The sequence below is a fragment of the Punica granatum genome, chromosome 4, assembly GCF_007655135.1.
Source record: "Punica granatum isolate Tunisia-2019 chromosome 4, ASM765513v2, whole genome shotgun sequence".
Lineage (NCBI taxonomy): Eukaryota > Viridiplantae > Streptophyta > Magnoliopsida > Myrtales > Lythraceae > Punica > Punica granatum.
In genome coordinates, this window is record NC_045130.1 from 8,222,777 (window position 1) to 8,293,843 (window position 71,067).

A 71,067-nucleotide genomic window follows, 5' to 3' on the forward strand; every position below is an offset into this window, starting at 1 on the left:
CACTGGGGCAACATGCACCCTTCCCTAAACTCTCTTTTACATTTATGTGCATTCCTAAACAAGCTCCCGACATGAACGAGCCCTTCACGGGCGCACTAGGATAGCCCTGAAGATGCCCTGTTGGTTCTGTCGGAATTGTTCGATTCGTCTGTCCTCATGGGATCCAGCTTCTCGAGCCTTCCCTAGGACGGCTGCGCATGCCAACCAGCAATTGGGGAAATTACACCTATGTGGCCCCTAGCAACGGTCTGCCCACTCTGGGGTGGCGATGACTAGATCTCGAAATTGAGTGTCCCCCACGCGGCACCCCATGGGTCGCGCGCTGGATGAGGGAACTTTCCATGGGTCCACCTTACATTTCTTACCACATACTTCACCGTATAATCACCTAATACATCATCTTCTTCGTCATACTTCACAGGGGCACGCCGGCTACAGGCGAAGAGCGATACACGGGTTCGCACTTCCACGAGAACTCTTATCAGGTCTCTCTCCCTATACTTTGACAGGAAAGAGGCTTGATGTGGAAGTACCCCCTTTTAACGAAGCCCAAGACAAAAACGACTAAGTGAGTCACATGCTGTCAACCCAACCATCTCAGTCGATAGCAAGCATGGCCCCGAAGCAAAGCACGTACGCCGACTTCAAGAGCACCTATCCTCCTAGGGGCATCCTCCACGGTCAGGAACGGCATCCGCGTTCAACACCCATGCCGGGGCAACCTCGGTCACCTGCATCCCTGGGAAAATCTTATTCTTCTTCTTAGACGATAGGGGAAATCATTTGTAAAGTTTGCAAGGACGAGCAACGCGAAGTTCGGCTTCCGAATATCCTGAAGCCAAATCTCCATGAAAGGCCGACCTTCACAAAATGGGGCAAGGCACACTAAAGCAACCACGCAATGCAAAGTCGAGGAGTTTTCAAGAAATACACGGGGCACAAAATAAACCCAGCTGCAAGGAAAAAAGACACAGAGCGAAAAGAAGCGGGAAAAACCCGCCAATGAAGAGAGAGAGAAAAGACGCGGGAAAAACCCGTCAATGAATAAAACAAGGTACTGTCGAGATATAAAACTCCGGCACCGCCAATTCAAAGAAGAATCAACAAACCCCGACAAAAAGGGAAGCAGCAAACGCAAACTCCTCGACGGAGACAGAACACAACGCACTCGGAGGTCGAATTATTCGAACCCTTCGCCCTTGTAAACTCGAGAGAAAAAAGAATCGAGCCTGCTAGGTCGAAAACCCCTCGGGGCGATCTAGGCAAAAGTTAGGGCAAAAGAGAGGCACGACTGAAAATCCCGAGGCGGGCAGTCTTGGCAAAAGGAGAGTTCATCCCCTTTAGGTTGAGAGGTACGGCCCCGAGGTGGGTGACCGTAGCAAAAGGAGAGTAAAACGAGAGATAAACAAAATAGTCACCTTGGGCCTTCGCACACTGCGCGGACCAGGGCTCCCCAAGGGAAATGGCCAGGTTATCTACTCCAACACGATCCCCGATCGGCTATCCTACCGAACTCAACCATCCAAGGCGGATTCTTCTTCAAGCAAAGCGGGCGACCAAGCACGCAATCCAAACAGTTCAAGACAGCCAACACTAACCGAAGGACGGAAGAGAAGGGGGTACATCTCACGGCAAGCGTGAACTCGTGTATCCTTTTAGCCTGGGGCAACGCGTCCCCCCAAGCTTTCTCTTTTCTGTTTGTCTTTGCTTTACTCCAGAATGGGTCATAGCCACTCTTTAACAGGCTACCACAAAGCCGAAATCTCATACATTCCTTTCTGAGGTCTAGTCATAGTATTCTGGAAATGGTCAGACCGAGCTTGATCAAATCTAGGCAAAAAAATCCCCACGCGGGTCACAAGCGCAGCCGCCCTTCGAGATCTTGACGAGAAGGATCCTAAGTTCACAGGTGCGTCGAACAACCGATAGAGCCGCTTGGGCACCTTTGAGAACGTCTCGATATGCCCATGTAAGGCCAACAGGAGCCCCGGAGGCCTCGCATCGGGGCCTCAGAAAGCTGGACCCCCATTTGCATCCCCAAAACAAAAACTCTTCACGAGTCGCCCAGGCGACCCGAAACCGAAGAGCATGCGTCGCGAACACATCCTTTTACCTGTGCTTACAAATCGCTAGTAATCTCATGACTTACTAATGATGTCAAGATCACAGGTACAACAAACGCGGGAACTACGGCAGACTCTGATTCCCGACTCCACGGGATACGTAGGCACTCTACCCTAGAGTTTGAGTCCCTCATCGCACGACCAGGGCATCTCCAGCGAACTACAATCGCCACTGCGACAGAGCTGACATCCGGTAGAGTAACGAGTCATCGCCCTAGCGGCAAAGCCGGCTTCCGACAGATCAAACACACCACCACCCCAGGGGCAGAGCACCGACGAAGCAACTTCATTGTGGCAGATACGCATGGAACCCCAAGGGGCATCTCCTCCTTGACGGACATGCGATTGACTCATGCAACAGATCGCAACCTCGAGCCGAGTGGAGGGCCCTATGGGGGGGCCACTTGACTACGGCTCAAAGATGCAACAAGTGGCATCCTACGTCGCCCGACCAAGCTCGACTTGGAATGGGACAATCTGCCTCTGCCGACGTCCCCGACATACCGCCTAGCATCCATCCCCGCCCTTACCTTCCCTTATACTCCGCGCACTTTACTGCTTTCCGGACTCCGCGTCCAGGACTCCGTGTCCATCTTTACTGCTTTAGGGACTCCGCGTCCCCGGACTCCGTGTCCGCATTTACTGCTTTAGGGACTCCGCGTCCCCGGACTCCGTGTCCGCATTTACTGCTTTCCGGACTCCGCGTCCAGGACTCCGCGTCCATCTTTACTGCTTTAGGGACTCCGCGTCCCCGGACTCCGTGTCCGCATTTACTGCTTTCCGGACTCCGCGTCCAGGACTCCGTGTCCATCTTTACTGCTTTAGGGACTCCGCGTCCCCGGACTCCGTGTCCGCATTTACTGCTTTAGGGACTCCGCGTCCCCGGACTCCGTGTCCGCATTTACTGCTTTCCGGACTCCGCGTCCAGGACTCCGTGTCCATCTTTACTGCTTTAGGGACTCCGCGTCCCCGGACTCCGTGTCCGCATTTACTGCTTTAGGGACTCCGCGTCCCCGGACTCCGTGTCCGCATTTACTGCTTTAGGGACTCCGCGTCCCCGGACTCCGTGTCCGCATTTACTGCTTTCCGGACTCCGCGTCCAGGACTCCGTGTCCATCTTTACTGCTTTAGGGACTCCGCGTCCCCGGACTCCGTGTCCGCATTTACTGCTTTAGGGACTCCGCGTCCCCGGACTCCGTGTCCGCATTTACTGCTTTAGGGACTCCGCGTCCCCGGATTCCGTGTCCGCATTTACCTCTTTCCGGACTCCGTGTCCATCTTTACTGCTTTAGGGACTTCGCGTTCCCGGACTCCGTGTCCGCATTTACTGCTTTAGGGACTCCGCGTCCCCGGACTCCGTGTCCGCATTTACTGCTTTAGGGACTCCGTGTCCGCATTTACAGCTTTAGGGACTCCGCGTCCCCGGACTCCGTGTTCGCATTTACTGCTTTAGGGACTCCGCGTCCCCGGACTCCGTGTCCGCATTTACTGCTTTCCGGACTCCGCGTCCAGGACTCCGTGTCCATCTTTACTGCTTTAGGGACTCCGCGTCCTCGGACTCCGTGTCCGCATTTACTGCTTTAGGGACTCCGTGTCCGCATTTACTGCTTTAGGGACTCTGCATCCCCGGATTTCGTGTCCGCATTTATTGCTTTTCGAACTTTAGCCCTGCATTTGCTTTTTCAAGTTACAAATTCACACCGTATCATTTCCTTGCCATGAATCCTTTGTCTTTTTCCTCCCACAAACAGGTCCGTCGCATCTGGGAGAATGGCCAGGTGGTCGTCAAGACCGAACGGGTGCTTCTCATAATCTTTGGCTGCACCCTCTATCCGAGCACGCAACCAAAGAGGGGCAAGCTGTCAGCACCCAATTTTGGTCCACCGGCTCCAGAGGGGCAAAATCGCCGTTTTTACCACTCGTGAGGGAAATATTTCCGATTAATTACTCGAGTATTCACGACTTTTTAGGACTTTTTGGAAATAGCAATTTGCCTAATTTAACACTAATTTTATTTGGGACATTTTCGAATTTCGCGTACATCGACGTCAATTTTCAAAATTCGGGACAAAATTCGAGATTGAAAATAAATTCATCGCACAATATCGATCAGCGAATTTTTCTGAACACGATGGCAATCTCGAATTATTTTTTCGACGTCCGATCAAGAAGATGGAATTTTCAATTTATACGCGCGTCAAAAAAAAAAAAAAAGAGGGGTCAAACGGTCAAAGTCTGACAAGTTTGACCGTTGACCAGGCCCCCCTCCCCCCATTTTCCTGTTCTTCTTCTTCATCGTTTCTTCTTCTTCCTGTCTTCTGCTTCTTTTCTTTTTCTTTTCTTTTCTTCTTCTTCTTCCTCCTGGCAGGGACGGACCGGTCTCGGGACCTCTGCTGCCGCTGCGCCCGAGCCTGCCTGCCGCACGCCAACCCCTATGCGCACGCGACTCCTCGAACACGCAAACGCACTCTCTCTCTCTCTCTCTCTCTCTCTCTCTCGGTTTTTCTTTTCGGACAAAAACCCGCAGCTCGTCCGGGGGAATGGGGGGGGGGGAGCTGACAGACAAAAAAGATCCCGGAGCTCACAGACAAACAAGACCCGGAAACCTCCAGCTCGCCTACGACCGAGAAATCCACAGCTCGACGATTTTTCGAAAAATCTCTCAGCCCCTCAGCCCAGAAACCAGGCCAAACAAGGCCAAACTAATCCCGTTTTCCGGCGACCGCCACCCAACCTTAAGCAAACTTCACCAAACTTCATATTCTACATGTTTTCGACCCCCTCTATCCATTTCTGAGCTTAGATTTTAAGTCTGAAGCCTCTAAGCCATAGAACCAGCCTTGAACAAATCTGGACAGATTTGGTCCTTCCCGGGTCAAAACTTCCAGCCCTGTTTTCTCACCTTTTCGAGTCGGTCTGAACTTTCAAAACCCATCAAACACCTCCGGGGGTTCGTTAGGAGTCGGGAGCCACCGATCTTGCTCAAAAATTCCATCGGAATCCGCCGTTATGAATTCCGACCCGGAAACTGCTCAGTTGGGCCGGCGTTTCTGACTGTCTGTTCGGTTTTCTTGCAGATCGGGTCGATCCGTGACCCTTTTCGACGAACGACCACTTCGACCACCTCCAGGGGTCAGTTAGGAGTCGGGAGCCACCGACCTCGCTCAAATATTCCATCGGAATCCACCGTTATGAATTCCGACCCGAAAACTGCCCAGTCGGGCTAGTTTCCAGACGTGCTCTGTTTTCGGTGATTTTTGCAGGACTGTACGGGTCGACCCGACAACTCTGGGAACAAACGACCACCACCGTCACCTAGAGGAGTCCCTTGGCTATCCAATGCCGCCGACCTTGCCTCAAAATTCCATCGGGAGCCTCCGTGGCAACGTTCGACCCGACTTGTGCCAGTCGGGCCTGTTCCTCTGGTCGTCTTCTCTGATCCGAACTTTGAAGGGACGTACAGGTCAGCTCGAGTTGAATCTCGCTACGAGCCACCTATCACCGTACTCCTCAGTCAGTTAGGATTCCAATGCCGCCGACCTTGCCTCAAAATTCCATCGGGAGCCTCCGTGGCGACGTCCGACCCGACTTGTGCCAGTCGGGCCTGTTCCTCTGGTCGTCTTCTCTGATCCGAACTTTGAAGGGACGCACAGGTCAGCTCGGGTTGAATCTCGGTACGAGCCACCTATCACTGTGCTCCTCAGTCAGTTAGGAGTCCAATGCCGCCGACTTTGTCTCAAAATTCCATCGGGAGCCTCCGTGGCGACGTCCGACCCGACTTGTGCCAGTCGGGCCTGTCCACCCTTCCAGTCGGGTCTGTTGCTACCATTCGGGTCTGTGCAAGCCAAAACAGCCCAAACCCGACTCGGCAACGGTCCAGCCCGACTCTTGAAGGCCCTATCCCGCATCTCGGGACTAGCCCATTATTTCTCTGTTGCAGGTCCGGCCCAGTCCGCCAACTTCGGCCCATCCATCCTTCCGAAGCCCAATCTTCCATTCGGCCCAGTCCATTCCATCGGAGTTCGGCCCAATCCAGCTCAGACCGGCCCGATACTGTTCAGACCGGCCCGGTCAAACTCGCCCAGCATATCTTTGACGTTTTTTTATTTACAGAATCACCCCTCAACTTTTCCGAACTAGGTAAATTCTCAACTTAGTGGCATGCTTAGGGCTCATTCCCTGAATATTATTGCTTTCTTGATGGATATAATGTGCAGTGTATGTTCTTGAGTCGCGTGGGTGATCGTTTTGTCTCCGAACTCGATTTTACAAACTTTCTGTTTTGTCACATTTCAGTCCAGAAGAAGTATTTTTATTTTCTTAAGATTTGCCCCGAATTTCAAAATCATTTTCAATCAAGCCCCGGTCACTTTATCATTTTTCAATCAGTCCTTGAATTTTCCAGAATTGTTCTAGCATTCCAAGAAACTTTCCGAGTTGTTTCAGTTTAGTCCTCGGGCCTCTTTTTTTATCTTTCAGATCAGTCCTGATTTTCAATTTCATTTCAAATAAGTCCTAGGACATTTTCAGTAAATTTTTACACAGTCCCAATTTTTAGAATTTTCAAATCAGTCCTCATCTTTTAGAATTTTCAGATCAGTCCCTGAACCTTTCTGAATTGGCAAATCAGTCCCTAAACTCTTCTGAATTTATAAATCAGTCCCTGTACTTTTCTGAATCTTCAAACCAATCCCTGAACTTTTCGAATTTTCAAATCCGTCCCTGTTCTTTAAAATTATCCAAATCCGTCTGCGAACATTTTTCCAAAGATATCCAATCGCTTTTCCTACTTGGATTCCCCACCGATAACGCATACGCCTCATTTAAATAATTTTGTTTATATAATTATATGTATGCAACATGATAATACGTGCTCTTTGCAACATGTACTTTTCTGTTATTTGCTGTATTCATCGCGGTTCAAGCCTGAACTCATAGGAAACGATATCACGGGGTCCAACGCCCATGCACATTGAGAGCGCGCAACCCGAGTGCGGCATCGGGTCTTGCCTCGACTCAACGTCCCAATCTTAGTGATGTCTAAATGGAAAGACAACTCGGATAGGATGAATGAGTCGTGGTCAGGACATGACCCGGGAGCTCGACCTGTCCCACGGCTGTCTCAAGAGTCAAACGATTCTTCAGTTATCCGTCGGTCCGGTCGGACCCGACCACCGGCTCCATGAGCCCGCGTTGCATTATTTTTTATTTCGGTCCTTCAAGACTCACGGCATGCACGAGAGGAATATTTGGCTTGATGCAAATCAACCGGGTCCAAAACACAGTACAAGCGTCTGTATCTTCATTTATGCAAGCATACCTGTATTTTCATTCGGTCAATGTAAGGATCCCGGTTGATAAGCAGAAAAGGCCTGAGAGTGCTTACGAATTTACGGTGTCAAAACGGGCGAGTCAAGTGCAACCTTAAATCACACGGTAAATAAACAAAACGGCAAGCCTAGCAAGCTAGAGTACCGAAAGGGCGTGCGGGATGTAGGCCCGCACGTAATAGAACCCCCGAATTCGGAATTTTCGGTTCCGCATGATCATTGCCTTAGCATTTAGGTGTACCCCGTACCCCTAGACCCGGGCGACTCAACGGCCCTCGACCTACGGGTCGTAAACAGTAAGTGGCGACTCCTTCTCACGTGCGTTCGTCGCGCGTCCCCGGGAAGGTGGACACTCCCAAGCCGCGTTGCAATGAGGCTTCGCGCATTGCGTGCCCCGACGAGACGAAATTCGGGTGCGCACAGGACTCTCTTATTAAAATAAAAAAAAAATTGAGAATTCCATTAGAAATTTATAAATTTCAATATAGTTAACGTCAGTCAATCTGTTCCATTAAAATGTGTCCTATTTATTTTATCAGTTGGAGTCAGGTTTTCAGAATCGCGATTCTACCTAGAATCGATCGAGGGTCGTAGAATCGTGAATCGCGATTCGAATCGTGAATCGTAAGATTCTACCTGTAATTAAAAAAATAGCATATATATATATATATATGTAACATACTTTCATGAGCAAAAAAAATCAATCCTTGTTCATTCAAATAAAGACTCAAAATCAACAAATCAACAAAAAGTCATAAAATGATAAAAACACAAAATATCGTTACAAATTATCGAAATTTAAGGTCCAAAATTTCAAATCATAACTCAAACTCCCGAAATAAAAAGTTAACAATATAAGTCTTAACTCATAACATAAAATGAACAAATAAATCAAATCTCATCCAAATCTTCATCATCACCAACATCATCATCATACAAAATATCAAACTCATCTTCTTCGGGATTACTAGCCGATGCACTCCCAGATCCACTTGCAGAAGCCATCTCTGTTCAATCCAAAGACTCCAAACTCAATAATCACTCACTCAACGAATCTAACTCAATAGAAAATTATAGCACAATGCGGCAAAAAAATTAGCACAATTTCAGTACAATAACATCAGCAATTCCATCAGGCATCAGCATTTTACATAGGGCAAATGGGCACTTTCATTTCATCAGCACAATTTCTTCAGCAATCAGCACAATTAGCACAAATTCATCAGCACAAGATTCAATTGAAATCACCAAAATTCAGAAACAGAAATCACAATTTCATCTGGAAGATTGGAACCATGAAGACAACCAGATTACCCATAAATATAAATGATAAATCGCATGTTATCATCTTATTCATCTCTGGAACCATGAAGATTCTGAGTTCGATTTAGAAATCAATTAGAAGCAAGAAATTCAGAAATCAATTAGAATCAAGAAATTCACACACCGTGGAGATTCTGGAGAATCTCATTGCTGTGACTCACACCGCGTGAGGAGGCCGTAGACTGTCGGGGGGGTCGAGCCGTCGACGAAGGTGATGTCGCTGGGCGGTGAGTCAGTGACAGCGGTCGAACCGTCGAAGCTAGTCGACGCAGAGTCGGTCACTGTGCAGACTCGGTAGAGGCAGAGCAGAGTCCGTCACTGGGCAGAGGCAGAGCAGAGTCGGTCATTGTGGAAGCGGAATTCGGACTCGGAACCACGGACCCATGGTCACGGAGCTTCAAGCTCGTCGGAACAAGAAGAAAATAAGAAGAAATTGAAGCAGAAATGTCGAAGATGGGGAGACTAGGGCACAGAACAGAGGAGAAAGCGAACGCTGGAGAAGAAAGGGAAAACGAAGGGGAAGGGGAAAAAAAAAAGGCCTATCGGGCTCAGGCCTGGACTTCACGTGAATATGGGCTAAATTCGGAATCGCAGATATGCCCGATTCCGCGATTCCGCGATCCAACACCCGATTCACATGCGATTGTACATTTTCCGACTCAACACCCTGACTCGGAATCGCATGGCCCTCTTTGAATCGTAAAATCGTATGATTTTACGATTCGAATCATGATTCTGAAAACCATGAGTTGGACAGTAGGAATCAGATGAAAAAAAGAAATCCACTGGTAATGAATGGGACGGGAGATCATTAAAAATTGAAAGAAGTAAGTCAAATTAACTGAGCATTTTGGAAACAGAGACGAACATGTTAGAATCGATATTCCATTTAGAAATGCATTATAGTGTCCAACAAACATAAGTAATATCGTAAATCTCAATGAAGTGATAAGTTACATTAATCTTCGGCAATGGACTTCAATAGTATTTATTTGGGCCGCATTTCATAATATGTCAAAACATTTTTGCTTTATTTTTATGGAAAAGCAGGTTCGAATTCTCTCATTCTCATGAAGGGCGACATGTTTGCAAGTGAACATCGGCAATCTATTAGAAATTGAAATTATCACTTGGCTCGTGTATTCATTTATAGGACTGTCGGTGTGAAACGATGATTATAAGTATTTTTCAGTAGAACATGACTTTGGGCAAAAGAGTAGCTATAAATAAACACTCACATGCAAACATGGTTTTATACAATTTACGAACCCCATGTTATTTTTGGACAATCAGACCCTTTAATTAACGGGTTATATTCAAAGGGCCCGTGAATTAATCGGCCCATGCTTGCTAGATGTAAGCCCAAAGTCCTTGAATTTCTTGTCATGATAATTGGTGGAGTGTATATATGAAGCTGCAAATTCGAATTCATAATAATTAGCTCCTCGCAATGTAATTTCTCTAGTTAATATTACTTTTCTATTCCGTACGTTGCAAGGATTTATTTTCATATATTCCTATATCATTTTTTATTGTAATTATTTACATTTGAAAACATAAATTTTCTGATTAAAAATAATAAAAATGATCAATTATCAATTATAATTTTAAATATTTATCATAATATTTTTTGTTAAAAGTAAGTTAATTATTTTTTTGCCACATAGTAAGTTACTTGTTACAATAATATTTTGAAACTATTTATTTCAATTGATTTGCATCATCATATTTTTATTAATTATCAGTAGAGATTCACATATATTAAGTCTAATAATTTGAATAAAATTTCATTTCGCTCATTATTTTAAATAATATTTATGAGATTCTTATTTTTTTATTTATTATGATTTTAATCTCATGGCGCCATATCATAATATTTTACATTTATAAGGCTATATTTTTAAAAATTTTATTTTTATTTATGAGCTTAAAACATTTATATATCATTTTTATAACAATTATTCTGAAATTTGAGAAATATATTAGCTTCTTAACACAGTAAAATATTTTTAATATTTAATTTCAAATTCTAAACGATAATTAAATCATAAAATTAGACTAATTTTGCATGGTTCAATATATATTTTGCAACAAACAATCCTAATCAGTGACATTTTATTATATATTTATTTAATAATAAGTATATTAGGGAGATTTCTTATAAATAACATTCTTATGATAAGTTCATATATATTTACTTCATTATCCATTTTTTAAATATGCAAATTTTGGGACATCCTTGTTTAATTTCGTATATTATCACAAGTCAATAAATAATAATAAAATTTTTAATCTTATAATAGAAATTATGTTAATATCTAATTAAATAAATGACATTCACATGATTAAATCAACTTTATTATTTTTTTAAAAAAATTATTAATGAGAGATCATTTATTAATATAGGAGTCAATTTTAGTTATATGACCATAAGTTCGTAGAATTAGTGACTTGTTATTATCTTTTGGATATTTTTATAAGAAAAACAAATTTTTTTTAGTATTCTATCTCTCTATTATACGTGGATCCATATTTTCATACATTTATTTCATTTATATAAGAAATATATATGTTTTTTAAAAATTATTTGCATCTTAAAGATAATAAAAGTACCCAAAAAAAGTTAAAAATTTTAATATAGGTGTCAATTTTAGTTTTATGATCATAGGTTTGTAGAATTAGTGATTTGTTATATTTTTGGGAAATTTTTGTATGAAAAACTGATTTTTTTTAGTGTTCTATATTTGTATTATATGTGGATTCATATTTTCGTATATTTATTTCATTTATATAATTATATGTACATATATATTAAAAATAATTCGCTTCTTAAGAATCATAGCCAGTCAATAAATAGTTTAAAATTTCACCCAATAATTTTTTAATAATAACCTTTGATGAAGTTAGACAAATTAACTTATTCAATATTTTTTTGAAAGTTCTCTTACAAATTTGATTTATATATTTTTATACTCAAATTTCATATATTTTCATTTCTTTCACATGCTGATAGTTTATGGTTTAGTCATATATATTATCAATTAATTGTTTTTCGATAGAAGTTATATATAAATATCCAATTAAATATTCGATTGTTATATAATTATAAATTGATTCTTTTAACCCTACTAATTATGACTCTATTTAATACAAAGTGGAGTCAATTTTACTATATATATGGATGGATGGAGTACGTCCCATATCTGTGTTATCGTTTAATGTAATGCCATTGATTTTTTTAAGAAAAAAAATAACATTTCATGTCTATTACATTTTTGGCTACGTATAATTTATATATTTCTTTTTTTTGGGGCAATAATCCCTTTAAGTTTATCGTCCAGATTTTCTAATACAACGAGTTGATCGTACTAGCTTTGAAAGATGCCGGCAAAAAAATTTCTGAGAAAACAAAATAAAATTAATACGTTGGTGATACTTTTATATGGCCAAATCAAATCAATTTTAATATATCAAAGCCCAAACACACGGCATGAATGTACTATCTAAGCTCAGTTAGCAACCGCTTAATTAGCTCCATATTTCTTGCAATTTCACTGAATGAATTTTGTCATATTTTTAGTTGAATCAAGCTCAATGCATCATTTTCTGAAGAAATTGAAATGACTTAATAATTGTAATTGGCATTCCTAATTAGCTATAAGATGGCATCAAAAGCTTTTTTGAGAAAACAAATCCGTATAGATATACCAAGCAATAGATATGCATATACTCATTTTTTTCTTCAATTTGCACCACCCGATATTCGTAAAACCTATTGACTCAGACTAATTCAGTTCCAAACATGATAAGTCCATCAAAAGGAAAAACTCTCCTAGTCGTGTGTTTTTTCCATTTATAAAACTCAAACCCGAGATATTATCAAATGAAACATATATCAAAACACCTATATTAAGGTGGTGTTTGATAAATTAAGTGTTTAAAAATTAAGTACTTAATTAGTTAAGGAAAGAAATACATAGGAAGAAGAAAGAATGAACAAAGATGAGAAAAATTTCGCGAGAGATAAAAAACACCAGTAAGTGTAGAATGACTTATTTTATTAAGTCAAAATTTTCTATTAAGTGATTTTTTTACTTAATGATTAAGTAGTTAGATCCTTATCTCTTATTTCCTCTTTTTTACATTTATTTTTTCTTATTATTAACTTATAACTAACACATCCTGAGTCACCCTAAGTCACATTGGTTACTACGGGCGAAGAAAAGAAGTCACATTGGTCACTACGGGCGTAGAAAACGGGAAGGCATCTGGAACTCATTGAGGAAGTTTCCTTCGCTTGACTATAAAGATCCGGCCCGTCCCCAAGTTCCGTTACAAAACGTCACGGGAACTGAATATTTATTAATTTTTTCTTTTCAATTAGATGAAAAAGGGATTAAAGACTCGCTGTAATTTCGTCATAATTAGTAGCAAGTGTTATCTCAACTATTACCGATTGAAATTTATTGTTTTGGGGTTGCGTGTGTGTGTGTTTTTTTTAATGAGAATACCAATATCATCGACCTATTGATTGAGATCACGAAGTGTTACCATCCAAGCGTCAATTTAGAACATGTTTTTAAACAAGACGAACTATTTAGATCGATGATGGACAATCCTTTCCCAGATTATGATACATACATTTCAAAAAATCAAGATAATTATTCTACTCAACGCCGAACAAACTTTACCAAATACGAACTAATTAAAATGAATAAATAGTAATAAGATAGATAGCGGCCGCTATTATTTTATTTTATGAGAAAATTTTTGATCCAAAAACTTATTAGGAAGTGAAATCATGTATTTTTTTTTGGGACACGAGGTCATCATATTCATTGTCAACTAGAGAAAACCATATGTTTGTCGATTGCATGTTGAGTTTTTCCTTCTTCTTCTTCTTCTTCTTCTTCTTCTTCTTCTTCTTCTTTTTCTGTCGTCAGTTCGATCGCGTGACTGGCGGTTTTGACTTTGAACTAAAACCACACGTAAGACAGAGAAGAAAAGGACGGGAACGGGAGCGGGAACGGCAACGGCAACTGCAACGGCCCGTTCAGTTCAGTTTTTGTTACCAAAGGCCAAAATTATATTGCATCCTTCCACATGGGACCCACGAACGTCTATCATCTTGCATTTGCTCCAAAGAGGAAGTTCTTTCGTAGCTCAGTCTGTACTCGCCCACACTCATATAGAAAATTTATATATGTATCTGCACACATAGAGATATGTATCAAACCATCTTACTCTCTCAAACCATTCTTACATATCAAACTAGCTAGTGCACAACCTTCTTGATAAGGAGGAGAAGGATATGGCCGACGAGAGCTGGAGCAGCGCTGAAATGTGAGTTCTTTTTCCGTTGAGATACGTTATTCCACGTGAAAAAATTGAAAAAAAACTATAAGCTTATATGAGATTTGGGTTCAATAACATATTAGTTTAAGATTTTGGGTTGTAAATGGACTCAAATCTGTGTAAGCCCAGTGCACCTCATGTTAGTTGGGCCCAAGAGTGGCCTGATCCAATTCTGAGGTAGCTTAAAGTGCACCTCTAGTTAAACCCGAGTATGGAGCTCAAGACTAGTTTAATATTTGTCCCCCCTTGCACGAACACGGAAGAGGATATCCAGCTCGTAGTTAGTTGTTAAGGGCGGGTGTTTAAGGGCACGTGGCACGTGTTGGACCACATGTTGTCGCGTGAGAACGAGTGTTGAGATACGTTATCCCACATGAAAAAATTGAGAAAGAAACCACAAGCTTATATGAAATTTGGGTTCAACAACCTATTAGCTTAAGTTTTTGGGTTGTAGATGGACTCAAGTCTGTGTAAATCCAGTGAGTATTTTACACTCTCGACTTTCCTTCTCATGATCCTGTTCTATCCATTGCATTATGTCCGTCTCCCCGGCTTTACATTTGAAGCTCACATTCCACTCTTTATTAGACATATGCAAATTTGCATTCTAGCCTAGCTACTTTCAATCACCATTCCGTTTGTTTTGCGCTTCTTTCTCTTTTGGTTTTAGGTATGAAACATGGAAAAACCAACTTGTTAAATTTCTTCACCTAGCCTTTCTATAGTACACTTGCTCTCTCCGGCGCCCGGCACTCTCTAAAGGGATAGACCCGGGATTTATTTTAGTAGCTGTGGTAATTGGGGGAATAAACAAAAAGTCATATTTTTTGAGTTAGAAGGTGGGAATATCAATTGTTTCATAAAAAAGGGAACAATAACGACCGAGCATACTTAAGATACTTCATTTTTCACGTACTTCGACTCTCAGTAGTGATCTATAGGCAGTGGAAATTGTATGAACATAATTCTGCGAAGGCAAATGAATTACTAGCTCGCTTGGACTGAATCGTGGAGTCCTTCACTTTCCCGCCACTGTGATGCGATACAAAAATGAGAAGAAGAGCATTAATCTGGCACTTGCCACCAGTGATTTTATCATTATTGATCTCCAAACTTTTGTGCTTTTGTAATTTCACTCCTCTTAGTTTTGAATAAACACTATACCTTTTATGGGATGGGCCGATGGGGTGGGGGTGGAAGCATGTTTCGGGTCGTTACCCGTCACAGCTGAGAATTTTTATTCCAAGTTCCAACAACGATGTCCCTTGGGCCGAGTCAGCCCGGGCCTATGCGTTGCCTTCGGCGCTTTGATAGAAGCCCTCGACCTCTTTACTGGGGAGTATAGGTACTACTTCGACCTTTCAAGGTGGGGGTGTTCATGGAGCAGGTTGCTTCGATTTTAAAAAACCCAAACCATCCTGAACCACGGGGTTTTTCCTTTTGAAATTTAAAGAAAACCACGTCACGTGAATGTAAAATTAAATATATTTATTTGAATATAAAAACTATTTTATATTTTTTTAATAAAAATCAGTTTGTTTCATGGTTTTAAGTTTTAAAACTGAACCGGGAATCAGGAAATTTTAACCTGAAAATTGAATTCCGATTAGGAAATCCGAAAATTCTAGTTCAGGCTCTTGGTTCAGTTCGTGGTCCCCTAGGGCACGGTTTTCCTAACCATCCCAAGTTCAAGAAATACAGTAAATATCTAGCTGTGATCGAGTTATCAACACTAACTTCGTTTTCTTGATTGTTTAATAACAGTTGCATTAACATACCAAGCCCAAGCCAGCAATCACCTCTTGGGCAGAAGCTGCGCCTGCATCTCAACAAAAAGATCCGGAGAATTCTCATTTCCGCCAACATATTATTGCTGGTAGCGACGCATTTTTGGCAGTCGTTTGACAGTGATGCCAATTTATTTGAAGGCCATGGCACAATCAAGTGGATTTACTATGGGTGCGAAATCTTATGCGCCCTTGCGTACCTGTTCATTGGTATGGAGTTGAGCTCTAGCCAATTCTTTTGGCATGTGAAAATCATATTCGGGTCTCTTGGCTTCGAGTTCATGCTGTGGATGACCGTCTGTCATGACATGTGGATTCTGATCAACGTTTGCATACTTGTTCTTGCTATGGTAAGTGCTGCAGGCTCGGAATTGTTGGATGTCTTGAGGGAGATTATTCAGCCGCTCGATGATGATCCGTTTTCAGAAGTCCACTTTGATACAAGGGGAAATATCCCGACTAAAACTATTCAAACTGGGATGACGCGTACCTGAAAACCAGGCTTAAATGGGTTTATTAATTAGCACAGCCAATTTGATTTTACGGATGTGAGGATCCTTTGGTTGCCATTGATCCGTATTTTCAAAGTCGTATTTAGACAGGGAACCTCGACGTTGTGTTTAGGACTTATTAGTTATTAGTGTCTCCTCAGAGTAGGTCATGAAGTTTGATTTAGGAGCTACAATTACAAACATGTAATCAGATTTTTGTTTCAAAAAATCAAGGGGTAGTTTGGTTTGACGTGATCTTCATATTCTTCCGGGAGAATACAAACTTTTTATGATATTTTACGGTAGTTACCTATAAAGTTAGCCATTATAATCATTTTCTCAAGTGAAGATTTTAAAACTATGATTAGTAAATACCTTACATCCAAAACATGCGAAATTCTCATATTAGAATGATATTACTATAATGTGATCTACATATTATCTCTATAAAAAAATAAGTCATATGTTAGTGGAGTGACATTAACTATCAACCTTTAACCTATAGCTAAAGTATTCGCGCTCAATTCCCGTTATCCAACACTTGTTGTGCCCCTTTTCGTAAAAAAATAAATAAATAAAAGAAAAAGAAGAAAAGAAAAAGACTTGTTGCGTCCCTTTGTCTCATTCACTATTTGATATTAGGGTCATTGGACTCTCTTATTAAAAAAAAATTGAAAATTCCATTAGAAATTTATGAATTTCAATATAGTTAATGTCAGTCAATCTGTTCCAATTAAAACGTATCCTATTTATTTGATCAGTTGGATGACAGGAATCGGATGAAAAAAAGAAATCGACTGGTAATGAATGGGACGGGAGATCATTAAAAATTGAAAGAAGTAAGTCGAATTAGATGAGCATTTTGGAGACAAAGACGAACATGTTAAAATCGATATTCCTTTTAGAAATGCATTATAGTGTCGAACAAGCATAAGCAATATGGTAAAACTCAATGAAGTGATAAGTTACATTAATCTACGGCAATGGACTTCAATAGTATTTATTTGTGCTGCATTTCATAATTATGTCAAAACATGTTTTTTTAATGGAAAAGCAGGTTCGAATTCTCTCATACCCATGAAGGGCGACATGTTTACTCTGCAAGTGAACATCGGCAATCTATTAGAAATTGAAATGCTCTCACTTGGCTCGTGTATTCCTTTATAGGATAGTTGGTGTGAAAGGATGATTATAAGTATTTTCACAGAGAATATGAGTTTGGGCTATAAACAAACACTTAGAAGCAAACATGATTTTATCCAATTTACAAAGCCCACGTTGTTTTTGGACAATCATACTAAAGGGGTTATATTCAAAGGGCCCGTGAATTAATTGGCCCATGCTTGATAGATGTAGGCCCAAAGTCCTTGAATTTCTTGTCATAATAATTTGTGGAGTGTGTGTATGAAGCTGCAAATTCAAATTCATAATAAATAGGCCCTCGCAATGTAATTTATCTCGTTATTACTAGTTTTCTATCTCGTGCGTTGAACGAATTTATTTTCATATATTTTTATATAATTTTTTATTGTAATTATTTACATTTTGAAACATAAATTTTTTGATTAAAAATAATAAAAATGTTCAATTATTAATTATAATTTCAAATATTTATCTTAATGTTTTATGTTAAAAGTTAGAGTAAGTTAATTATTTTTTTGCCACATAGCAAGTTACTTGTTACAATAATATTTTGAAACTATTTATTTCAATTGATTTGCATCATCATATTTTTATTAATTATCAAAATATGACATATATTAAGTCTAGTAATTTGAATAAAATTTCATTTCACTCGTTATATTAAAAAATACTTATAATATTCTTATTTTTAATATTTTATTTTTATTTATTATGAGTTTAACCTCATGGCACCATATCATAATATTTTTCATTTATAAGGCTATTTTTTATATTTTATTTTTATTTTTGAGCTTAAAACATTTATATATCATTCTTATAACAATTATTCTGAATTTTGGAAAATATATTAGCTTCTTAACATAGTAAATTATTTTTAATAAATAATTTCAAATTCTATACGATAATTAAATCATAAAATTAGATTAATTTTGCCTGGTTCAATATATATTTTGCAATAATTAGCTTTAATCAGTAACGATATATTATATATTTATTTAATAGTAAGTATATTAGAGAGATTTGTTATATATGACATTCTTGTGATAAGTTCATATGTATTTACTTCATTACCTGTTTTTTTAAATATGCAAATTTTGGGTTGTCCTTGTTTAATTTTGTATATTATCATAAGTCAATAAGTAATAATAAAAATTTTAATCTTATAATAGAAATTACGTTAACATCTGATTAAATAAATGAAATTCACATGATTAAATCAACTCTATTATTTTTTAAAAAAAAATTACTAATGAGAGATCATTTATTAATATAGGAGTCAATTTTTGTTATATGACCATAAGTTTTGTAGAATTAGTGATTTGTTATTATTATTTTGGATATTTTTATAAGAAAAACTAATTATTTTTTGAGTTAAATGCATTTTACCTCCCAGCCTATAAGGAGAGTTTGGGTTTGCCCCCTGACCTTTAAATTTTTGCAGAACACCTCCCGACGTTATCGAAAAATAAGCAAGATACCCCCTCAATCAATTTCGGATCAAAATTCTGACAATAAAAAAAGCACATGCCACTCACATATCAAGTAGCTGCGACCCATCTCCGAGCGGCGACGGTCTCCTATCCCCAACGGTCTCCTACCAGGCTCCAATGTAGACAATGGCGACCCATCTCCCTGAGGCGACCCATTTTCCTATTCAATCTGCTGGATTTGTCCTATTTTCCCCCTTTCAATCTGCGATTTGATGTAATCGTTACGCAATTCAATTGTTTTTTGTTTTCTAAAACCCAACAGATACCGGAGTTTTATTATTTCCCACGAGTTCCGTTTCTTATCAAATCCAAACATGGATCTAACAACTTTTGCTCCATTTCGAGGTAGCAGAAAATGGGGAATTGTTGGTGTGTTATTTAAGAATTAATTATTCTCACTGCGTTGCTATCTCTGTGCAGGACAAACTACAAGGAACGAGCAAGAAATAGTGGTGTGAGACAATTTTACCCTTTTTATTTTGACATGTAAGTGGATGTGCTCTTTTTTTTTTTGTTGAAATTTTGATCGGAAATTGGTCGAGGTGGCATTTTGCTTATTCTTCAATAAGGTCGGGAGGCATTCTTCAAAAATCTAAAGGTGAGGGCAAACCCAAACTCTCCTTATAGGTTGGGAGGTAAAGTGCATTTAACTCTTATTTTTTTAGTATTCTATCTTTCTATTATACGCAGATGCATATTTTCACACATTTATTTCATTTATATAAGAATTATATATATGTTTTTTAAAAATAATTTGCTTCTTAAAGTAATAAAAATACCAAAAAATAGTTAAATTTTTTAATATAGGTGTCAATTTTAGTTTTATGACCATGAGTTTGTAGAATTAGTGATTTATTATTTTTTGGGAAATTTTTATATGAAAAAATAATTTTTTTTAGTGTTCTATATTTGTATTATATGTGGATTCATATTTTCATACATTTATTTCATATATATAATTATATATGTATATATATTAAAAATAATTCACTTCTTAAGAATCATAGCAAATCAATAAATGGTTTAAAATTCACCCAATAATTTTTAGTAATAAACTCTGATGATGTTAGACAAATTAACTTATTCAGTATTTTTTCTGAAATTTCTTTACAAATTTGATTAATATATTTTATACTCAAATTTCATATATTTTCATTTCTTTCACATGCTGATAGTTTATAGTTTAGTCTTATATATGATCAATTAATTATTTTTCGATATAAGTTATACACTAATATTCAATTAAATATTTCATTGTTATATAATTATAAATTGACTATTTTAACCCTATTAATGATGACTCTATTTAAAACAAAGTGAAATCAATTTTACAATATATATGGATGGATGGATATGGCCCAATATCTGTTTTATTGTTTAATGTAGTGCCATTGTTTTTTTTTATATATAGAAAAAAATGACATTTCATGTCTCTTGCATTTTTGGCTACGTATAATTTATATCTTTCTTTTTTTTTACAATAATCCCTTTAAGTTTATCATCCAGATTTTCTAATACAACGAGTTGACCGTACTAGCTTTGAAAGATGCCACCAAAAATCTTTCCGAGAAAACAAAATAAAATTAAGACGTTGGAGATACTTTTATATGGCAAACCAAAAATGAATCTTGTATAACCTAGAGGACGGAGGGGCTAAGGGACTCCGTCTGTAGTGTGATGAAAGGTAACCCCGGGTCACAAGCGTCAAAGAAGCTCTACATGTTGGAGGCATGAGTTAGTGACAAACAATTAATTTAAGCCCAAACACAAGTGCATGAATGTGCTATCTAAGTTCAAGTGGGACCTTAGCAATGATGTGCCATGGGGGACCCAAAAATGGATATATTTATAACCTAGAGGACACATGGGCCAAGGGGACTTTGTCTCGATTGTGATAAAAAGTGGATCAAATCAATTTTAATATATTAAAGCCAAACACAATCTAAGCTCAGTTAGCAACCTAGCTCCATATTTCTTGCAATTTCATTGAACGAATTTTGTCATATTCTTAGTTAAATCAAGTTCAACGCATCACTTTCAGAAGAAATGAAAATGACTTAATAATTGTAAATGGCACTTCTCATTAGCTATAAGATGGCATCAATAGCTCTTTTGAGGAAACAAATTCGTATAGATATACCACGCAATAGATATGAATATACTTTCTTTTTCTTCGGTTTGTATCAGCCGATGTTCATAAAATCTGTTGACTCTGACTAATTTAGTTTCAGTCATGATAGTTCATTAAAAGAAAAAGCCCTTATAGTCGTGCATTTTTTCTATTTATAAAACTCAAATTCAAGATGTTATATAATGGAACATATATAAAAATATATAAATTAAAGTGGTGTTTGATAAATTAAGTGCTTAATTAATTAGTTAAGGGAAAAAATGTATATGAAGAAGGAATGAATGAATAAAGATGAAAAAAGTTTTATAAGAGATAAATAGTATTAATAAGTGAAGAATGACATATTTCATTAAGTTAAATTTTTATATTTATTTCGTTAATTAATTTTTTACTTAATAAATAAATAATTTAAATTATTATTTCTCATATTTTTCTCTTTCTCGCATTTATTACTAACTTTGTAACTGAGAAGGTGAAACCCACTTTAAGCCATATTATTGCTTACTCCAATGAGAAGGTGTCATTCGGTTGACTATAAAGATTGGCACCCGGAACTCATTGGTCTGGAACTCGCTGAGGAAGTTTCCTTAGCTTGACTACAAAGATGCTCCGTCCCGAAGTTCCGTTCACAATGCGTCATTGTAACTTCGTCATAATTAGTAGCGAGTATTATCTCAAGTATTATCGATTGAAATTTCCCATTTCGGGTGTGTTTTTTCAATGAGAAACACGAGTGTTCTTGATCTATTGATTGGGATTACGAAGTATTACTATTTAATCGTCAACTTAAAACGAGTTTTCAAAATAAGGCAAGCTATTTAGATTGATGATGGACAATCCTTTCCCGGATTATGATACGTACACTTCAAAAAATCAAGATAATTATTCTACTCAATGCGAAGGAACTCTACCAAATGCGATCTAATTAAAATGGATAAATAGTAATAAGATAGAGACCGGCTGTCATTATTTTATGAGAAAATTTTCGATACAAAATTGATTAGGAAGTGAAAGCATGTACTTTTTTTTTTTCTGTTTTGGGACGCGGGATCATCATATTCATTGACGATACAAAATTTATGTCTGCTTGACGATACCGCCAAGAAGAGGACCGGAACGGCAACGTCAACGGCAAAGGCCAAAATTTTCAAGGCTGCGTCCTGCAGCATGGGACCCACTAATTGTTGCCTGTTCGCTCCAATAGGAAAGGTCTTTCCCCAAAGCGGCGGCACCCTCGCAGAAAAATTATATATGTCTGCATACATAGAGATATGTGTCAAATCATCCTATTCTCTCATACCATCCTTCCATATCGAACTAGCTAGTCCACAGCCTTCTTGATAAGGAGCAGAAGGAAATGGCCGACGAGAGCTGACGCAGCGCTAAAATGTGAGTTCTCTCTCGATCCCGTTCTCTCCATTGCATTATGTCTGTTTCATTGGCTTTACGTTTGAAGCTCATATTCCACTCTTTATTAGACATTTGTAAATCTGCATCTTAGCCCAGCGACTCTCAATCCGCATTCCGTTCGTTTGGCGTTTCTTTTTTAGGCATGAAACATGGAAAAAACCAACTTGTTAAATTTCTTCACCTAGCCTTTCCAGAGTACACTTGCTCTCTCCGACGCCCTGCACTCCCAAAGTGATAGACTCGGGATTTATTTCAGTAGTTGCGTTAACTGGGAAAATAAACAAGAAGTCAAGTTTTTCGTGTTAATAGGTGGGGATATCGATTGTTTCATAAAAAAAGGGAACCATAACGACCTAGCATACTTAAGATACTATACCCCATTTTTTACATATTTTGACTCTCAGTAGTGATTTGTAGGCGGTGAAAATTGTATAAAGTCATGAACATTATTCTGCGAATGCAAATGAATTACTAACCCGCTTGGACTGAACTGTGGAGTCCTTTACTTTCCCACCACTGTGATGCGATAAAAGAATGGGAAGAAGAGCCTTCTTTCGGCTCTTCCCACCAGTGATTTATCATTATTGGTCCCTAAACTTTTGTGCTTTTGTAATTTCACTCCTCGTAGTTTTGAATAAACATTATACCTTTTATGGGATGGGCCGATGCGGTGGGGGTGGAAGCATGTTTCGGGCATGTTACCCGTTACTGCTGAGAATTTTGATTCCAAGTTCCAACGATGTGTCCGTTGGGCCGGGTCAGCTTGGGCCTATGTGTCGCCTTCGACGAATTGACACAAGCCCTCGACCTCTTTACTGGGGAGTATAAATACTCCTTCGGCCTTTCAAGATAGCGGGTGTTCATGGAGCACGTGGCTTCGATTTTATTTTTTGGGTAACATATAGGGTCTTTGCCCAATTTATTGAAAATATATTCAGGTAAAGTATTTGAATGTTAAGGAAATGAAGATGCATGTTCTGGAGATCCTATGGATTGCGGAAGCTAATTACAGCGTTCCATAATTTCTTAAAATACAAAAAATACAAATCTAGTTTCTTGACTTAGACAAAAGTTCGTAAGCCTTAACGTATAATCATCGTCCCAATTATACCCCTTCCTTTGTCAGAAAAAGAGTGTCGTTATTAATATGGAACTTATCCAATAACCTTCTTCATCATCATCTGTAATTTTATGTATTTGTCTAAGACTTAGGAAATGTGCCAATTCCCAAATTTAGGAAGAGAAGATGTGTGGTACAATGACATCATTTTCTTCCGAAAACCGAATGATTTCGGGTTTGATTTTTGCCAATGATATTCCCATGTCTCTTTATTTAGCTTTTCCTTTCCCTTTGTTCGGCACATAAACATAAATTCTTTAAAACCGTAAAACAAGAATTAACACTTCCAGATTAAAGAGCCACTGAAATATTTGATAATTGGGTAATTCAAGCCCGCGGGCCTTTTCTATGGACAGGCGGGCCTGGGGGAATAATTCGTCCTTTTGGGCCCAGTCCTACATGTGCTCAAGTCCAATCTTCTGCTTTCACATGCTGTCCTTCGATCCGATCTTGCCCTGCTCCATTGGTCCATGCAGTTTTATGTTGTAGTCCATACATTCTCCTTATAGAAGAGGTTGATCTTACGAATCATTTGCTAATGTCTTGTTGGCGGGTTGCTTGCAGCCGCGGTGAGCTTCGGCGACAATTTGTGAGAAACCTTCGCAAGGTACTAGTGGTTACTAATTTGTTCATGTTATTGGCAACCCATATCTGGCTTTCCTTCACGAGTCATGCTCAATTTGAAGTCTCCGGTACAATTGAATGGATCTACTATGCAATTGAAGTCTTATACACTATCGCTCATCTAATAGTGTCTATGAGATTGAGCTCTCATTCGACCTTCCTACATGCAGAAATGATGTTCGGGATGCTCGGGTTCGAGATGATCCTGTGGATGTGCGTTTCCCTCCATGCGTGGTTCTTCATAAACGTTGTAACATTTGATGTTGCTTTACTATGTACGCTAGGACGAGTACTCCTTCCCTTTCGGCTGACCAATACTCAACCAATTGATGATGGACTGCTTTCAGGAGTCGTTGATTTGACGGGAAATGATTCGATCGGAACGGTTTAGACGGATGGAATAAATGGTTTGGTAAACTTCATGTATTGCACATGTTGTTAGTTGCTATATCGGCTATATATATATATATATATATAGTTGCGAATAAAATCGCCTAGTCATCATAACCTAGAATTTAGGTGACAAAATGCTTGCTGCTCCCCCAACTCGAGTGTTACTTTGCGTTCCAGTCGTGTTTAGATTACTAAATCACTCATATTTTGCGTAAATTGCTTGGAGTATATAGATTACCTATACTATATAAATTGCTCTGATTATATAATATAGCATTCTATACATATTTTAAATTTAGTATGTTTGTTTATTGTTAGTACAGTTGCCGCTTTCTAGAAACGTGGAAAGCTAAATAACTTTAGCTGAAACAATCGCAATGTATTTGGTCTAAAGAGGAGCTCATGTATGTATCCGATTATGAGTTCAAATCCCTTTTGAGCCACCAGAGTGCTTTTAACATAATTATTCGATCACTGCGCTATCAGAGGCTCACAGGGCCTGAGGATTGGTCGGACGAAACCCGAATACTTCTACGTCAGACAAGGGAAAAAAGTGAAAAAAAAAAAAAACAGCACTTCAGCTGAAGCTGCTCAGCCTAGTAAAAATAAGTTGGAAGAAAGCAATAATTGATAGGAGATATTTTGTTTTATCTTTTGGTTGTAGTCCTGTATAATTCCTTCACAGGCGGTCGAGCAAATAATTTATATTGCCCTAGCACATTCATGAGATGGACTGAATAAAACCGAAATTTCAAAGAGATGGCAGAGTAGATTCTTTAGTTTAACTGGTCCAATAACTAATAAAATTTGTAAAAGGGAAGAGTTTAAAAACGAGGCTAAATAATGAACGGCCAGAAAGAGTGGCTAACTCGTATGGTTGATTAATTAATCGACATGGGTTGGATAATGAATATATACGTCTTTCTGCCTTTTGCTTTATCGAATGTTGACTTTGTCGAAGAGCATATAATTTTCCACCAAAAACGCGGTTGCTAGAAGATTAATCTACAGAAGTTGACACAGCAAACAAATTTAAATGTACAATTTCTCGTCCTAGCGAAGAGATCCATTTGATGCATATTATACTGGATGTTTAATGTTCGAGAGAGACAGCGACCACAAATTCTCCACCGATGAAACCCGACCTACCCATTGATTCACAAATGAGCTTGCTCAACGTCCGACGGCAATGGTAAAGTTCAGCATGGTGCAAGTATATTGACGACTGGATCTTATTAGGCCTATAAATACACAAGGGACGATACACATGCATGCGCCCTTTCTGGTTCGCTTTAATTTTCTCTTGATTATGTTGGATTCTCATTTAAGCATGGGAGGGCGACATCGGGCCATAGTGACCAATTCCATTGTTTTGGTATATTCCAAATTTGAATTGGGTTCATCATGTGCAATACTTCAATGCCATCGTATAGGATTCAGTTGATCGACTCATCCTCATCCACATTCCAACTTCTCCATAGGATTTCAATTAAGAAATTCAAGTAATTTGTGCATGCAATACGCTTCATTAGCCATCACTGTCACTCTTCATCAAAAGATTCATCTGATTTTATCAACCCCTGAACTTATCTAAGACTTACAAAAAATCACATTATCAGATGTAAATTCTGCCAATTCCAGAAAGAGTGATCTGAATATACAACTTCCTAGATCGCGAGAGCGTGACTTAACGACAAATTAAGTTTTTAATGGACAGATTTTACTTGCAGTAAAGAAATTTAAAACTCAAGGCTAAATCCACGACCATACAGATATTAATTTCAGCGGGCTACTAAACTAAAAAAGGTACTAAAGACAAGAGTAAAAACAAGCATCTCTATGTTTATATTAATCCCATGCAATACGGACAACGTACTAGTTGACTTAATCTAGGAATTCTTTAAAGGATAAACTCAGTATTAATTAATTGATTTAGGGACTTTATCAAGGCATGACGCATCAGAAACGCGCACTCAATCATTAATCTTTGGTTTAATTGTATCCGCATTAGGGGTGGTGTTATGTAAATTATAGTTTGTTGTTAATATAAGTAGATGTAGAATTATATATTTATGAAGACTTTAAAAATATTTACAAAGTTAATTGATAACAAAAAAAAAAAAGAAAGACAAATGGTTGTTACATAAAATATAAAAGACATTAATCAGTGAAGGTTGGCACTTATTCATGGAAATAAAGAGAGGAGAGAGGAAGAGAAACGATGGAGGAGAGGAAAATTGGGGGCGTGGTGGGTAAAAAAGGCAAATTAATTAACTGATTCACCCTTTCATCTAATAATTCTTATTTTATTTTGCAATGGATAATTGTGAAAACTAAAGTTATAACACTAAGCCCCTTTTCATTATAAGTATTGTAGAAAATAGATGAACATACTCACATTAATCTCATAAATCAGCTATAATCAATCTCAGGCGTAGAACTTATGGAAAAATGGCACATTGCCGATCGGGCTTATAGAGTTAGCCTGTATGTCTTATGAGTTTCTCATAATATGGCTTCTCTATAATTATGTATGGGACTCTTGCTCATTCTTTTTTTTTTTTTAATATGCACTTCAATATTCAAAAGTCCAAAGTCTAATTAATTAGATTTGAACTGCGTCGAACTAAGGGGTAAAACTCTCTCTTTATTGACAAAATTCGAAAAAGTAATTTTATTATTTAAGGGAAATAAGAGTTGAATTATTTGAATCGATTCACGATTTTTTTTTTCAAAATTAAGATCAGGATCTCTAAGCCCTGTGAGGCCACTGTAGATAAATTAAATATATATATATATATATATATATATACACACACATTAATAAAGTGAGAGTGCTGAGATTAGGCAAAGTGAGGCATAAATGACTACACTTCCAGTCCACGTCAGCCCAACGTCCACTTTGCCCCCTTAGGAATGGCAAACGCGGAAGCAGTTAAGAAGATTCTTCGTCTCCATTGCATCTCTGACTTTCCTTTACTTAATCATATCCATCCCTCACAAAATGCAATTTCCTCGTATTTATTCCCTCATCATCCCCCTTTCCACTTTTACTGTTCTAAATTAATCCTCTGAATCACATCCATAACTCATCTCCAAGTTCGTTGTACTAATTTACTGTCAGTATCAGTTTCATGAGAATTTTTTTTGATAATTCAATAATGAAGTGATAAATACATCACGAAGTATGCTCAGCGAGTGAGGATGGATCAGCAGCAGGAGTAACATAGATGGAAGGGGCGTGAGAATTAGGATGGGAAATATTAGCTGGGAGGGATGGAGAGATGTGGGCTGGCTGGTTATTGGGGTGAAAGGGGTGGGTTGGAAGAGCCCAATGAGAGGATATTGGGGATAAGGTTTAGGTCCAGATGGGCTGGCCTGGAAGCATGGGGGATAATGGGCTGAAGACAGAGTTTCTTGGGCATATGGAAACGAGAGGGGCTAGAGGAGCTGGGGAGATTGGAACTGGTTTGGTTAGTGAAATTGGAGGGAATTCCAATGAGTGGTGACGTGAAGGGGATTGATGGGGGGGGGGCGCTCCTGTAGGTTGCGGCAAGAAGGGCAGAAATGGCAGAGAGGATAGTGGGGTTGATGTTGGCGGGGGTTGATGCGATCGGTGTGGGGAGGTGGGAGGGGTTGTTTGGGAACGGATTAATCATCGGAACACTCACCGGGTTAGGGGTTGTTTCACGCGCCGGGTGGCCAAGGGTGAGATGAGTAATCGCCGGTTCATACGCCTCTCCGAACTGAGTTTCTCCGGCAGCCGCCTCATTTATCAGGTCAATTGTCGCTGAGACGGGTTTTTTGCCTTCAGCAATCATACGGGGGCCAAATGATTGTCGGCCATACTTGCGTTGCTTCTAGTCCAAAGAACTCACAATGTGGAATGGGCAGTTATATTTGGAGTGCCCCAACCGTCCGCAGTCGTAGCAGAAGTCAGATAAACGTTCGTACTTGAACTGAATCCATAAGCTGCATCCAGAGCCCCTTTCAAGCAAGACAAGGGAACCACGAATATGCTGAGAGCACTGGGAGGGAGAGACCTGAGACGGAGCATCAGCAAGCAGATACATAAAAGCACCCATTGGCATGTTCTTTTGCAGAAGAATCATATATATATATATAAAACCCTTATCTCCCTCGTATTATAACATCCAATTCCAAATAGCTTAATTTGCTAAATTACTAAAGATACAGGACAAGCTCGGTAGTCTTGCATTAAAAATAAAAATAAAAATTACATAGTCGGAACAAACTTATGCCCCTCGACGATTTGGGCCTGTGAGTCCTCAGCTCTCCTTCGTAGAATTGTATTTTAGATAGGAGTTTTGAGCAATTCTAAAATCTACTGAATCTCATCCAATTTTCGATTGAAAATGCCTTCTGTTTGATTTTTTTTTTTGGAACTTTCAGGTAAAGTATATGAATGTTAAGGAAATGAATGTGCATGTTCTGGAGCCTTTGGGTTGCGGAAGCTAATAACAGCACTCCAGAATTTCCGAAAATTTAAGAAATACAAATCTAATTTCTTGACTTATAGTATTACATTCTTACTCATCATGTCATGGTGACATCTGATTTTCCTAGACCATTTAGTTGTGCCATATAATTTACATAAATTCTATATCGGTCGCTTCAAGTGAGCGACAAGGTGAGTAGTTCTACGTGTACTCATAGCCAATAGTTTGTTGGGGGCTTAGAGAAAAGTTCAAAAGCCTTAACGAATAATCATCGTCCCAATTATACCCCTTCCTTTGTCAGAAAATGAGCCTGTACTTTATTAATTCGCGTAAGACTTAGGAATTGTGCCAATTTCCAAATTTAGGACGAGAAGACTTATGATAAAATGACAGCATTTTCGTTAAAATCCGAATGATTTCGGATTTGATTTTTGCCAATGAGATTTTCATATCTCTTTATTTAGCTTTTCCTTTCCCTTTGTTCGGCACATAAACATATATCTTATATAATCGTAAAACAAGAATAACACTTCCGGATTATGAAGGCACCAAAATATTTGATCTTCAGGGAGTTCAAGCCCGCGGATCTTTTCTATGGACAGGCGGGCCCGGGGGAATAACTTGTCCTTTGGGCCCAGTCCTCCACGTGCGCAAGTTCAGTTTTATGTTTTTTCACATCCCATGCTCTCCGATCCTGCCCTGCTCAGCTGGTCCATGCAGTTTTATTTTGCTAATGTCTTATTGGCGAGTTGCAGTCGCGGTGAGCTTTGGCGGCAATTCGTGAGAAACCTCCGCATGGTACTAATGGTCGCCAATTTGTTCATGTTACTGGCAACCCATATCTGGCTATCATTCAAGAGTCATGTTTAATTTGAAGTTTTCGGTACAATTAAGTGGATCTACTATCACCAATTTGTTCGTGTTACTAGGCAATTGAAGTCTTACACACTATTGCTCATCCAATGGTGTCCATGAGATTGAGCTCTCACTCGACCTTCCTACATGCGGAAATGATGTTCGGGATGCTCAGGTTCGAGATGATCTTGTGAACATGCGTTTCTCTCCATGTGTGGTTCTTCATAAAAGTAGTTATATTTGATGTTGCTTTACTATGTACGCTGGGATGAGAACTCCTGCCCTGGGAGCTGCCGACCAATACTCAACCGATTGATGATGGACAGCTTTAAGAAGTCCCTTTTGATTTGGCAGGAAATGCTTCGATCGAAATGGTTTGGACGATGGAAATGGGTCCGTAAATTTCATGCTTTTACGCATGTTGTTAGTTGCTATATCGATTAAATATATAGTAGTGAATAAAATCACATAGTCATAACAATGTTGAATTTAGGCGACAAAATGCTTGAAGTTCCCCCTTAAATTATTGTTGATTTCCCATGGCTAGTGTATTTCTTTGCATTTCAGTCATCTTTAGACGTTTACTGAATCATTTGAATTTTGAGTTAATTTCTTGGAAGAATAAGTAAGTCGAATTAGCTGAGCATTTTATTTGAACAAATTTTACATAAGTGAAAAGGATGATTTAGGAAAGAGAAACGGTCAATATTCCTTTTAGAAAGGCATTATTGTGTCAAACAAGCGGAAATAATAGGGTGAACTCAATAGAGCGTATAAATTTCATGGATCTTTGTCACTGAACCTCAATATTATTATTTAAATCGCCCTCCGATAGTTATATGTTAAGATATTTGATGGAAAAACATGTTCGAATTCTCACACATGTCTGGTGAAGCGCGACATTTGTTTCCTATGCAAATGAACATCTCCAAACTGTTAGGACTTGAAGGGTTCTCCCATATCTTGTGAATTTACACCTTCATATAGTAGACTATCTGCGTTGAGTGATGGTTATCAATATTCTTTGCGTAGAGCATGTGTTTGTGCGTGAGTTTTGTGTCCCTTTCTTTTGGATGAGAGTGGGTCATAGAGTCCACAACAAAGTCCACAGGTCATATTTTATAGAATGAAATGTAATCGCATTAAGAAAATTTTTATGGTTCTTTTCTTGTCGAACATGACAATATAAAAAATATATTATCATAATATTGCACTTATTTTGCCACAATATTATGCTATGTATATTCTTAAACATATGAAATTAATGGAGATATATGACAAAAAGCAGTAGAAATCAGAGGTTGACCATTACTTGTCTTTTATGCTCATTCCATCAAATTTACCAAAAAATGTATGAAAAGGGTTTGACGCCGTGGCATATATTTTCGTTTGATAATAATTAGATTTTAGGTTTGATACTGAATGTGGAACTAACCGTGCACCTTTATTTAGCCAAGCCACCTGCACTTTGTACGGAATTTTTATTTATAATATATTTAGTTTATCATTTAAGTTGATTAAATTTCAGTAAGTTTATGATTTATTTCATAATAACTTTCAAATATTAATATAAAAATTTATGAAATGTAACGCAGTGAACTAACTTTATTAAAAGCTTAAATATCTAAATTTATATATTTTCTAAATAAATTAATATAATCTAATTGATAATTTTATTTTATTTAAAACTAACATATATAATTAGAATTGTAGTTTCTAAAAAAAACCTTTAAATTTTTAACATCAAAATTTTAAAACTCACTTTCATTTCTAAATCTCACATCTTCGAAATAATAATAAATCGATCATAGAATTTAAAATTTTGAACTTAAATAATTTTAGTTATAATGTATTTAGTTTTTATGAGAAAACTAAAAATGTTGTTACTTTTCCAAAAATCTCTTTACATTTTTGAGCAAGTAATTAGTTGTGAAAACTTCATTTTGAGTTTTAATTTAAGTTTGTAAATTATTTCACTTTAATATACTAAGTTAAAATAAAATATATTTTTATACAAGATAGTAAAGTATATAACTTTAAATAATTTCAAAATTCACCATTTCAAATTCTTAGTTTATTTCTAATTATTATATAAAAAATTATTTTATTTTCAGTTTATCTTGAATTTATAATTATTTCAGTCTATATACTAATATTAAATTTGATATATTTTTACATACATAAGATAATCTTAAAGTATATAATTTTATATTATTTCAAATTCATGATTATGAATAGTTAGTTTTTTTAATTATAATATGAAATATTCATGTTTATTTTGAGTTTTGACTTATATGAGTCATTATACTCTAAAATACTAAGTTCAAATTTGAAGTATTTTTACATATGTAAGAGTAAAATACATTATGTTAAATTATTTTGAAATCACAATTTTTGAATAATTACTTTCTTATTAATTACAATATTGAATATTTTTTCTTATTTTGAGTTTTAACTTAAATTTATTAATTATTTTATTCTAATATACTAAATTAAAATGTGATATATCTTTTACGTCCTAAAATAGTAAAGTGTATGACTTTAGATTATTTCAAAATTCACGATTTTCAAATAACTAGTTTCTTTTAAGTTACAACATGGAGTAATTTATTTTATTTTATATTTTAACTTAGCCTTCAAATTATTTTACTCTAATACACTAAGTTAAAATTTGATTTATTTTTAGAGATATAAGATAGTAAAGTATATAACATCAAATTATTTCAAAATCATGATTTTTGAATAATTAGTTTCTTTTTAATTATAATATTAAATATTTTTATGTATTTTGAGTTTAAACTTAATCTTTTTTAACTTTAATGTACTAACTTAAATTCAAGATATCTTTTACATATATAAGATAGTAAAGTATATGCTTATAACTTATTTTAAAATTCATAATTTTTTAATAATTAGTTTCTTTTTAATTATAATATCGAATATTTATAACATTAAATATGTATAGGTGGTGGCTTCTGGTGATTTTCTCAGACTTTATATATTATATAGATTAGGATTTCTATTTTTTTATATTAAATTTATGAGCCTCCCTTTATATATTATATATAGATTAAGAAAAAAAATATTATGGCTTAAAAAGAAAAAAAAATTCTATTATGAGAGAAAGCCTTTTTTCGTTTCTTGTATGTGACATTAAATGAGGAAATAGACTGAAAGAATAAAATATTCATTTCTCATGATTCCATTCCGTTCCAGCACACTAGAAGGGACAATGGAGTTTCTGGGCAAAAACCATATATAGTTAGAAGCAACACGATTTTACACGGTTCATAAAGACCAAGATGTTTTTGGACAATCAGACCCCTGATTTTAACTAATGAACGGGTTAATTTCACCGGGCCTATGCTTGTTGGACGTGTGCGCAAAGTCAAAGTCCTTGATGTTCCTGTCATAATAGGCAAACGTACGTAGGTGCAACTTTTTTCCCTCTCTTTTTTGGCCACTAAGTGCAGATTCGATATTCAAAAGTCCTTAGGCAATATAATTTCTCTCATTATTATCAGGTATATGTCCCATATATGCGTTGTTGTTTATTGTTTATTGTCTATCCCGATCCCGGCTACATATATGTTATATCTTTTTGCAATAATCACTTGGGTCGCGTTTGGACATTAGGATATGATAGGAAATAAGAGGAGAAAACTGAAAAGACATGATTTTAATCCTAATCTTGTGTTACTAGAATATGTTAGTTGGATGTAGTCTCAGATTGATTAATATATCTCTATTTTTCACTTTTTTTTCATTTTATTTCTAAAACTGAAAAAAAGAAAAAAGAAAAAAAAACATGGATGCCCTAAATTCTGTTTTTTTTAAGCACTTAAAGCAGCTCCAGTGCATGTTCCTACGACATTTTTACCTCCGCCAAAGAAACAGGGCTCAAGCAGAACTCAAATGGCGAATTGGGGAAAATAAGTTTTTTTTAATGCGTGCGTGTATATATAATATATATATATATATATAGACACATTAAAAAAACCAAGTAATTTATCCATAAATCAAGTAAATTATATAACTATTAAGTAAATTACTTGAGAAAATGTAAAAATTATTTACTTATATATACTATACATACATTCTTTTTTTTTTTTGGGAATTTATACATACATTTTCAACCCTATATGTTATAGACTAATTCTATTATGTCCGATTCAAGTTATGCCGATGAATCAGAGTCATGTGGCATTTTTGTGATGACTTTGAATATGACGGGCATTTATAATCTGCGACATCAGGGGATCTGATCATTTTCCTCAAGCAAACAAACCCGTCCAAAGTCGACTCCGTTTTTCCACAAGCATGCAAAAGAAACCCAAACTTCTCAGCTCATCTTATTTGCAATACATTCAATTTTTTTTTCCAATATTTCCAATATTGGAAATATTATTGGAATTTTTATATTCCATTTTTGCGCTATTTAATCTCTATTTTGTGTACTCCGGAACTTCAGCATCCATATCCATCGGAAAAAAAAAATTGTAACGTGTATAAAAATTTATCTGACAGCACTTATTTTTTTTTCTTTTTTTGGGTAAGTCAAATTTATCCGACAGCACTTTTAAACCACAAATTATTACTCATTATTTTATTATGTTTGTAATGGATATTTTATGGTTCCAAAATTTTCCGGTTCGCCGGAAAAGACCTCGCGTCAAAACTCTAATCTCAATTGGCGTGGCATTTTTGTGATGACATTTTTGGCGTCCAATCCAAAGTGCCCATTTTTCCAAAAGCAAGCAAAAGAAACCCAAAACTTTCATCCCCATTCTCGCTTTATTTACGACACAACAGGTTTTTAGCACCACCCCACCCAGTGCCTTCCTAAAGGGCCCCACCTAAGACGTGCACAAAGATCCTCTACCAATATATTCTTAAAGCTATTCCCTTTAGGAGACACAGGAACCTGTCTAGTTCTGGGTCTTCTGAAACAGCCACATATATATATATATATAGCCCTTCTGTCCTCTAAAAACATCCATAACATCCAACAGCTTAGCTAAATTACCAAAGATACAACGGTTTGAAGGAAATGATGCCCCTCAACGATTTGAGCCATGCAATGTGAGTCCTTCTCAGCTCTCTTCTGTGCAATTATATTCTATATTTTGAATCGGAGTTTTGAAAAATTCTAAAATCTATTAAATCTCATCCTATTTTCGATTGAATATGCCTTATATTCGATATATATATATATTAACTTTCAGGTAAAGTTTTTTTTTTTGGGGTAACATACGGGATCTTGGCCCAATTTATTGAAAATATTTTCATGTAAAGTATTTGAATGTAAAGGAAATGAACGTGCATGTTCTGAAGATCCTATGGATTGCGAAAGTTAATTACAACGCTCCAGAATTTCTCCTGAAAACCGAATGACTTGGGGTTTGATTTTTGCCAATGAGATTTCCATGTCTTTTTATTTAGCTTTTCCTTTCCCTTTGTTCGGCACATAAACATATATCTTATATAACCGTAAAACAAGAATTAACACTTCCAGATTAAAGAGCCACTGAAATATTTGATAATTGGGTAATTCAAGCCCGCGGGCCTGGGGGAATAACTTGTCCTTTTGGGCCCACTCCTACATGTGCTCAAGTCCAGTCTTCTGCTTTCACACGCTGTCCTTCGATCCGATCTTGCCCTGCTCTATTGGCCCATGCAGATTTAGGTTGTAGTCCATACATTCTCCTTATAGAAGAGGTTGATCTTACGAATCACGTGATAATGTCTCGTTGGTGGGTTGCTTGCAGTCGCAGTGAGCTTCGGCGGCAATTTGCGAGAAACCTCCGTAAGGTGCTAGTGGTCGCTAATTTGTTCATGTTACTGGCAACCCATATCTGGCTCTCATTCACGAGTCATGCTCAATTTGAAGTCTCCGGTACAATTAAGTGGATATACTATGCAATTGAAGTCTTATACACTGTCGCTCATCTAATAGTGTCTATGAGATTGAGCTCTCACTCGACCTTTCTACATGCGGAAATGATGTTCGGGATGCTCGGGTTCGAGATGATCCTATGGATCTGTGTTTCCCTCCATGCGTGGTTCTTCATAAACGTTGTAATATTTGATGTTGCTTTACTATGTACGCTGGGGCGAGAACTCCTTCCCCTTCGGCTGCCCAATACTCAACCAATTGATGATGGACCGCTTTCAGGAGTCTCTGATTTGACGGGAAATGCTACGATCGAAATGGTTTAGATGGATGGAATAAATGGTTTGGTAAATTTCATGTACTGCACATGTTGTTAGTTGCTATATCCGCTATATATAGAGCTGTGAATAAAATCGCCTAGTCATCATGACCTAGAATTTAGGTGACAAAATGCTTGAAGCTCCCCCACGGCTCGAGTGTTACTTTGCGTCCAGTCATGTTTAGATTACTAAATCACTCGGATTTTGAGTAAATTGCTTGGAGTATATAAATAACCTACACTATATAAATTGCTCTGATTATATAATATAGCATTCAATACATATTTTAATTTTAGTATGTTTGTTTATTGTTAATACAATTGCCGCTTTGTAGAAACGTGGAAAGCTTATAACTTTAACTAAAACAATCGCAATTTATTTGGTCTAAAGAGGAGCTCTTGTATGTATTCAATTCTGAGTTCAAAATTCCTTTGAGATATTAGAGTACTTTTGACGTAATTACCCACTTCGTGTCCCGTCAAAGGCTCACAGGGCTTGGAAATAGTCGGACAAAACCCGAATATTTTCAGGTAAGAGGAGGAAAAAAAGAGGGGGGAAAATAAAACAACAACAATGCTTTAGCTGAAGCTGCTCGGCCTAGTAAAAATAAGTTGGAAGAAAGCAATAATTGATAGGAGATATTTTGTCTTATCTTTTTCTTTCCAGTGTAAGGGCAAGTTTTCTAAGGTTGTAGTCGAGTATAATTCCTTCACAGTCGGTCAAGCAAATAATTTATATTCATGAGATGATTTATTACAGACTGAATAAACCCGAAATTTCAAAGAGATGGAAGAGTAGATTCTTTAGTTTAACTGGTCCAATAACTAATAAAATCTGTAAAAGGAAGGTGTGTTTATTTTTTGAAAATTTTTTAATTCAATTTCACTTCATTTATTTTCAATTCAACATCACAATCATTACTTTTTTTTCATTTTTTAAAATTTTTTTTAACCATTCAATTCAATTTTTAATATTAAATTATTTCAACTATTCATTACTTTTTTACAATTCAACAATACAATCATTACTTAATCATTACTTTCTCTTAATTATTTATTACTTTTTCACATTTTTTCTCATAATTTAATAATATAATCATTACAAACAAATTAAAATCAAAATTCAACTAAACTCAACTCTAAATCCAAACGCATTCTAAGAGTTTAAAAACGAGGCCAAATAATGAACGGCCAGAAAGAGTGGCTAACTAGTATGGTTGATTAATTAATCAACATGGGTTGGATAATGAATATATACATGGGTCTTTCGCCCTTTTGCTTTAATCGAATGTTGACTTTGTCAAGGAGCATATAATTTTTCCACAAAAACGCGGTTGCTAGAAGAATAATCTACAGAACTTGACACAGCAAACAAATTTAAATATACAATTTCTCGTCCTAACGATGAGAGAACCATTTGATGCATATTATACAATATGTTTAACGTTCAAGTGAGACAATGAAAGGAAATTCTCATTTAATTTCAGATGCCTGCACCCTATCTAGTTCGCTTTAATTTTTCTTGATTATGTTGGATTCTCATTTAAGCATGGGAGAGTGACATCGGGTCATAGTGACCAATTCCGTCGCTTTGGTATATTCCAAGTTTGAATTGGCTCCATCATGTGCAACACTTCAATACCACAGTATAGGATTCAGTTGATCGACTCATCCTCGTCCACATTCCAACTTCTCCATAGGATTTCAATTAACAAATTCAAGTAATTTGTGCATGCAATACGCTTCATCAGCAATCATTGTCACTCTTTATCAAAAGATTCATCTGATTCTATCAACCCCCTGAACTCATGAAAGACTTATAAAAAATCACATCATCACATGCAAATTATACCAATTCCAGAAAGAGCGCACTGAATATACTACTTCCTAGATCACGAGGGTGTGACTTAATGACAAATTGAGTTTTTAATGGAGAAATTATTCTTGCAGTAAAGAAATTTAAAACTCAAGGCTAAATCCACGACCATACAGATATTAATTTCAGCTGGGCTGCTCAACTAAAAAAGGTACTAAAAGTACGGATATCTCACTGCCGAGACAAGAGAAAAAACAAGCATCTCTATATTATATTAATCCCATGCAATGCCGACGACGTACTAGTTGACTTAATCTAGGAATTCTTTAAAGGATAAACTCAGCATCAATTAATTGATTAAGGGGCTTTATCAAGGCATGACGCATCAGAAACGCGCATTCAATCATCAAATCTTTTGTTTAATTGTATCCGCATTAGGGGTGGTGTTATGTAAATTATAGTTTGTTGTTAATATAAGTAGATGTAGAACTATATATTTATGAAGATTTTAAAAATATTTACAAAGTTAATTGATAAAAAAGAAGAAGAAGACAAATGTGAGTTGCATAAAATATAAAGGCATTAACCAGTGAAGGTGGGCACTTATTCATGAAAATTAAGAGAGGAGAGTGGAAGAGAAACGACGGAGGAGAGGAAAGTGGAAAATTGGGGGCGTGGTGGGTAAAAAAAAGCAAATTAATTAACTGATTCACCCTTTCATCTAATAATTCTCAATTTGTTTTATAATTTTATTTAACAAAGGATAATTGTGAAAACTAAAGTTATAACACTAAGCCCTTTTTCATTATAAGTCTTACGGGAAATAGATGAACATACTCGCATTAATCTCATAAATCAGCTATAATCGATCTCAGACGTAGAACTTACGGAAAAATAGCATATTGCCTATCGGGCTAACAGAGTTAGCTATATGTCTTATGAGTTTCTCATAATATGGTTTCTCTATAATTATGTATTGAAACTCTCTGTCTTTCCCTTTTTTTTTTTTTTTATATGCACATGATTTGAGTATTCAAAAATTCAATGTCCAATTAATTCGGTTTGATCTGCGTCGAACTAAGGGATAAAACTCTCTCTTCATTTATAAGATTCGAATAAGTAATTTTATTGTTTAAGAAAAATAAGAGTTAAATCATTTGAATCAATTCACGGTTTTTTGTTTTTTCAAAATTAAGATCATAATTTCTGAGCCCTGTGGGGCCACCGTAGATAAATTAGATATAATATAAATACATTAGCAAAGCGAGAGTGCTGAGAATAAGCAAAGTGAGGCATAAATGATGACACTTCCAGTCCACGTCAGCCCAACGTCCACTTTGCCCCCTTAGGAACAGCAAACGCGGAAGGAGTTATGAGGATTCTTCATCTCCATTGCATCTTTGACTTTCCTTTACTTAATCGTGTCCTTCCCTCACAAAATGCAATTTCCTCGCATTTATTCCCTCATCATCCCCCTTTCCACTTTTACGGTTCTAAATTAATCCTCTGAATCACATCCATAACTCATCTCCAAGTTCGCTATGCTAATTTTATTATCAGTATCAGTTTCATGAATTTTTTTTTTGATAATTCAATAATGGAGTGACATATGATATAAAGAAAAAAAATAATAATTGAACTACGTTACGAGTACATGATATGATGTTTCTAGAGGATGCGGAACGACCCCAAATTCAAGATTCCAAAGAGGGGGAGATTGGATCTGGACCTCAAGAGGAACCACATGGACACATTAGGAGATGTGATTATAAGAAGAACCCCTTTTGGAAGTTATATGGAAGTTTGAATGGGTCAGCAGTTGGACCTCCACACTCACTCACTCTCTCTCTCTCTCTCTCTCTCTCTCTCTCTCTCTCTTGGCGTCTGACCAAAGACCGGTCCAAGCTGAAAAACTCGGTTTCTCCGGTCAAAGTTCAACCTTTGCCCCTCCCTCCCTCTCTAGTCTTCCATTTTCTCCCACCACCCCTTTTAAAACCCAAAGCCCACAATCCCCTTCTCAACCCATTCACTCTCTCATCATCAGAACGAACAACTGCTAACGAACAAATCCTAAGCTTCCAAGTCATTCACCCCTTCCATGTTTGTATCTTCTTCACCATTCTTGTTCTCTTCTGCGCCTGATCATACTTCTTCTCGGAGTCGAAATTTTTCTCTACCGGGCGACTCCATCCATTCCCGGTTTCCGAGATGAGCCACTGAGAATCATATTCTTTCGCGGGCAAAAATCAGCACTCGTAACTCTTGCTGGGGTTCCTTCTTGTACTCGTGTTATACGTGCTTAGGGTGGTTCAGGTTCTGCGACAATGGAGGGCGGGTGGAGCTACGAGCAGAAGACGCTGATCAGCGAGCTGATCCAGGGGGCGAACTTGGCGAAGCAGCTGCGGGCCCACCTGAGCTCGGCGTCCTCGGCCGAGACGCGTGAGGTGCTGATCAATGGCATAATAAACTCGTTCGAGAAGGCCCTGATGGTCCTCAAGTGGAGTGGGCCCGTTGCATGCCAGCCCCAGCGTGTCCCAGCCCCTGCGGTGGGGGCCAGCGGCATCCCCGGGTCGCCGCTCTCCGTCAATGGGAGCCCCTGCAGTGATGACTTCGACAGAAGCGCGGCTGTGAGGGAGCAGTTTGATTGCAGAGATACGTCTAAGAAGAGGCAAGTTTGGAGCTATTTTCTGAATTTATGATTATCAAAAAGAAGAAGAAGAAGAAACTATTGATAAGTTAAATTTCTAATATTGATTTTAAATGGGCAGGAAGATGTTGCCGAAGTGGACTGATCAGGTGAGAATTAGCCCAGATACGGGGCTTGAAGGGCCGCAAGATGATGGTTATAGCTGGAGAAAATATGGTCAAAAGGACATCCTCGGTGCCAAATATCCGAGGTAAATATCCAAGTCCCCACACATTCAAAACGAATAATTAAAAGAAAACGAATAATAATAATAATATGTATATGAAATAAAAGAAAAAGGAACTAGGAAAGGAAATGGACAGCCAACCGTTTTCTCATCTTATCTTGTCCTTTTAGTACCTACTAGTTGCATGTTACAACTTTCAAGGATCGATCATGATACGCACAAAGAGTTGTTGTCATTACTAAACTTTCATGTCTCTTTATTTCTAGTTTTATGGACCCGATTAGACTCGTGTACTTCTCTATAATAGAGAAAACATGCCAAGAGAAAGAATATTCAACCATTCCTTTTTTGAGTTTCCAATCATATAATACTTTCTTTTTTTAAAGAGTTCCTGTCATTTCTTTAATGATATTCTCTTTTAACGGGAATTCTGTGACTTGCAGAAGCTACTACAGATGTACGTATCGAAACACTCAGAACTGCTGCGCCACGAAGCAAGTCCAGAGATCAGACGATGATCACACCGTATTTGAGATCACGTATCGAGGGAAACACACGTGCCTACAAGGAGGGCCTTCGACTCCGGCCCCACCATCCCCCGAGAAACAAGAACTGAAGCAGGTCACCCATGGCAATCACCAGCAAGACCAGTCCCAGGATGCTCTAGCACGGTTTCGAAATGGGCTGAGGGTCGACACGGAGAACTTGGATGGCAGTAATATAACCGAAATGCCACGCCCCTTCTCTTTCCGTTCATCATCCTTCGGGTTCGTCCATGGTGAAACCCACAGCTCTTCAGGCTTGGCTAACAACACGGGCAACCATGGAGGGAACCTCTCATCCCCATTCTTATCTCCTTCCACGCCCGAATCGAACTATTTCTCGCTCTCCCCATGCCCGATGACTGAATTTGGGCAGATTCACAATAGATACCGATCCGAGTCTGATCCTGCAGAGATAATTTCTGCCACCAACTCATCCGCGAATTCTCCGATCCTTGACTTGGATTTCTCACTCGAAGAAGTGGGCATTGAGCCTAACTTCCCATTCAACACCGACGGATTTCTTCCCAAGTTAGATTATTAATCCCTTTTAGCTTATTCTGTTGTAGCTACTAGCATCATAAACGGGAAGCTAAGATAGATTGCTTTGTATAATAGACAGTAGTTTTCTCTGCTTTCAGCTTCACGGTGGTTTAATTAACCATGAGATTTTTCGAATAAGTTCAATTCTTTTCAGATGGCAAACAGAGATCTCTTAGCATTGATATTTTGTCAAAGAAACAGAACTGGTCGCAGCTATTATAAATGGGCAAACACTATATATACCTCGCAAATTGTCTGGAGAGTGCGAGAATTTATACGGCAGTCTACAACATCTCTATCTCAGAATTTACAAGGATCCTAGCATGAATAGCTACAAGAATGACCAGGATTCAGAAAACACAATAAATTGCAGAACTAAACAGAAGACTGCTCCTCAGTTAAAACCTTATTAGTCGCATCGGATGTGCTCTTTTTCGTTGCTTGGGCTCTTCTGATTGCTCCTCTCAGGCCCAAGACGATGAATAAGTTGGTCAGTGTAAGTAGCGACTCGGCTCCACCGTGTAACCAGTCCACATTCGAAAGAGAAGTACCATACTGCACTTTTGCTGTCCATTTTTTTTTTTTGAATGAATCAGGCAAGGAAACTGGAGTTAGAGATTCAAATCTCAACGTGGATGCGCTCATGTCAAGTAGAATAATTTTTCAGCCAGTGACGATTTACCGTAAATTCCAGCTGGGACTGATCAGTCGAGTTGAAGCAATCCAAGAAATGAACAAGAAAGTCAGTAGGACGAGAGGAGCCGAAAAAACAAGGAAATGAGAACACGAGAACCCATAAATGAACTAAATGCTTTGTTCTTGAAGACTAGTCGTAACACAGAAACAATTGAATAACTCGAAACCTTAACGGTATAAGCTGCATTACACTTGGAATAATTTCTCTTTACTTGTGAAGGGATGTAGCTAATAGCTCAGCCTGTATTGATCTAAGCCCATATAGACAAAGAGTTATTAGCAACAAATAGTTGTAAACCGGAAGCTTCAATTTTCCTTACAAATCCGAATTGCATTCGAACTACCCAACTAGATCAAAGTAGAATTGAAAGGATTCCAATCTTCAGGATCCAACAGTCAAGCACATTCGACATTTATGCAACTTAAAATGCACCCATTGAAGCTTTAACATATCTTCTTCACAGCTTCAAAGTAAAAGCAAAAACGAATTAGAACTCGAAAGACGGTTAATTCTCGAGTACCGCAGAAAGACGGCAGCAGGGATTACGCAACTCACCATACCATACTCGACACTCTACTTCAATCAAAAGAGGGCAAACGCTCATCATTTAAAAACAACAAACTTTATGATGAAAAGGGAAATGAAATTTCAGAGAGAGAGAGAGAGAGAGAGAGAGAGATTGAAGAGAATACTGGTGGCTCCGACAAAGGCGAGCAAAAAGTAGAAGCCGAAGAGGGTGAGCTTCGGGGCAGACTTGGACTTGGTGATGAAGTAGAGGAAGCCCAGGTAAGGGAACAGGGAGAAGGCGAAGAGCTGCGAAGCTATGCTCTCCGAATCAATGTTGGGGGCCCACGGGTCCACAGGAAACAGCGAATTGCGCACAACACCTCCTCCCCCCCCTCTTCTTCTTCCTCCTCCCGGCGGGTATCTGAAACCCCCGAAGAAACTGAGCTCTCTGGGTTCTCGGAACCGGTTCGATGGTGGGTTCAGCAGGAAAGAGAGGGAGGAAGGGGAAGAAGCTGAAGGGACGGCAATGGCGGGGATCTTCCACGAAGGTGGTTGCAGACAAGCAGTGATCATGGCGGGATGTCAGGGGAATAATCGGCTTCCGGGATGGTGCCTCTGCTTGGGTCGCCGAAGAGGAAGAAGGGGATGGTGGGTCTTTCTTCTCCAGTCTTATCGGAGTCAAAGATATCAGGAAATCTTGGCCGTTGGATTGTCAGACTTTCGTGTCGGGAACAAGGGTCGGCCACAGGGGCTGGGTAAAGGTGCTCTGAGTGACTGCAGTGGGCCTCCAAGTTATTTTTCATTTAGGGCCCCTTGGAGTTGTTGGTATAGTTTTCGTAATTGGATCGCGCATCGATTCGACCGAAGGAGTTAATCATGGGTTCACAGATTCAACTGGGAACTTCAGGAGGTCAATCATGTTTTGAAAACGATAACAAAGGAACTTTTTTTTTTTTTTTTTAAGTAGAATCCACATAGGTTATTCGGGTTTTTAACATTCACTGCATCAAGCTGTTAATTTTTTTTTTTTGCGTAAACCTAGTATCTGAAAGTCCAATTAGATCCCGACTAATTCAATCGAGTTGGGTCGGCCTACTAACAGATAAAACTCTCACATCATTAATTTTCTACATTCACAATGACTCGAACCCGAAAGCTTGATTAAACGGAACAAGTATCGAACCGTTTGAATCAACCTACATATGGTTTTATGGGCATCAATTTGAACTATGGTATGGGGGCATTAGAGAGCCAACACAACACGGATGCCCCATTGATCTATAGTAGACATTCGCACGGTTCCTTTGAAAATAAATATACTCAACTACTTTAGAGGCATTTATGTGTCTCAGTATTGGATCATTTATTTATGTAACCAAACCACTGACAATTGGCGTCCCCAAGCCCCTTCAATCTCTTCTTCAGCAGGTTCTTTCAAATTTCATCACTTCCATCTACTTGCCGGTGCACTATTCCAAAGGACTATATGTGATCAGTCTTATAGTTATGACTGCCAAACAGAATCCGGCATCAAGCCGGGATTGGGAGTTATCGGCATCCACATAAGTACAGATAAGAGTTTTTCATCATTTAGAGATGTATATTGTTTGATTTCCTTTAACACTGTATATGAGATATGTAGGTGTTGGTGTATCTAATTGTGCATTGCGCTGTGTGTAGACACTGGGATCCATTTACATTTAATTAGTAGATACTAATGATAATTTTTTTCGATGCACGCTCTAGTATTCAGAAGTTTAATACTTTAACTAATTCAATTCGAACTGAATCGATTTATTAATAACGGTAAAACTCACCCCTTGAATCAAGTCACTTTGGAAGATAATGATGACAATTAACTTATGTCATTCTGCAAAATGTGTATTGATAGTACAATACACTCATGATGTCAACGGAATTACCGGCAATGGAATATTGTATTTATAGAAGATCCACACTGCTAAATTAAATTCTCCGTCCTTTTCTTATCATTTTTCTATGGGATGTTGTATTTACGGAAGATCGATCTAGAATGCTTAATTTAATTGAATCCTCTTTCCTTTTCTTCGTTTTATCTTTTCAAATGATCCCTTTTCATAGGGACTGGCTTGGATTCTCTGTTCTTAATTAGACCTGTAATGCAAGAATTGATAATCAAAAGAGGAAGTACCTTGATAACCAAGATGTTCCACGTCCGATATTTAGTGAGATTATCCGTGTTTATTTTATTAACTATTAAGATTTTTATTTTATTGTACTTGTCTTTTGGGTCTTTTTTGTAATCGAAAAATTCAATAATTGATATTTTAAAAACCTATATATATGAGCTGCTTCCATAAGTTAATGCTTCTGATAGACAAAAGTTAATTATGATCATATGCTGTCTTCTCTTTCTTGTTCCTTTTCTCCCTAAACAGACCAACCTCTAGATGCTTTCAATTACATCTTGTTTATAAAAAAATTATATTATACATATATACTTAAAATGCATATATGATATATACATGTATTTACTAAAACATTTCAAGTAAATAATTCACTCATGAAAATATTAAAAAAAAAACAAATAAATTACTTGAGATCAAGTAATTTCCCGAAAAAAAGTACAAATAATTTATTTGCACATGCATCGTGTAGACCAATTAGTTGGTTGGTATTATAATATTGATTGAGCATCAAAAGCTAAAAGATCTATAAATCGAACACGCACATTCATGCAAGAAACCTTAGCACATATCCAAACCAACCTGTAGTGCTGCAATGCAATCTTTGTATGATGCAATTATTTCTAGTTCATTGGATTACTATAATTATTTATCGGTTTTTATTTACCGTAAAGAATACAACCGTACTGGAGAGTAAATCTTGCCGAGGCCAATCTAAACGTTCCAATGCTCGGAAATTTGATACGTTCCAATGGCTCACACTCGCAATAGATTTTATAAAATATTCCAGTTACTCATTAACCCAGTGAATGTGCAGCAAACCCAAAACCTCAGAAAAGTTATTCAACACCCAACATAGGTCCATCACTGGATGTACACTGCATACGTAATGAAAAAGAGGCTGCCTGATAAATAAGTTTCTTGCTCATGTCCAAGCCTACGAGATATAACCGATAGATGTGGAGCTGAGTCTCTCTGAGGCTGTCCTCACAAACAAGCTGATATCTGGTGATAACCCGCCATGATCCACCCCTGAAGCCTTTGGAATGGCCAAAAGTGGACCCGACTGATAAAAGCAAAACCCATCACTTGGGTCCTTCGGCCGAGGCTTAGTCGCCCTCGGCGACTTGAAAAGGGATTGGATAAATTTCTGGAGCGGTTGTGAGATCCTCTTTGAAGCTCGGTTGGCTGTCGGCTGAGCCAGTCGAGCTCCAGAACAACGACTAGGCAAGTGAGTCATGGAGGAGCTACGAGAAGACACAGCGGCGTCGAGTTGGCGCTTGAGCGACTCGAGCTCAAAGGAGTCATAAAGCGAGCTTCCGCAGTCCCATATGAGCGTCTTGGACAGGTCGGCTTCTCTTCGTTGCATCTGCTCTGCCGTTTTCTCCATTTCCATGGGTTTTCTTCTTCAGAGAACAGAAGACGGATAGGCGATGTTATGCCGTGAATTCTGACATGGGAAGCCCATTTTATTTGTCTGTCGGGGCGTTCTATTGCTTACTTATTGAGCCTTAAATTGTTTCCAATTCAAATTCTTTTGTATTCTATATATACAGCTACTGAAAAGAAGTCCCCTTCCCCCCAAAAATTAAATTTCGATACGGATGTACTAAATTTTAAAATGCGTAGTTTTTAATTTATCATAAGATCCAATTTCAAATAACTTTCCTCGATCCATTAAAAAAAATCTCGATGATAAACTGAGCCCGAAATAGTTTTTTTTTTTTTTTTTTTCTGATTTTTCACGACTCACTCGCCTAGATGAATATGTGAATGCCTACGCATTTAGTGAACATCGATATTGGACATTGATCCCATAAAGCAATGCAAGCGATTATCTCATGCATTTGTTGTATTACGTGAAGTTCGATGAATAAACGCTTCATTACGTATTTGAAGGGAAAAAGAAGAAAGAGAATAAACGCTTAATTTTTATTTTAATTTTTTGGTGAACAAATAAACGCTTAATTGGTGCACAATGTATTATAATTAGGCATTTCTTTTGCATTCCTTCAACGGATTCTTCTTTGGCAATGTATGAAAGTTAGGGACGACCTTTTAAGCCCAATTCTAACTTGGGCTCCGAGGTTACCTTATAAAGGACATCGTAGAAGGTAAAAGATTGATAATTCTTCGGTTCTTCATCCATGAAAATTAGGAAAGAAAAACCAGCAGTTTCTGTTTATCATTGTCCTGGAAAAATTGTCCAAAATAAATATTTGAAAAGTTGCAAATCCTGTAATAGTACACAGAATTTTGTACTTTAGATTGCATGTTTTTGGAAAGCTTTAATAATTTTTCATGCCTTTTAATTTTAAAAATTACCATAATTAGGAAAGATGAAAGTTTTTGTAGTAATATAATGTAAAACTAATTGACAAAGAAAACTTACCAAAAAATGAGGTAAAAAAAAGGCGATTTAAGGAATTTCATTGCTAGATCAAAGCTGCAACTAAAAACTTCTAGTAAGCTAAGTTTTACACCTCTGGACAAATCCGGCTCAAACTGAATTAGTAGGGCCCATTGAACTCCCGAATACAGGTAGGGCACTCCAAATAATATATATGTGGGACCTTAAAATTTAAAGTAAGAAATCCATAGAAAAGGAGGAAGCTTATGCAGACAACGGATGAGCCTCTTGTGTAGTGATAGATGGGTCAGGCTTCGTTCCGGTTCCGGCTTTCTTACCAAGTAAGAAAGTGATCATGTTTTTTTTCCCCTGGCAGGATGAGTAATTTCAATTCAATCCAGCTATCAGAGCTCGAGTTAAAATATCTCACACCAGGACTTCTTCTTTGTTCCACTAACAGGACTATCCAATGATAGGGCACATTGGCAAAGAAAAATTCAGATCTTGTGATGATGAGTGTATCTTTAGGAAGTTGTCAATGGTCATGGGCGTGTGTGGAAGGAGCAACGTTCTTACGCTGCAGCTCGGAAATGATCAAGGTCAGATAGAAAGTTTTCAATTTAGATTGAATATTGTAAGGTATCCATCCCTCCATCATCGAATTGAGTTCTTCCAGTTTTTAACAAGTCACAGGAATGGCCAAGGTTATGGATGTGTGTGTGGGAGGAGCAACCATGTTGCTTCCTCGATCATCGAATTGAAGTTCTTCCAGATTTGAATAAGATTAGGACAAGTCACAGAAAGTAATTTTATCGTAGCGGTTGAAACTCAAATAAATTGGAAAAAGGAGGAGGATTGTCTCATTGCAAAATCCATGCTCTTTTTCATTGCAGGATGAAGGAAGACTTAAGAAGCCATAAAACTGATTGAATTGATTCCGATGTACCGAATCCGAAAGGAAAACCTTCAATTGTCAGTCCTAACAAACGCCATCAAATCGATGGCCCTCGCTATTCCCTCTGTCCTCTCTAACAAACTCGAACCATTTCCATCTACTGCTCAGTTCTGTCATCACCAGCAGCAACAAACTTGTTGTACTCTTCGAGTTCCTTCTTGTACACTTCCATTGCTTCTGCAGCTTTTCCATTCCATACGGCTCTCTCCTCTTCACTTAATTCCTATTAACACCACGAAGTATATCAGTCCCAAAATTCTCTCATTTTGGATATCTAACTCGAACATGAAAACAGGCAAGTCAACTTAATTTACCTTCCATTTCACTGAAATCAGCGCAGTGAGGGTCGAGTTGTTGATCCCTGGCCTTTCCTCCGACAGGATCCTCCTCGTCTCTTTGCTGAACAGGAAGAATGAGGAGGCTGGCTTCTTAGGCCTGTTCGGGTCGACATTCTTTTTCTCTCCGTTCTTCTTCTGCCGATTCTCTTTCGTTTTCTGCGTATTTACTCAATTTGATAAGTTTCCCTCGTAAATTAACACGAGGCAGCAATGAAGAAAACATCTGGCGTTTCATTCAAGAACCTTGATTATGTTATCAGCCTTCTCCTTCTTCTTGAGCAGCTGCAGGGCTTCCTGCTTCTGTAGCTTCATCTGCTCTTCCTCCTCCCTTCGAGAACTCTCCGCCTCCTCTTCCTTCTTCTGCTTGTATGCCTCCATCTCTTCCATATACTTCTCCTTCTTCTTCTTAGCCATCTGCAGATTCCAAGGTAAAAAGGGTTTCAGCATCAACCTTGCACTCACCTAGAAGCATAACCAAATCATATAATGAAGAAACAAACCTCCTCATATGGCCTTCTCTGATCCTCAGTCATATTCTTCCATTCCTCGCCGGTGACTTTCGCAACCTATCATTGACCAATCACAATTAGGTCTTAACCTCTCTAAACCCCAGAAGTTAACTAAGCATTGATTTATCAGATTAACAGCGTATGTTCATTCAATCACCTCCAAGACATTCTTGTTTTCTGCAACTAGAGCAGCCCTTCTCTCATTGGAGAACAGGAAGAACGCTGACATGGGCTGCTTCGGTTTCAGCGGGTCCCTCTCTTTCCTGAAGTCAAAGTCAAACATGAGATGTATACGCAAAAGGAGATTCATAAGATCTGATCAAAGGTCAGAACTCTATAAACCCCAAACGTCCGGGAGATTGAGCTTACTTGGTCTTCTTGGTCTCCTTTTCCGCTTCTTGCTTGAACTGGAGGTACTGTTCGAGCAGCTCCATGGCAGTCTTCTGCTTGTGCTCCTCTTCAAGAAGCTTCATCGCTTCAGCCTCGCGCTTCTCCTTTGCGAGAATCTGCAGATATGCTTCCTTCTCCGCCTGGTACTTCTCCTCGTAGGGCTTCTTCTCCTCAGCAGTAACATTCTTCCATTTCGTCCCCAATATGTTCGAGATCTCCTTGAACTCTGCTTCAGGGTTCTCCTTCTTGATCTGCCACCAAGAACCCCCACATGGGTCATTCATTCAATCAAGAATCAACAAGAAGATAAGATCTGAACATCTTAAATCAATCAATCAACGAAGAAGCCCTTCTTTTTACCTCAGCCCACTGATCTTTGCACCAGAGAATGTAAGGCGGCGATGGCCTCTTCTTCTCATGGCACCCCTTCTTCTTCTCTTTCTTGTCCTGCTCCTTGTCCTTCACAGCTTGAACGATAGGGAACGTCTGCAACAAATTTCAATAATCCATTTCAGATCTCTGTGAACAGAAGGATATTCCATATATTCTTATATTACAGGAAATGAACTGACCATCGTGGGCTTGAACTCCTTGAGTTTCTGCAGCTTCTTGAGCTCGGTCTGGAGCTTCTCCCGCTCCCGGCCCTTCGACTCGAGCTCCTCCTCCTTCTGCCTCAGCATCTCGTCCCGCTCCTTCAGCATCTCCTGAGTCCTCTCCTTCTCGATCTTCAACTTCTCCATCATCTCCTGCATCTCCTGCAGCTCCTTCTCGAAGGAGGAAGGTGATGATTGCAGCTGCTTCTGCTTCGGCCTTCCCTTCGATTTGCCCTTCTTGGGCTGGCTCTCCTGTTGTTGGATCTCCTCGGAGGGCACATCCTTTTCAACCGCCGGTGATGGCTTCTGGGCCGAGACATCGAGTTCTTCGTTTGGTGGAGGAAGGTTCGTGTTCTTCGGCTTCAGAGCCTTCCTGCTGTTCTTCCCTTTCTTGGTGGGCGGGTTCACGGGGATCTCAGCGATTACGGAGTCAGCCATTGCTCAAGAGCCAGAGGGAAGGAGAGAGGGGAGCGGGAGAAGGTGGAAATTTGACTTGAGATTATGGTGACGAGAGACGTAGAAAGGGGGAAAAGGGGTTTATAAAGGGGAAGGCAGAGTCACAGCAACGGGCAGATTTTTCAAATTTCAAATGGTGGGGGTTTGTTATTGGAAACCGAACGGATTCGATTCAAATTTCGACCGTTACTGAAAAGAAAAAAACCAAATAGTGGATTATTATGGGGTCATTGTGATTCCAAATCTGACCAGCCCATATATGGCTTTCAAATTAATTTGGGCTTCTTTAGGAAAGGCCCGTTTTAGGATTTGTCAACACTTGACATGTTTTACTTTCGAAAAATGGCTTGTGACTCGATTAGCAGAGCGAGAGAAGACGATAAAGAAAAGATAGAATAACAAAGCATACACGAAGCATCTCATGAGCAGGGCCAAAACTTACACCTTGACTGGAATTAATATTGGTCAATAGGATGAGATTTGTCGAAATCCAATTCATATGAGTTTTTCTCCTTCTGCTTAATGGCCACTCCATGTGACAGAAACATAAGAAAACGTGGCCTCACTGACATGATATACCTTTAGACAAATACAAAAAAGAAGCTTTTTTCGAGTATTCTATTCACAAGGCACAAATGATGAGTACTACCACTTTCATATCACCGTGTGACTCCTAGAACCGCTCTCAATCAGCATTCACGACCATTTCCATTATCACATCGTTCCATGCATCAATGGGCCCGGGCAGGCACCAGTGCAGACAATCCTTCTGGACTGTAGCATTCACGTCTCGAGCAAAGGGTTGGAACTTGCGGTACGGTCCTGGGTGCCCATCAGGTCTCGATAATGAAAGGTTTGTGAAATCAAGAAGCCTCAGCTTCACCCCGTTCCTCTCTGCTTGCTTCCTTGCCTTCTCAAACTCCCTCAATTCAATTTCCAGTAAGACCCTGTTCACAGGCTTGAGCTCGAACTCGCCTTCTTTGACCGGTGCCTTCCTCGGACAGGTTCCCCCATTATGCCATTCCCCATTCTCAAAATGATCGGGAGTTGACGTTCTGAAGAAGATCGAGCCCTTGTGATTGGAGTTTGATATGAAGTCCATCACCTTGTGAAGAGTCTTCTCGTAAGCAAAATCAAACCTGAGCTCAGTCAAATTTCTACTCTGATCACAGTTGTGGCAACCTAAAATAGTGTCATTCTCGTAATAGATTGAGGACTTGAGGAACCATTTTCCAGTTGATATTATCACGTAGTCGATATTCTGGTACATATTGGTCCATTTTGAATCAAGCTCGTCGAGATAGAGCTTGACCTCAGAAGTTGAGACCCCGTTCATGTCTTCGAAGATGGCAGCTTTTACGAGGAAAGGGGACCAGACAACAGAGATGGTCAGGTTGTAGGAGGGAAAATGCCATCTCCTGGACTTGTACTCCTCATCATGGTACATTTCGATCGGTTTTTCCACCTAAAGGTCGCAGAAATGGAAACAAATAAGTCGCAGTCTGGAGAAGACGACAGAAGGTCTATATCACAATTATTCATCAACTACTATATTACTATGAAACACTTGAAAATAGCCGGTTTTCATCATGCTGAAGCAGTAGTTATATAATGCTGGCTAACCCAGTGATAAGCCACCACATACACCTACAACTAAAAGTTTGTATATCTGGTATAGAACAAGTAATATTGTTTTAAAAACATTCTACTTTACACTACATCTGACCAGAGTGAGTACAACAATAGATTAGGAAGAGGTAGGAGAATATCCGAGGAAGTCCCACAATAGGAGACCACAGGTGTACTCACAAATTGCACCCACCAGAAGTGAGTCACGCCTGATTTCACATACGAGCAGACAAAAAGGACAGATGTAAAACTTACATCTGAAACAGAAATCCTTTTATGTCCACTTTCTAAATTCGTCAATTAGACCGACTTAACAGATACAGGGACAGCAGAAGAAATGTGATAAATGTGCACAGGGCACAATCCATATGAAATCTGTATCTAAGCTGTATGCATAGCCCTACCCCACTGTAAGTTCATCAGAACTTACATGAATATATAATAGAATACCAAGGAATGGAGTTCTATGTAGAAAGATACCAAATTACATAAATTTCAATGAGGCCCTAGTTTACTTCATGCTGAAATTTCATTTCACAAACCTTCAAAGAACACATACCGTTGAGAGCATGCACAACACGGACTGCACATGGTTTCGGGAGATGGAATCGCCAATTAACGCCCATGTCTTATTCCTCATCAGTTCAAGAAATCTCCCAGCGTCAAACGGAGGCAACTCGCAAGACCGTGGATTCCATCGCCAGTATAAGTACCCAGTATCGGGCCTCCCATTCTTCATACAGTTCTGAGGGGATTCAATGAGGGGGCAGCTCTCATTGGTATAAATAGGCCCCGAGGGGTTGGGGATCCAATCACCCGTAAAAAGATCACATTTTTCTGCATTAGCATCGAAGAACAACGATTTCAGCGAATCTGGCAGAATAATCCAAAAAATGGATCTTTGCTGCAACTAAGACTGCATCCACAGATCAACATTACTTTACTCGGTTTAATGAATGATTCGACACCCAAAATTGAACACAAAAACAACTACTAAGAAGGGCGACTCTATTCCAAAATGCACAGCATTTCGGAAACCCACCGCTTCTTGGCCGATAAGATGATGCGCTTAGAGATTCGAATACACGAAACTTACAGCACAGAAACATTAATTTCAATGAGCACTCAATCGGATTAGCCAAAACCAAGAAACCATTCAGCAAATTTCATTAAGGATCTCGAAAAAAAAAAATCTTATAAATTTGGATTACCTTCTACAGTCACCTGATCCTGACTCTGTAGCGATGACTCCTCCTCGGCAGGATGTGCAGCATCAACTGTCATCGCCGGTTCCGGGATATCCCTCCTGTCAATCATCAATGGCGCCTCAATCCGATCCAGAGAATCAGTATAGGAGCGAAACAAGATCCTAAAACCAAAACCCAACAACAGGAACACAGCTGCCAGCTTGAGGACCAAGCTGCTGTTCTTGGGAAGGCACGAAGAAGCCCTCCATTTGAGTTTCATCTTCTTGTCCCTGAGCTTGTCCGCCCCTCTGCTCCCTCTCTCCCTCTCCTTAGCAACGGTCGTCAAGTCCATCAAATCAGACCCTCCATTGCTCTTCTACTTACCCAGTCGAAAATTTTACCAGTGACCCGTAGCTATTGAAGGGGGACCCTTCTGCTGCTATAGCTTTGCCGCACTCCGGGGTTAATCCATCAGAGCATTGAATGCAGATCGGGGGGTGACTGACAAGACCCAGGAGGGAAAATTGGGGAAAGTGTTGAAATTGAAGGCGGATTGACGGAGGAATGGTGAGGCTTGCGGTCTACCGACAAGAGGAGACCTACGGGCTTTACGGTTGTTACATAAACTTGTTAGCATAAGCTTAAGGGTATATAATAAAGCTCCGTCGTTACGTCCCAGGCAAGAAGAATCCCTGCTGGCTGGGTTACCTTTTTTCATGAGAAAGACACAGTCCACCTCGTGCTTACGAGTTAATTTAATCATGGATTTATTTGGGACTAACAATTTTGCACTTTAGCCCCCTGTAGTTAGCGTTATTTTCCATATACCCTTTCAATTTTACTTCAAGGCCTTTCTTACCCATGAAATTTTCAGTATACTCGGATGTCGAAACCAGGTTTGGACCGAGGAGGGTGTTGAGGCCCGTCAACTCTCATAAAATTTGGATACTCTAGTCTCTAGCTAAATTTATATATTATTTATAATTTTTTAATAAAATCATCGATATTTACCTCGTGCAAGGATGATCTATCTTCGCATTAGCATGAATGATCTTGCCTCCTTAATTCGAGAGGTGCATCCCTGGTTGAGAAATTGGGAAGAATCGTAGAATCAATGATTACGATCGACAATTGCTCAAGTAGGAGGGCATTAAGTCAAGTAGAGATTTTGACCTTTATTAACTTCTTTATAAGTTTAAGTGGAAATATCACGTCGATATATAACTATTTTGTCATTCAATATCATGATTCAATGAGTTAATTGTACTAGGAAATGGGTCTATACAACCTTGATTATCTCCGATTCAATTTTTTTTTTCCTTTCATACTTTCTTATGGCAATGTTGTGAGAGGCAATGGATCAGCCTTTTAGGCAAGTCAACTTCTCTTCTCAACCACAGCCACAAAGCATTGGATATATATATTTTAAAATCTGGGATATATGATAAAGATAATGCATGGGATCAACTTCCATGAATATAATATAGAGTATTATATCCAGAAAATGCAAAAATGATCTTGAAACAACAACGTTCAAATAAAAAAGGCAGATATTATACACAACCAAAATATATCTGCTTTGGCAGGAGACGGACAACAGTATATTATATGACTTCTCAGTCATTAGCTGACGTGGTCCCCAAAAAAAAAAACAGAGATAGAAAGAGCAAAAATAATTAAAGCCAGAATTAAATATTTCTATTCCCATCCAACCCCATTCAATAATTGGGGCCACATGTTGCAAAAGATTATTCTGTCGCGTAGACTACGTATAATATTCACAAACAACCAATATTAGGGAAAGAATATGTCTCATATATCACATTTTGTCTTCTTTTTTTTTTAATTCTTAAAAATAAAAATATAATTACAGGAAAAATGGAAGTGACTCTCACTCACATCATTCCTTTTGGAACTCTCATGCCAAATCCGCGTCCTGACTTCACAACCCTGCAATTGCATTGCATACAGAACAACGATAGCATGAATACATTTCTTAGGAACATAAATCTCGGAAAATCTGACAGCAAGAATACATTACTTAGGAACATAAATATCGGAAAAGCTCAAAATTTAACAGAGATTAAACAATAAAGGTTAGTTGATGCAGTGTTGCTAATTTTTTACTTACGTCGGGGCAAGTTTTCCGAGGTCATACAGCTCTTCGTCGGTGTCTTCATCGATGACCTTCCCGGAGATGTCGATGATATAAAACTGGTTTCTTGTAGTAGGTAGCCCTCGGCTTGCAAGTAATTTTAGATCGTGCTGATGTAATTGCCTCCCGTTTACAAAGATGCCAGTGTCCCCAGCAGAGCAATTTGTAGGCATCGGATAGTTGAACTCCTCGATAAATGGCTGCAGAACACCAACGAAAAGAAGAACCAAACAAGTGAAAAGGCCGCGGAATTTAAGAGTAGAGGCTTGTCGTTGAAAAGAAAGTGTTGATGAGAAGATGGATTTGCAGATGCTACCGGAATTATCCCGAGACAAGGATATTTCATCACGCCCCAAAAACCGGAATGGTAATCATACCTGCACAAGGGGGATTCAAAGGAAATATGAAACTAGAAAAAGTAGCTTATGCATATTTCTCTTCTGGAAGTAGGAAAACAAGGCCCAGAAGGCCCTAAGTTAGTGAAAAAAATTCATCCTGTCAGAGGGATCACTACCAAGCAGGAGGGGAGAATTCGATTTGAAAAGGTCGAAACATAAAGGGGACTGACCAGTAATCTCCTGGACAAATCGGGCCAGCACGAACTTCGACCTGCTTAACGAAGCTGTCGGGTATAGGATGGCCATTAATAGTAACCTCGGGTCTCTCATTTTTGAAGCTCGGTTCAGGCCTCGGTTGCTCTCTGACACTTCTGTTCAGGAGGCCCTTGAAGAAGGATCTTCCCCCTCCTTTCTTGTTTTTAGGTTGGTCTTCTTCTCTGCTTGTGTCGATGGAGTCCTGAGACAAGCTCGTGATGGGGTATTCACTTGCAGAAACTTCTACTTCAGTGATCTCAGAATTATCCTTGTAGGACTTGTGAGGTGAATCGATCTTCCGGAGAAAGGCCTTCTCTTGGTTGGAATCATCGCTACTCTTTTCATTCTCCTGTTGAGTCTGATGTACAATCATAGAAGTGGAATTCTGAGGACTATTTTGGAGAGGCGAAGCTGGTAGAATTGGAGAAGTGTGATCAGCATTCTGTATGATCAAATCTTTCAGGTTCCCATTTTCCTCTTCTTTAGCCCCTTCGTGATCTTCCAAAGGAGGAGAAAAGGAAGAATTAAAGCCTGCTGGCTTCTCATTTCGACCCACATATACTTCTTCCCTTGAAAATGCAGTTTCTTCAGATATCGATGAGATGTTCTGTTCAGGGTCATTATAAGAAGTCATGCTGCCAGAATCGATAAGCCTGGGAGATGAACTTCGGTCACTCCCTCCTTTATTCAAAAACTTAGACGATGGACCTTCATTACTAGCCTTATCTGGTGAGTCTTCAATAATACGAGTAATCAGCCTCTTCTCCTGTAGCTTGATATAGATCACAGCTGAACACGAACCACAGCAAGTTTTCTCTGTGCCCTTCTCTTTTATTCTCAACCTTCGAGGCAACTTTAGGAGACTGAAGCAATTAGAGCAAATTAAAAATGGCGCACCACCTGCTAGTGCAGGCCGGTGCTTTCTGCTCTTGATTGAGGCCAAGGCCATTTTTGAGGACGCCAGACTAAGACTGCCAGAGTTGTCTGAATCTCTGTTAACTGACCATCTTTCTCGGGGCTGTGATTGATCTTGTGAAAGGAACCTGGAAGAATCGGGATCCACCTGATGTGCAACTTTTGGCCTCACCTGAGCTGGACTGATGCGATGCTGGAACTGCAAATCAAACCTCTCTTCCACGATCATCCTTGAGCTTGGTGGCTGGGGAGGAAATGGATCTCGAGGATATGACTCAAACAGTTCAGGGTCGATAAATTCCATATTCTCTTTGAGGAAGGCTCTATTTGATGAATTATGTACGTATCTGCTGGATGTTCCGGCTAATTGTGGACCAAATGTGTCCTGGAAGTTGCCGGGAAGACTTGAAATGTTCGATACTCCCATGTTGTAACAACCAGGATATGCAGCAGGCCAATTATAGTGCGGCGAACGGGCATTGTGACGAACACTGGGAACCATATTCCTGTTAATGGGAAGCCTTTGCTCTGGCTCCTTAGATCTGCTGATCTGATAATTCAACTCCTCCAACTTCCTCAGAAGCTCTGCTCGATCCATTTCCAAGTTTTCAACTTCATCAGGCCCATATGCCTCATGACGGCTCGCTGTGGGCTGGCCATAGCCGTAAAATGGAGGAGCTCCATGACGAGGTTCCGCTGGGTTTATGGAAAATGCTTGGAAACGTTGCTCCCACTCTTCCAACCGATCATTCCCAGCTCTGGATGATCTCACATTCAAAAGCCTAGTGGGATCATTCCACCGAGGGTAGGCCTCTTGGAAGCCTCTCCTGGCAGTGAAATGTTTGACAGGTTCATAGCGGTGTAGGGTGGTCTCCTCGTTATCTCCACCAAACCGATCATTGATGGAATCATTCAACATCCTCCTGTTGTTAGCGGCATAACCTGCATCTTCCTTGTTCCTGCTATTCTCAATAAGCCTCGATCCCGCACCATACTTGCTTGGGCTCCTACCGCTGTCAAAAGAAGCATACCTATTCTCCATTGTACTTCGTTCCGCTAACCAAGTCCACCTCCTAACTTTCTATGGAATTAGTCTTCCTTCCTATATTGTTGAAATAGCAAATTGGACCGCCAAAATCATCAGAGCCTGACAAAAGTAAATTGTTCAACCACCCAAGGTTAGATTGCAGATGGAGTGAAACCCAAGTAGGTTTTCTTTTCTTGTTCTACTGAGTAAAAATGTGATGGTAACTTTAAGCTTCGGCAACGTCCATCGTGTCCCTAGCAATGTCATCAAACATACCTCTTTGAGAATTTTTCTTCCACACGACACGAAACTAATATGCAGGGTAGGCCGAAAACCCCTCAATGTTCTTCTCAAACTTACGAGTATTCATCTCCCCTCCTAATACTACTACTACTACTACTACGTGAAGTCGGGTATGATACACAATACATATGATGAAAATTTGCAGCAACCATGAGGGCTGAGGGCATACCTCTAGGAAGACAGCGTCGTCGTCACTGCTGGAAAGCTCCAATGACGGAATTCATCGATCCTCAAACTTCAAACTACATAAGGAAGTTCAAAGCAATTTTCGTCGTCAAGGGACTCTCTCTGCCTGCTCTTGACGAGGATGGAGGAGGGCATGGGAAATGAATGTCGGGGAAGAGATTTGAATGAAAGGATATGTGAGAATGAGGAAATTTATTGGCCGGGGACTTTTGGGGACGACAAGGGTGACAGGAGCAAGTCTTGTTAACAGTAAGGATTTGATTTTTGCAACTATTATGTCCAAAAGATGGGTTGTATGATATGAAAGAAGTATCCGTGCAGACGCTTGTTATTGACCCGTTCAACCTTAGCAATGCCACCAAAGATGGAGAAATTATGGGATGCGTAAGATTTCACTCCAGAATCACACATGTTGAGTAAGAAAGATAGAATCATGTAATAAGGAAGAGAGAGAATTATGTAGTGGGATACTTATGATAAGTTGATTTCAGAATTAAAGTAATTTTGATTTTAATTGTGAAAAAGAATAAAATGTTGTGTAATGTGTTGAGTTAAAATTTTTGACTTGGGAAATGTGTATTTTTATTGTTTAGTGGATTAAGTTAAAGTTAAAATTAAAATTTTTATAATTTTAATCCTGAAAACAAACGGATCATTATTATTCGGGTTAACGTTTTACACAATCACGTGATTATGTATTACTCATTTAATATTTTCTCGAAAATATGATGCAATAGAAAGAGAAAATAATCTTTTTATTTATTTATAGGAAAAGGTCGTTTAACATTTTTGTCGTTTTCATCTATTTTTTAATTATATCCTTAACCTTCTCTCATAATGTCAGTTTCAGCCTTTCCATTAATTTTCGGTTAAAACCGTTAGATGAAGAGGAAAATAACAATTTATCCGTCGAGAGATTGATGTTATATCAAATCAAATCTCAATTTTTTTTTACATCAAATTAGACATTGACATATTAAATGTATATCAGATGATCCATTTCATCTACCTGTCATTCAATAGTGGACGGCAACATGTGATATTATTTTTTATTTTTTTCATCAATTTCGACATTGACCTATTAAATGTACATCATATTACCCTTTTCGTCAGAAAGATCTATCGAGTTTTTAACGGCAGACAGACAAAAGGGGCAATATCATCTACATTTAATAGGTCAATGTCAAAATTGATGTAAAAATTTTTTAAAGTTCAGATTTGATATAACATCGATCTCTTGAGGGTGAAATTATTAGTTTACTCTTACATTAATTAGGCAAAATAAGAGAGAGAGAATTCAACCTGGTTACACTTATTTTCAATCTAATTTTTTTTTAAAAAAATCTTACTTAAATTTTCACCTATTAAACTTGTTATTCCCTTTTTTTTTCCCTGATAAACCCCCTCTAAATAAAAGGAAAATCTGGAAAATTTTGGATGCACGAGAAAGAGGTGCATGCAAAAAAATATGATAGTTTTTCACCCAAAAAAGATTAATACGACTTTTTTTTTTCCATGAATCCAAGAGAGATGACCCTCCTGAATCTGTCCGTGGGTCGAGCGACAACTCTAGACTTCTATGGGAAAATTAATAAATTCTACATTTCATAAATTTAACTCATAGTTCTCCTTTATTTAGGATTTTTCCCACTCATTCCATACTATGGCAAATCCTGAGACGAAGGTTTGAGAAATTCTCTTGCGTATGTCCCTGTTTATATCATGATATATTCCCTACGTGTAATTCTCGGTTAGTTTCAGTTTGATTCTAATTATACTGCTTAATGTCTATTATAATTTCTTATACTCTTATCTTTTATGTACAATGAAATCCAGGTAATAGGAGTCATTTTCTTTTTCATCATGGATTCTGCCATGAAAAATAAAGTCAGAAAATTCAAATTTCGGGAAGTCCTTGCAATTGCAACTGTGTTCAGCTAACATTGTCTAGGGCCTATCATAGAAATAGTTGCATTTATTATTTGAAATATCAATGCACTTATTTTCACGCTTATCTAACAATTCCATTTACAATAAATGTGAACGTGGAAAAATTGGGCCAATGAATATGGAATTAAGTGCTGGAAAGACGAAAGAGTCCCTAATTTACATCTGATAAAGTTTAAAATTGATGGCTGGTGGGTCCGGGTAATATATTTGCGCGTAATTTGGGTCCAGCCACTTGGATTATTCCCCTAGATTTTTTTTTGGTAGTCAACCCTCTCCCCGTTCCATTTTTTAGCAATTTCCCTTTCCCCTTAGGTTTTATTATTGGTAACAACTCCCTTTAAATTTCCTTTTTGCTAATCCCACTCTTCATAACAAAATTTCCTAGCTTTTTTTTATATATATATATATATATAACGAGGTGTTTTTTTTTTCTCGAGCCCATAAACACCCCACAAGTTCATAGATTCAGGTAAGTTCATGTGCGAGCACATGTATGGGTGGCCTCATCAAAGGCTTATTTCCTAACTATTATTAACCACAAGTGATATTGAAACATACATGAGATTGGAGAATTATATAGAAGATTAGTCAAAATTTATATGGAAAAACTCAATATTAATTATCTAGATAATCTGTTACTCGTGTTTTAGCGATAAAATTTTGACTCGGTTTAACGAAGTCCAGGTCTTATGCTTCAAAGAAAAAACTATTATATGTCCCCGAAAGGTTCAGCAAAAATATATATCCCCGAAAGGTCAATGTTGCCTTTTAGAGGTAAATTTTGCTTCACCTAATAATTCGTAAAAGTAAATTGATTAGGTGACTCGAGTACTGAGGAGATGATTGCCAAAAGTGAAACTGTTAGGACGTTGATGATTAACGAGAAAAACAATTTTACCAAATTTAGTTGTTTCTCCAAGAACATTAAAAAAAAAGTTCATTTCTTTTTTAAATAAAATATTTCCAAATTTTCCCGCTCAGCTGCCAAAGCCTAAATTATATTTCAATAATTGTGAACTCAAACGGATCAATTAATTCTTAAAGTATTTTATTTATTTGCGTGCAATACAGGCTCAAGCCCAGATTTTCATTAGCTATGATATTTCTGCTGCCACACAATGCGGAAGCCAATTTACAGCCAATATCTAGAATCATTCAATAAAAGACATAGTCCTTTGAAAAAGATTTATAAAAAAACAAGATGAGTTGACATGGCCCTTTTTTTTTAATCAATAAACGTGGCATGGTTTGGCCCTATTATTATTGTCAACTCGAACAACCCCGCATACGAATATTCAAAGCGGACATCGATTAAACTACGATTGGGATTTGTAGGTTGGACTTATTTTTATCTATTAGCAAATGTGAAGAAAAAACCCCCTATTTTATTCTAGCAGACCGCTATTTAAAATTAAAGCATAAACAGAGAGAGGAAGATTTACTGGGACCTTCATTGTGTAATGGTTAATTAATTCTTTAAACATAAAGGGAAAAACAAAAAAGAGCAAAAGGACTCGGACCATGCGTTGGGAAGATGTGGATGGAAGGGGGACATAAATCAAACGGATTTGAGAAATCTAGTTATGAGGCGGGAAGATGGTTACTTGGGCTCGACAAAAATAATGTTTTTGACCACTTTGTCTTACTATTAATTTCAGAAGATGAACTCAAAAGCTAAGGTTGCAGCACCGATCGTCATTATAGTGGAGTAGTACACAATGGTGAACCTGAGAGATAAGTTTTATACATGTCTCTTCACATATAGGTCTCCATCATGGTGTTTTTCAGGGAGTCCATAGCAGATTTCGGGTTCGGATTCTGGAAGGTCGAGAACTGGGACTTTCTCCCGTAGTGGAGGTTTTCAATCGTGCCTTATTGGTGATAGTAGCAAGAATTCGGGATCTTATATATATTCGAGTAACAGTGCCCCAACGATGAACATCTAGTATTGATGAAGACTACTCGCTCTTCCTGAATATTGATATCCTACTAACAGGATGTCCTAATATGAACCTATAACTCGCACTTATTATTTGTATATTGTATGCAGACAATTGTTTGCCCGTAAAATGGCCCGAGTGACTCTATATATTAGTATGTCTTTATAGGCCATCGTGGTTTTGTTTCTCTAGTTCTTTTTCCTTTCATGCATTTTTTTTTAATTACAAGGGAAATTGTGGGCTAAAAAGAATAGGAAAAAACTAACGTGGGTTGGTTCAGGCAATTAAACACTTGTTTTTCTTAAGTAAGGTATCGTGTTATAGTCTTGTGAATGAAAAAAATTTACTCTGGAAAATTTTCCCCCCTTAGTGGACTAATCTAGCTCGAACTAGATTAATCAAGATTTTTTAGATTTCTGAATACTATTATACACATTTAAATATGAAAAAAAAACAATATGAAGAGTCTTACCGTGAAAATCAAATTTAAAACCTATTAGTTTCATGCAAATCAAGGACAATGATAGTGTATCGAATCCCATTTCTCAAATATCCTCAATCATTTCTTGGGAAATCATATATCCTTAATTTTTTATTTTATTTAATTTTGCGTGGCATAATACAAATCCTCTTTACCAAAAGGGTTGTAACGCGGTGGTGCATATTCTCACATGATAACGAAGATGTTTCAGGTTCAATATTCAGTGTGATTATTCGTACCATTTCATTAGCTTTTAAGATTTCTATTTTATTGTAACCCACCACTTCCCTTGCAATCGGAAAATGAAAAAAATTATCATCTTTAATTTGAACATACTCACAATGGTGATGAAATGGAGCATGGCCAGCACAAGTAATGTTCTCGCAATCAATCATAACCAGTTGTTTAATTAAATCACCAAACGACAAATATCGAACTACCGGGTACCTTTATTCGAAGGATATCTCAGATTAGATATCCCTCTTAATTACTTACATAAAATGGGAGATATCTTGGTTCATAATGGATATCCCTCTTAATTACTTACATAAATTCAGTAATTCAAGGTGCATGAATATACAGTGGCCATGCATGTGGGACCATACCACATCAACTGACTATATACTTCCAATTCAAACCAAAAAAAAAAAAGGTTTCTTTTCCGGGCTCACCATTGTTATCGATCCCCAAATCTCCCCCTTCCCGCACCACACGACAATGCATTGAACCGAAACCCGACCACCTTTCCATTAGCATTATTCACCTTAGTATTGTTGTTGTCATCATGATATCTCTTGTCAATCCTTCTCCTCGGCACTATCTTCGACAGTCTCCTCCCAAGTGATCTCGCCAATGACGTGGTCGCCGATAAGAAGATACTTGCTTCTGCCTCTCCCTTTCTTCCGCTCCCCACAGGCCCAATCCTCCCGGAAGGCATGACTGGAACTATCCGCCGCGATCCGCAGGAAGGTGGCAGAATCATCATGTGCCTCTCGAGGAGGTGATTCACTGCAGCTAGCTCGTACGAGTCGTATAGCGGGCTCCCGCAGTCCCACACCCTGCAACCGCCTTGATGGTCAACCGGCCGGTCTTGATGATCTTGTTTGTCGACCCGACCATGATCTGATATTGATCCCGATCTTCTCATTGTCCTCAAGAACGCGTGATGAGAAACACTAATCTGATTGGACTCTCTACCTCTCTTTTGTGTCTAGTGGTTGGCATGAAAGATCACTCAAGTTGTCGACGTATATTTATAAATAGGGAAGGAATCTTTTTGACAGTCCAATTTGTCGGTCTATTGGGGAAAATGCCAATGTAAATACGGTCAACAGTGACCGGCTAAAGACTTACATTATGCCATATGCACCTTATGCATTCAATGCTTAGGACATGAACTATCGGCATATGCTTTGTCGTGGATTTGATCAATTGTCATGATCCTCATGGCACATACATATGCATTCGCAATAAAGAGTAAATTCCGTGAAGACCATAATTTTTCTTTTTTACTACACTTATCCGAAAAATATATATAATTCTTTTTATATATAATATTACAAGCACCCAAAATTTGGTGGACAGCACAACCGACATAAAAATTAAAGAAAAGCAAGAATCATGAACTAATTTAATTAAATATATGGTGAATCTGTCAGAGGACACAAGTGTGCTGAGTCAAGACCCCTGTGGAATTTCCGGCCATTCAGTATGCATGATTAATCATTTCCGGTAAGAGATTCGATCGGTCCCATTAATTGGATTAAGGCACTTCCCCAAACTTGCGTTTCAAATTAATATATATATATATATATATATATATATGACTTGACGTTGCCCCATCTTCTTCTGGATATATAATAGACTCTCTGGCAACCGGTAATTAAGGTGTAATAATCAATCTTTCCTGGATAATTAAAGGTTTGAAAAATTTAGATTATTGGTAGCATATGAGCTGTTCTAAAAGGTTGCAAGAAAACGACCCTAAATATACGAAAAGATAAAATATATATTTGTGTGTATATAGAAAGAAAGTTCCTAAATATACAAAAAGATTAAAAGACAATTAAAAATTTTCATTGTTCTATATTTGTTGTGATGATAATTAAATTGTTGCTAGCCGTCTTTTCGTGGTGTTCAAGAACGGCTTCGCGTAAGAGCATTTTTGTCCACTCATCTGAATTAATTAATAAAATGAATAAAAAAGATAAATCATGCGCAAATTACCTTTTGAACAGAAGGTCACATCCACTTTAAAATATATATAAAGATTTGAAATGAAGAACACTTGGAGATTTTTTTATGAGATCACATAGTGTCGTCCGCCTTCGATAGTTTGTCAAATGATGAAAAAATGAGAAAAAAAAATAAAAATACCCAAATTTCTATAACATAAAATTGAAGAGTTGGGTTGAGAATAGATTAATTGATAAAACTGAACTGGGCCCAAATCAATTAAAACATTCTATCCTACGATCTCTCCCTCCTTTCCGGAATTGATCGAATTAAGCCCAAGCCGGCCCAGCTGAATGGTCAAATTAAGCCTCCAGTGAAGCCCAGCATCTCAGCAGTGGAAGAGAATAGTAATCATATTCATGACGTTGATTGTTGAAGGCCTCTTAATGATTATCATTATCCAGATATAATGATAATGATATTATAATTCATATTATAATACTATTATATCATATGAATTACATTACAGTATTACGACAAGTTCGAGACCTTACTTATCGGAATTGGAAAACTCTTCCTATAGTAAACCATCCGGTTAGATTTGAAGATAATACTAATGCAAATCACTACTTAATCTTTGTGCCGATCACCTTCACAGAAAATCCCTATGAAAGCATTAAAATAAATATGTGTACGGAATTATTGTTTTGTATAAATAACGCCGTCTGTAAACACACATTACAAAATATCAAAAACTTTTAATGTACAAAACATCGACTAATAATATGAAAATAATAAATCCATATCCTCTATCAATATCTAATACGATATATAAACTATAATTTATATGATTATCAGTCATCTTTACTCAAAAAATATCCATTCTTTATTTAAAAGCAATTTAACTTCAAATAAGAGATAGCAAATGTCCACACAATGCGCGGTTTTAAGACTAGTACCTGGTAAAGTTGATAGATTCTCATTGACTTCATACGCCCGTAGGTGAAGAACATTTACATATACATAGAAACATATAATATATATACTGCGTATTATAATGGAATGACAGATGTCCAGGGAAACACATTGTTAGCCAATTGATTTGGAAATACTGGAATAAGGTCAAGGGCCATTACTTGCATTTCTTATGCTGATCAGAGGTAAAAGAACGGGAATGGACCAGGATTTAGGGTTGGGTGACAAGATTTTTAAGAGGTCGAATAAAAAATATTTTTTACTTATTATTGAGGTATATATAAGAAATTTCATTAAAATTTGAAAAACAATGTATAAATTAGTTTAGAACATCGAAATTTTTTGTGGGGTGACTACTATACTATGGTTTCAGCACTGCTTAAAACTAAGTCTCCCCAATTTTAGCACCTCATTTTTAGTTAATAGATTGGAAATATTTTGTGATCTAAATTATCCCGAATTTTCCATCAAAATTCTACCTTTTCCCCCCCAAATTTCCCCGATGAAGAACTACCAAGATTTCTTAGATTCGTACTATGTATTGATATGTACGAATATATAGTTGCCCGCTGTAAGACATAACCTTCAGGCACGGCCTCTACTTACTTATTCATCGTTCTGTTCCTTCTTTTTTAAGTCAGCTCCCACTTGAGGATGCCATGGGAATTTTAGAACATCGTTCTGTAATGAACAATGCTATTACTTTGATGAATGAATGATATTTGACTTTGTTATCATTAAAAAAAAATTGATGTCATTTTTAATTTTAAATGATCCCATAAAATATTCACTTTATTAGTTAAATTAATCATGACTTGAGAGTCATCTTGACTTTGACTATAATATGTTTTCATTGAGTTTCGAACTTCTGCAATGCAGTAAAACGCAGCTGCAGAAATTCAATTTGTCGTTGAGTCATATTCTCGTACTTCATTTTTTATTTCTCTTATGAGAGAACAACTCGACCAAATTCCCCATGCCGCATATATCATCTGATCGGCAGATAATCCACTCCGAGGCATCGTCTGCCGTATTAACAACCAGGCTATATCCTCAGGCGGCACACCTTTTTCGTAATCGTGGCTAACCATGACAACTCTCTCAAACCTATAGATTGAGGTTATTTGTTTCGTAGGACTCACATGGTCATGGTACACAAAGACAAACCCGTACGCGATCGTCCTTCTTCACTTTCCTCTCATTTTCCTCTTTTCCTAATTCGACATTTTGTCGGGAGAGGGGGGAATCGAATGAGGGCCCAAAGCCCCCCGATTTTGACTTATCTTATTTGCTTTCAGGGGATCAACACATTGCCCTTCTCGTTCATCACAAATCATCAATCCAACCAACTAAAGATGGTGAAGCTTGAAGATTCACCGCGTGTTATACCCTCTCATCTCGTGTTTGGGCATCATTATAATTAACTGTCCCAAATAGTCTCAACTCACTGAAAGCAGCAGTTCTTTTCTTTTAAATTAGAAAAGAAATCTGTAAACCTGACAAAGAATGAGAAAAAAGAGGCATGATAAGTTCCAACGTTTAATGAATCTATTGATTCCAAATTCTGGGTAAGTTCAAGTTGTTACTGCAACACAATTTAAAAAAAAAAACCGCAATCCTTGGAAAATAACCTACGAAATGCTAAAAGTACAACATTGGCCCTTCTTTAGCAGGACCCCGACCAAGAACATGATATGTCCTCCATATATAAGTCAATGGACCTACACAAGAAAACTCACTTTCTTCTTATTCTTCTAATTCGTGTGAGATAAGTTAGGACCCCAGAAAAATATTCTTATCTGGAACTTATACATCAACAAAATATCGCCGAAAGGCTTCATACCCCATCAAACTATATATAGTTTCCTGATGGGATTTCAAACTTCAAGAAAACTCATCCATCGATTAGTCATGAACTAAATCGAGTCCCATCCCCTTTAAAATCCCATCAGGAAACTAACCTCGACCTAACAAGAAATGGATTCTTATCATGAAAGTCTTCTTAAACTCATGCACTCTCTCCTATTCTGCTTCCTAATCGTCCTTGCCTCTATAGCTGCTCCCTCGCTCGCTGATCCCCCGTACGAGCTATGCTCCCTGGACGGAAACTATGCCATCAACGGCACCTTCGAGAAAAACCTCATCAGCCTTCTCTCTTACATGTCCTCGAATTCTTCAGCCTCGAGGTTTTACAGCACTTCGTTCGGCGATGGAACAGACCGAGTTTATGCCCAGTACATGTGCCTGAATTATGTGACAAATGGGACCTGCGGAGACTGCATAAGGTTGGCCTCTCAGCACATACGCAGCCTCTGCCCAAATGATACCGAGGCAATTGTGTGGGAAGAATCTTGCCAGCTGAGGTACTCGAGTCGGGATTTCTTTGGTAGATTGGATATCTCGGGAAATAAGTGGCTGGACAATGCAAAGAACATATCCCAACCAGTAAGGTTCAGGATGATTGTGAACAATACCCTCCAGAACCTCACCAGGGTTGCGGCTTCCGGTCCTGACAAGTATGTGACGGGTAAGGTGAACTTCAAGGACACAAGTAAGAACACTCTCTATGGGCTAGTCCAATGTGGGAGAGACCTGTCTGCTGGGGATTGTCGAACTTGCCTTGAAGCAGCCATTAGTGATGTGCTGAAGAATGTGTATTTCTCCGTAGGAGCACGGCTTCTGAGCCGCAGTTGCTACTTGAGGTATGAGTTATACGCATTTTATGAGGGTGCAACGGAGCCAGCGTCCAATCAGGCTGCAGCTTCTGGTGAGGAGCCTTTCGCTTTTCATTTGATGGCAAAAAGTTTTAAGGAATTTTTGTAGGTGTTCCATATTTATGAACGACTGTTATGAGCACAATTCAGCTTGGAAGTCGAATCACTCTGACCTGAAAAAGAATCTACTCATACGAGTTGCAGGTCGTGGGAATAAAGTTGTGTTGATTTTGATCATCACAGTCGCTCTGGCTGCAATGGTGTTGGTGCTTGTGGCTTCCTTTCTTTACTACCTGAGGAGATATCACAGAGATAAAAAAGGTACTCAAACTCGACAAGCGATGCTTTTAAGGTCCTCAGGACCTCAGATCTGGCGTTGGTCTTTAATTCGTATTTTCTAGGATCATTAGTTCCTTTTGTTCTTCGTTATCAGATGAGTTGATGTATTCTATTACGTGCAGCATATGATCAGGATTTGCCATTTATGAGTTTGAGGATTATAGCTTCTGCCACGAAAAACTTCTCGAGTTCAAATAAGCTTGGGCAAGGCGGTTTCGGACCTGTTTATAAGGTGATGCAGCTTTTCATAACCGAAAAAAGCATGTACTATCTGGAACTGGGACAATCTTCTTCGTGATCCTAAAGAAAAGATTTTTCGTTTTTTCGATTTCTCTAGGGTGTTCTTCCTGATGGGAAAGAGGTAGCAATCAAGATGCTTTCCAGTTGCTCCGAGCAGGGTGCCGAGGAATTCACGAATGAAGTCTTACTAATAATGAACCTTCAACACAGAAATCTTGTCAAGCTATTGGGCTTCTGTGTAGATAGGGAAGAGAGAATGCTAGTCTATGAGTTCATGCCAAATGGCAGTCTCGATGTCATGCTTCTCGGTTAGTTCACGTTGCTTTCTCAAAATTCTTTTCAACCTTCCGGCCATTACATCAGATGTCAAATCATTAGACTAAAATTAATTTTCATTGACGATTTTTTCGATAGATCCAAATAGACGGGCTAAGCTCAATTGGAGACAACGCCTTGATATTATAGATGGAATAGCGAGGGGAGTCCTATACCTCCATGAGGATTCTCAACTCAGGATCATACACAGAGATCTTAAACCAAGCAACATCCTGCTGGACACGGACATGAACCCGAAGATCTCTGATTTCGGAATGGCGAGAATCTTTGCAGGCAATGATGCTGGAGCAAATACTGCGACAATAGTTGGAACATAGTTAATCAGCAGTTTCCTAGTCTTATTCCTACACTTAAAATTCCTATCATTGTTTATACCAATACGGACCTGTTTTAATGTTGCTCAGCGGATATATGGCTCCGGAGTATGCTATGGAAGGACTATACTCGACCAAGTCCGATGTCTTCAGCTTTGGAGTAATTCTTCTCGAGACGATAACGGGGGAAAGAAATACAACCTTTCATCTATCGAAACGGGCCCCGACCCTACTCGCATACGTATGCTTCTTTCTTTGACTACGCTCAAATTTCATCATGTGAGCAAGTTGCACGACTTTTCAAAGCTAAACTCAGGTTTTATTTTCCGATGTGAGATGACAGGATCCTTACCGTGACATTAGGGTCTATTATGGCATTTACTAGTCTAACATTTTCAGGAAAATTTTAACAACATATGCGCAGGCATGGCAGCTATGGAATGAAGGAAAAGGGCAAGAGCTGGTTGACCCATTGATAAAGGACTCGTGGTGGTTTCCTGAAGAATTTAATAGGTACATGCACGTCGGTTTGTTGTGTGTTCAAGAAGATGCATACGATAGACCCTCAATGTCTTCAGTCGTCGTGATGCTGAAGAGCGAATCTACGGCTCTTCGGAATCCTGATAG

The 71,067-nt window shown here is 38.4% G+C and overlaps 7 protein-coding genes across 7 annotated transcripts in view; 2 read left to right on the plus strand and 5 right to left on the minus strand.

The window, feature by feature from the left end:
• Window positions 1–40,068: 40,068 nt before the first annotated feature.
• LOC116204935 (probable WRKY transcription factor 53) lies at window positions 40,069–42,174 on the plus strand. Its single transcript, XM_031537319.1, has 3 exons — window positions 40,069–40,731; window positions 40,832–40,960; window positions 41,380–42,174. Exons 1-3 carry the CDS (start codon window positions 40,388–40,390, stop codon window positions 42,020–42,022), a joined length of 1,116 nt encoding a protein of 371 aa, XP_031393179.1. The 5' UTR covers window positions 40,069–40,387; the 3' UTR covers window positions 42,023–42,174.
• A 41-nt stretch (window positions 42,175–42,215) lies between these two features.
• Window positions 42,216–43,949, minus strand: LOC116204936. Its single transcript, XM_031537320.1, has 3 exons — window positions 43,411–43,949; window positions 42,704–42,721; window positions 42,216–42,587 (listed from the first exon to the last, which is right to left on the minus strand). The coding sequence occupies exons 1-3, from the start codon at window positions 43,796–43,798 to the stop codon at window positions 42,397–42,399; spliced, it is 597 nt and encodes a 198-aa protein (XP_031393180.1). The 5' UTR covers window positions 43,799–43,949; the 3' UTR covers window positions 42,216–42,396.
• Window positions 43,950–46,162: 2,213 nt separating this feature from the next.
• On the minus strand, window positions 46,163–46,883 carry LOC116203126. Its single transcript, XM_031534788.1, has one exon. The coding sequence runs from the start codon at window positions 46,784–46,786 to the stop codon at window positions 46,328–46,330; it is 459 nt and encodes a 152-aa protein (XP_031390648.1). The 5' UTR covers window positions 46,787–46,883; the 3' UTR covers window positions 46,163–46,327.
• Window positions 46,884–48,575: 1,692 nt separating this feature from the next.
• On the minus strand, window positions 48,576–51,050 carry LOC116203564 (high mobility group B protein 6-like). Its single transcript, XM_031535335.1, has 8 exons — window positions 50,505–51,050; window positions 50,293–50,418; window positions 49,912–50,183; window positions 49,700–49,805; window positions 49,534–49,599; window positions 49,277–49,447; window positions 49,010–49,189; window positions 48,576–48,918 (listed from the first exon to the last, which is right to left on the minus strand). The coding sequence occupies exons 1-8, from the start codon at window positions 50,961–50,963 to the stop codon at window positions 48,793–48,795; spliced, it is 1,506 nt and encodes a 501-aa protein (XP_031391195.1). The 5' UTR covers window positions 50,964–51,050; the 3' UTR covers window positions 48,576–48,792.
• Window positions 51,051–51,405: 355 nt separating this feature from the next.
• Window positions 51,406–54,406, minus strand: LOC116203565 (protein trichome birefringence-like 23). The gene is made up of 3 exons (XM_031535336.1): window positions 53,822–54,406; window positions 53,170–53,447; window positions 51,406–52,446 (listed from the first exon to the last, which is right to left on the minus strand). Exons 1-3 carry the CDS (start codon window positions 54,147–54,149, stop codon window positions 51,667–51,669), a joined length of 1,386 nt encoding a protein of 461 aa, XP_031391196.1. The 5' UTR covers window positions 54,150–54,406; the 3' UTR covers window positions 51,406–51,666.
• A 244-nt stretch (window positions 54,407–54,650) lies between these two features.
• On the minus strand, window positions 54,651–59,230 carry LOC116203563. Its single transcript, XM_031535334.1, has 6 exons — window positions 58,960–59,230; window positions 56,521–58,607; window positions 56,269–56,329; window positions 55,929–56,152; window positions 55,697–55,747; window positions 54,651–54,878 (listed from the first exon to the last, which is right to left on the minus strand). Exons 2-6 carry the CDS (start codon window positions 58,500–58,502, stop codon window positions 54,836–54,838), a joined length of 2,361 nt encoding a protein of 786 aa, XP_031391194.1. The 5' UTR covers window positions 58,503–58,607; window positions 58,960–59,230; the 3' UTR covers window positions 54,651–54,835.
• An 8,830-nt stretch (window positions 59,231–68,060) lies between these two features.
• Window positions 68,061–71,067, plus strand: part of LOC116202900 (cysteine-rich receptor-like protein kinase 10) — a 3,424-nt gene continuing 417 nt past the window's right edge. Inside the window, exons 1-7 of the mRNA XM_031534536.1 lie at window positions 68,061–69,264; window positions 69,416–69,532; window positions 69,673–69,782; window positions 69,888–70,098; window positions 70,205–70,442; window positions 70,531–70,681; window positions 70,865–71,067. The exon at window positions 70,865–71,067 is cut by the window's right edge and continues 417 nt beyond it. Of these exons, the coding sequence (XP_031390396.1) occupies window positions 68,475–69,264; window positions 69,416–69,532; window positions 69,673–69,782; window positions 69,888–70,098; window positions 70,205–70,442; window positions 70,531–70,681; window positions 70,865–71,067 (1,820 nt within the window). The 5' untranslated portion in view covers window positions 68,061–68,474. The remainder of the gene's footprint in view (window positions 69,265–69,415; window positions 69,533–69,672; window positions 69,783–69,887; window positions 70,099–70,204; window positions 70,443–70,530; window positions 70,682–70,864) is intronic.

What these genes read in the sequence shown, in the direction of transcription:
- LOC116204935 (XM_031537319.1), top strand. Translation starts at nt 40,388, where the DNA reads ATGGAGGGCGGGTGGAGCTACGAGCAGAAGACGCTGATCAGCGAGCTG. An exon ending in AGAGATACGTCTAAGAAGAG is followed by an intron (nt 40,732 to 40,831) that starts GCAAGTTTGGAG and finishes TTAAATGGGCAG; the next exon opens with GAAGATGTTGCCGAAGTGGA. An exon ending in CTCGGTGCCAAATATCCGAG is followed by an intron (nt 40,961 to 41,379) that starts GTAAATATCCAA and finishes TGTGACTTGCAG; the next exon opens with AAGCTACTACAGATGTACGT.
- LOC116203564 (XM_031535335.1), bottom strand. Translation starts at nt 50,963, where the DNA reads ATGGCTGACTCCGTAATCGCTGAGATCCCCGTGAACCCGCCCACCAAG. An exon ending in AGGAGTTCAAGCCCACGATG is followed by an intron (nt 50,419 to 50,504) that starts GTCAGTTCATTT and finishes AATTTGTTGCAG; the next exon opens with ACGTTCCCTATCGTTCAAGC. An exon ending in AAGGAGACCAAGAAGACCAA is followed by an intron (nt 49,806 to 49,911) that starts GTAAGCTCAATC and finishes CTTTGACTTCAG; the next exon opens with GAAAGAGAGGGACCCGCTGA.
- LOC116203126 (XM_031534788.1), bottom strand. Translation starts at nt 46,786, where the DNA reads ATGGAAATGGAGAAAACGGCAGAGCAGATGCAACGAAGAGAAGCCGAC.
- LOC116203563 (XM_031535334.1), bottom strand. Translation starts at nt 58,502, where the DNA reads ATGGAGAATAGGTATGCTTCTTTTGACAGCGGTAGGAGCCCAAGCAAG. An exon ending in CTTGTCTCGGGATAATTCCG is followed by an intron (nt 56,153 to 56,268) that starts GTAGCATCTGCA and finishes GGTGTTCTGCAG; the next exon opens with CCATTTATCGAGGAGTTCAA. An exon ending in CTCGGAAAACTTGCCCCGAC is followed by an intron (nt 55,748 to 55,928) that starts GTAAGTAAAAAA and finishes ATGCAATTGCAG; the next exon opens with GGTTGTGAAGTCAGGACGCG.
- LOC116203565 (XM_031535336.1), bottom strand. Translation starts at nt 54,149, where the DNA reads ATGGACTTGACGACCGTTGCTAAGGAGAGGGAGAGAGGGAGCAGAGGG. An exon ending in GGATCAGGTGACTGTAGAAG is followed by an intron (nt 53,448 to 53,821) that starts GTAATCCAAATT and finishes ATGCTAATGCAG; the next exon opens with AAAAATGTGATCTTTTTACG. An exon ending in TGTTGTGCATGCTCTCAACG is followed by an intron (nt 52,447 to 53,169) that starts GTATGTGTTCTT and finishes TGCGACCTTTAG; the next exon opens with GTGGAAAAACCGATCGAAAT.
- LOC116204936 (XM_031537320.1), bottom strand. Translation starts at nt 43,798, where the DNA reads ATGATCACTGCTTGTCTGCAACCACCTTCGTGGAAGATCCCCGCCATT.